Below are 52,060 nucleotides of genomic sequence, written 5' to 3' on the forward strand. Positions count from 1 at the left end.
AAAGAAGGTCTTGTGCCTTTGGCTTGAATACAGCAAACACATTTCTCTGCATCAGGACATTTTCTCATTTGCAAATCATTAGTCAGATTCTGCCTTTCAAGCTGATATATATAATCCATATTAGCATGTCCAAGCCTTCTATGGATAAGACTAGTACAATTCTTGTGAGTGCATTTTTCAATTAAATTCACTGCGCCTTCAGAGCAATCCAGCATATACAGGCCATCCTCTAATGTGCCTTGTGCAATTAATTCACCTTCATTGCTAATAAAACATTTCTCTCCTTTGAATACAGTCTCAGTTCCTCTTTTGGCCATCGCAGAAACCGATATTAAATTAGATTTAAGTTCAGGTACGTATAGACAATCAGTGATCTGCACTTCTCTAGTTTGGCCACTGGGTAGTGCACAACATGCAGATACGGTCCCTTGTCCCTGAGCCGTTAAAGCCTCTCCATTTGCTGTATACAATTTATCGTGGCTTTCATTCATCTCATTAAAAAACTTCTTGTTGTTGCAAAGATGGTTAGTACATGCACTGTCAATTGCCCATTTGCATATGCTTTGATCATTTTTACCAACATTTAAACAATTCTTATCAGATCTGCTTTTCCTTTGACCATCGGCATTAGGTGACTTAATGGCTGCATTAGCATTCCTAAAGCCCTTTGTTCCCATCCCTCGTGGCGGCGGGTCGCTCACTCTCTGTGAATCACGAAACCAACAGTCTTCCTTTAAATGTCCTTTCTTTCTGCAGACGCTGCAGGAGAAATCCCTTCTTGAACTGACTCTTAAAGCTAGCTCTCTTGGCTCACTTATATGATCCAGTTTGCTAAAACTTTCCTCTTGCAGTCTTGCAAGTACATAGTTTAAGCTTAAATTTTCTCTCATTTCCAAAACATGTACAATGCTTGCATAAGATTGAGGAAGACTAGACAGCAAAATTATAGCTAGATCCTCATCCTGGATCTCCTTTCCAAGGGATCTTAATTTCTGTGTTAATTCCATGAAATTTGCAATATGATCTTTCAGTTTTTCCTGAGGCTTCATCTCAATCCGATACAATTGCCTCATTAGCAAAATTTTAGTTTTAATTGATTCTTGACAGTTTATTTCTAGAAGAGACGTCCACATTTGTCTAGAAGTGGGCTCATGAATTACTCTTATCAATTGTTTATCACTTAAAGCATTAATGATAATAGATCTTGCCTTATTGTCGTGCTTGACCCATTTGGCTTCCTTCTGAGGATCTCCAGTCGGTTTTTCATCTGTTACTGCAGACCAGACGTCCAGTTGAATAAGATGGGCTTTTATTCTTTCTGCCCAAAGATCGTAGTTCCTCCCGTCTTGTAGTCGGTCGATCTGGAACCCCTGCTGTGCACTGTAGGAGTCAGCCATCTTTTCTCTATTGTCTGCCCTCTGTGCTTTAGCCTGCGGCTACGGCAGAACTTTTATTGCTCTCTCTTAACTTCAGCTTGCGTTAATTTGCCTCTGTGGCCCATTACCCTGTTAGAGCGAGTGTTAAACTACGCTGCGGAATTAAACGCCGAGCTGGTCAGAGAGGCAAAAGCTTTATTTGAGGAAGTTACATACTTGAGGGAAAGGGGGAGAGATAGATCCTAGCTATCTGACTACATCTTGCAGAGATGGATAAGAAGTGTGGCAGGAGAGAGAAGAAGCAGGATATTGCCCTGTTTAGCCCAATAGGAGACAAGACAAGGAAATGACCCCCAGGAAACAAGAGAGGTGCTACTCTCACTGTCCTAACTAAGTGATCCTTGCTGCCCCCTGCATGGTAGGCTCTTCTTACTTCTTGCTGCTGTAGTACACCAGACATTGTTATTTCTAACAAGAAGACGCCCCCCCCACACGCTGGATCAGGGTCAACGAGTCCAGCATCCTATTTCAGACAAGGACCACCCCTAGTTGCCCTGGAGGACCAAGCAAACAAAGCATAGACAGGGTCTTAGGCATAGGGCAACCAGGGCAGCTGTCCTGGGCCTGTGCTCAAGCCCCCCCCCCCGTGGTAGTGGCCTCAGGGCAGCTGCTGTGTACAGAGGTTGCCTCTCCCCTCTGACAGCTGTGCAGCCTCATTGCTGCAGCTGCCACACTCAGAGATCAGGTGGGGGGAACAGCCCTGGAGAGGGGGCTTCCATCTAATAGAGGATTGTTCCCATGAGCTTGGGCACTCCTCACCCCCTCCCCCAGCTTGTGGTGGCAGTGGCCACGCCCCCTGCCCAGCCCCCAGCAGTCTAGGGTTTCCCATCTCCAGGTGGTAGCTGGAGATCTCCTGGAATTGCAACTGATCTCCAGGCCAGAGATCAGTTCCCCTGGAGAAAATGGCTGCTTTGTAGGGTGGACTCTGTGACTTTATACCACACTGGGGTCCCTCCCCTCCCCAAACCTCACCCTCTCCAGGCTCCATTCCCCAAATCTTCAGGAATTTCTCATCCTGGAGCTGGCAACTCTAGATGTTCCTCACGTCCATTCTTGGTGGTGTCAGTTTCTTATTGCCAGCTCACTTCGAGGTGGCTGTGGATAGCCCTGGCAGGGAGTGGGGTTGATAGTGACCCTGTGGCCACATCCTGGCCTGTTGCCCAGGGCCTCAGAATCACCTAGAATGCCCCAGGGCAGAGGCCAAAACACACTTGCACTGGTAGGCTTACTGTCTGTGTCTGTGGGGGCTAGTAGGACTTTTCCTTTAGGAATTTGTCTAACCCCATTTTAAAGCCATCTGTGTTGGTGGCCATCGCTACAGCAACTGGCAGTGAATGCCACAATTTAAATACTGATTGCATGAAGTAGTATTTCCTTTTGTCTTTTAAAAACAATCATTTATAGTTTATTTGTATTAGTGTCAAAAGACACAACCCCAAGAATATTTGTCCTCCTGAATGTCTTGCCCATCAACTTCAGTGAGTGCTCCCAAGTTCTACTGTTATGGGTGTCTCTATCCACTTTCTGTGTTCCGTGCAGAGTTTTATAAACTTCTATCAAGTGCCTCCTTTGCTTTCTTGACTCTAGACGGAAAGGTCCCACGCTTTTCAGCCTTTCCTCTTAAGGAAGAAGCTCACCACCTTGGTCGTAGTTTTCCCAGCTCTGCAATAATCTTTTTGAGACACGGTGACCAGAGGAGTACACAGCATTCCAAATGGGTCCAAACCATCAATCCATTTAGTGGCATTGTAATACTGGCTTATTTCCCTAATCAACCCCCAGCAAAGAGTTTGCTTTTCATCGGGCTACTCCGTATGACCCCGAGATCTTTCAATCTCAGGATCTCTTTACACGCGCACTAAAAATGAGTTTGATCGGGGAAATCCAAACTCAACTCACTTTTAATGTGTGAACCAAAGTTTACCTTTAATAATACATTCAATTGTGTTCATATGACCTTATGCAAGGGTAATTGCAACAGCAATTCTGTGGGTTTTTTTGTAGTTTAACTTCAAATTTATGCAGGAATAGGCCTTTAAACCTTGCTGAGAATTTGCTCACCATTAACAAAACCCCTTACCCCTCTCTTCGTTTTCTGAAATGCCCCCTCCCCCTGCTTGTGGTATACATGGTCCATATGGAACAGAGCACTCCAAGGAAGAGCTGTTGATTGGCTTCCAAGATCCATGTGAATTTCTTCATGGAAGCAACTGCCAGACAGAGCTTTTTATAATGTTCAAAGGGTGCCTAATCCAAACTCAGATGGAGATTGCTGGAGGAAAACTTGTGATGCAAGCATTACCCAGCACAGGTTAAGTCTACAAAGTAATGCTCATATTTATCAATGCGAGCCTGGAAGCGCAAATATTTGTGCAAGAGGAGCCAGCCAGACGTTCTTGCAACCAGTTTGGAAAGAGGTCCCTGAATGCAAGAGAAAGATGGATCCTATTTCCACCGGGTCATTTTGAGCTCCTTCCTTCTACTCAGCACAGCTAGGAGGGAAAGTACTCATTGCCTGTCCTTGCTAGCCGCACTCAATTGATAAGTCCCCAAATGTGTGTGTTGTTTGCCCCTTTGGTGTTAAGGTCGAGGAAGCCAAACTACAAACACGCACTCTTTGATTTCCTGGTAAGTAGGAAATGATACAATATTCAACCTTTATTGAGGTAAGGAAAGCCCCCTACAGCCCGAAAGCCGTCAGGAGAAGTGCTAAGCAGCTTTGCAGCTCCTGGGCATATTCCCCACAGGGGAATTACTACAGGATTAAAATAGACTATAACATTTTTATCAAATAAATAATTATTGCTGATTTTTAAAAAATACAGAGAGAACGAGATACTTCATCTCCACCCAGATCCAGTTACGAAGCATCCATTATCTGGCTTGAATGAGTGCCTTGGGAGGGGACTGACTGTCAGCCCGACATCACACGCCCACTTCTTGAAAGAGCCCCTGGTGGCCCACTTCCGTTTTGCTTACATTCAGGGCCTGTGGCGCTTGGAACCAGGTGGCAGCAGTGGGGCTCGTGGCTGCGGAAGGGAGAGGGCCGGAGAGGCTGGGTGGCTCCAAAGGTTCTTTTGCTCGTAACACTGTGGAGGGGGACTTGGCCACCTCTTGGCTGTTGACAGGGAGTGTGCTGGCGTAGAACCTCTTTTGGGAGCGCAGCAGCGGCGTCTGTGTGTCCACATCTCTGCAGGCTTCGCGTTTCAAGCAGCGGAACATGTGCTGGGTCCAGGCGTAAACAGCACAGTTCAGTAGACCCTGGGAAGATGCTGTGAGGGCCTGGAAGAGGAAGGGCATAGAGCTGGGGTCAGCCACCGTGACAGTCAGGGCTGCTGTGGGCAGAGCTCTACGGCAAGGGTGCCCGGGGGGGGGGGTCACTTGGGAGCACCAGTGCTCTTTCCCATCCAAAGCGGGGAAGGAAACTTCTCCTCCTCCATGTGTACACACACACACCACATTTACTCTGAACAGGAAAGGAGCACACTGTTGACTCTTTCCCTCCGCATCGAAGTTGCTATTTGCCTTCTCCACAGAAAACATACAAGTAACTTTATGTTACTCCTGTAGGGCAAATTATATTGTGGGGGTGGAGGTGCTTTTGGAAAATAGCAGAGGAAAGGTTTCCCCGCCTAAGAAGTGCAGACTTCCCCTGAAACACTGCCATTAAGCTGCCATTTTGTGAGTAGCTCCACTAGGGTTGCCAACTCCAGGTTGGGAAATTTCTGGGGATTTGGGGGTGGAGCCTGGAGAGGGACCTCAGCAGGGTATAACGCCATAGAGTCCATCCTCCAAAACTTCCATTTTCTCCAGCAGAACTAATTCCAGTTGTCTGGAGATCAGCTGTAGTTTGCGGAGACCATCAGGCCCCACCTGGAGGTTGGTAACCCCTAACTGCACTCACTTTGGAGGCTAGATAAAAAAGAGTCCAGTAGCACCTTTAAGACTAACCAATTTTATTGTAGCATAAGCTTTCGAGAATCACGTTCTCTTCGTCAGATGCATGGAGGGCAGAAGGAAACTGGTCAAATATAGAGGAGGAGAGGGGAGGGGAGGGGAGGGGGGGGAGGAGAGGGGGGATGTAAACAACTCCTTTGATATGGAGATGCAGACAGCTCCTTTTGGTGTGGGGATCAGTTTGCTTGTGTAAAGGTTCAAAGGAGTTTGCCGTGTTAGTCTGTAGTAGCAAAATCAAAAAGAGTTCAGCAGCACCACCTAGACTATCCAATTCCACTGCAGCACAAGCCTTCGATAACCACAGCCCTCCCCGCCAGATGCATCTGACAAAGAGAACTGTGGTCCCCGAAAGCCCATGCCAGGTGCCACTGGACTCCCCCTGACCCCGCCTCTGTAAAGGAAATCAGTTACCTGTGATAATGAGATAACCATTCATAGTCCCTATTCAGTCCCAGCTTGACAGAGTCAAATTTGCATATGAATTCCAATTCAGCAGCTTCCCGTTGGACTAACACGGCTAACTCCTTTGGAGGCTAGATTTCCTACAGGCTGGGATCAGGGGCCTAAATGTGCAGCTTGAACTTGTGCATGTCCACAACCTGTGCGCTGTGTGTGCAATATGCTGGGCTAGTAGTGACTCCTGTCTACTTTTTCTTCCTTCTTCGTGGCAAATGAATTATGCAGGCAAGAGACTGAGCCTTCCCCCCAAAAATAAATAAATGGCAAATCTGTGACTTCCTCATAACCAACAGAAACTTTTAGACTCCTGTTGGCAAGCCCAAGTGCTTATCTTTATTTAGTGTCTTTCAATTACTGCCCTCAGAAAGGCCTAAGATGAGTAAGAACGGCTATTAATTTCTGAAGCTTTTATCTGCTTCTAACGAAGACCTCCCTTCGTCAACCCACAGCTTTTTGGAGTAACTTTTTACAGTTTTAAGCTCCTGACTTGTTTAAAGTCATCGTAGCTAAAAGATGGTGTTTTTGAGGACTATTTAAGCGTCATAAAGATGACAAGAGATCTTGAAAAATCTACCCTGGCTGAGGGTGGTAAATCACAGGTGGGAGGAACTGGTTGAGTCAAGTGTGAATTGTTACAATTTTTGGAGGGGGAGACCAGCTATTGCCACCCCGTTAATTGTTTTTAACTAGTGGGGGGGGGGGAAAGGTCATTCTTTACATGGAATCTGTCATGCCACACATTTTAAAACCTCTTTACAAAACGGATGAACAAGGGCACGTGTTGGGGAGGCACACACCTTGACCCCAGTGGCTTCGCAATGCCCGAGCACAAGTTGCCGCAGTGCATTTTCTCTGCAAAGCTGGGAGGAGATCACAAGCCCACAGCTTCTGCTTTGCACCAGGCAGTGGAGTGCAGTGCAATGAGGCCACGCAGAACCTTCCACCCTTTGGGGGCAGTTCCTGGTTGTGGGGAACCAGAATACTGCTATTGCCGCAAAGTTTGTGTGAATGAAAAGAGCGCGAAAGATTCCCATGAAGGCTTTTTACTCAGATGGGAGGGCTGTATTGTAAGGGGGGGGGGGGTCTCAGATGCTTCGCTAATGACTTAGGGACTTGCGTACTATTGCATTAAATATGTGCTCCTATGTATTACTTGTGCTTCATGTTGTCTAATGTTAGTCCTAGAATTGCTTATGCCCTGTTTCAGCATTTCTTCAGCTCTGTATTGGATTCTTGCTAATGTCTTGTAAACTTGTATGGCATCGTTTATGGAAATGTCCTTGAAACTGATTGTACTTACCTCCCACTGTGTAATCTGCCTTGAGTCTCAGTGAGAAAGGCGGACTATACATGATATTAATATTAACAATAACAACATTTGATTTATATACCACCCTTCAGGACACCTTAACAGCCACTCAGAGCGGTTTACAAAATATGCTATTATTATCCCCACAACAAAATACCCTGTGAGGTGGGTGGGGCTGAGAGAGCTCCGAGAAGCTGTGACTGGCCCAAGATCACCCAGTTGGCTTCAAGTGGAGGAGTGAGGAATCAAACCCGGTTCTCCAAATTAGAGTCCCGCTGCTCTTAACCACTACACCAATAAACAACAACAATTTAGTGCAAAGCTGTGTCTGTGCATTGTGAGGGGAGAGGTGGGATGTCAGGAAGTGCTTACCTCTAAAACATAAAGAACCATGTACAGATTATTTGTTTTTTCCAAATGGGTGAGTTTGACTATTCCAAGGATAAAGGCTGAGAAAAGAAGGATGGGAAGATTTTAAAACATATTGTTATGCCCTGATATTTCTCCGGCTCTCCCTGCTTGCTAAGGGATCCCACTTGCTGAAGCATAACTTAGGATCTCCCACACTTCTGTGCAACCCTTTAAGAAAAATGTCTATGCTTCTAGTCCTCAGGGATGCAAAGAAAAGCTTTCTTTCCCTTCTTTTATAACTCCCACCCCCACCCCCCGCTCCCAATAAATCCGTAATTTTTAAGATCCTACTATGCCTGCCTGCAAGACCCTTCAGTTTTAAAGTTACTAATGTACAGTCTTTAGGAACTCTAGGCAGTTTTAAACAAAACAATTATAAAGGAAGTGCGTGCTTTCTGTCTAGCTAAGAGGAAAGGGGCCAAGCAGGGCTTCCAATCTGAATGGTTAAGCAAAAGATGTCAAGAGACAAATACTGGATTGGTTTGTATACTCAATTCAAGGTGCAGAAACTGAAACAAATCGGTTCCAGAATTATTTTTTTCCACAGAACTCTGGCGTGACATACCTGGGCCCCAGCAGCAGAAAAACACAATGGGGTACAAAATCACACGTTGCTCAACCATCTTGATCATTGCCCACTGTTGATCCCCCAAGAAACCTGTCGAATTCACAAATCGCTTGTACAAAGATCTGGCTTGGATAAGCAGGACCTACAACAGACCAGATGGAAAACTCAAAAACTGTTGGTCAAAACATGTCCAAGGTCAGCCTCAGTAGTGATATGCGGTTGACTGGGGTGTTCATCTTAGAAAGTGGAGATCTGAGTTCAAATCCCTGCTCAGCTATGAGGCTTTAAGAGTCAGAGCTCCCTTTGTCAGATGAATGATGAACAGAGCTGTGACTCTCAAAAGCTCATACCCTGGAAATTTAATTGGTCTTTAAGGTGCTGCCGGACATGAATCTTGCTCATTAACCGCTTCAGATTCTGGGAGTGGCAGGATACTGGAAGAGGGCAAAGAGTAAGTACACGACATTTAAACCTAGTGACAGGGTGAGAGAAACTTGGAATAATTTCTCTTCCCATCATTTTGAATTCTGTACAACAAACACTTTTGGTATGAACGCCTAGTATCTAGTAGTTGTTCAGTGTGCAGGCTGGGTACATTGGCCAGAAAGAAGTGTTCTTTTGGGGAATAATCCCATGTGGTTTGAACCATGGAGTGGGGCAGCAGCGGCCTCTCTCTCTCCTCACCTGGCACCTGTTCTAATGCAACTCCTGTGGTCTATAGGCAGTACCATCATTACTTGCTGCAATCTTATTGCTGGAGTGCCACTTTTAAAAAAAGAAATTGATTATAGCAGCTTTATTTCGAGAGCCCGCAGGGTTTGTTCACCCCTATGTTTTGGTCTTTCTCAAAATCAATACCCCCCTATATGTACTATCTTACCATCCCACCAGAGGAGTTAGCCGTGTTAGTCTGCAGTAGCAAAATAGCCAAGTGTCTAGTAGCACCTTTAAGTCTAACCAACTTTATTGTAGCATAAGCTTTCGGGAACCACAGCTGCCTTTGTCAGATGCATTGTCAGGTTTTGAGAACCACAGCTCTCTTCATCAGATGCATCATCAGACGCATCTGACGATTTTTGAAAGCTGACAATGCATCTGACAAAAAGAGTTGTGGTTCTCAAAAGCTGACGATGCATCTGACAGAGTTGTGGTTCTCGAAAGCTTATGTTACAATAAAGTTGGTTAGTCTTAAAGGTGCTACTGGACTCTTTGCTATTTTACCATCCCATGATACTGCAGAGCTTTCCTGTATGCAAAACTGAGTATTATACCCACAATGGTTTTGCAGGGGAGATTTTCAAATAGGCCCTATTCTGACAGAAATTGTCCTTGTGGCTTTAATAGGATCAATACATCCTTTCATGCCCTGCTCAAATGTAGGTTCTTCAAAAATATAAGGAATTACTATATTAAGCCCTTAATTAATCAACCGCCCCCTTATACTCCAGAAAGTCTGGTTTTTTTGCTTAGTGATAAGGTTCCTAAATTTACTTTAGCAATTGCAAAGTATGTCTCAGTCCTTTTAGCCCTTGCACGCAAAAGATAAGGAATAAGTATTTTTCACTGCTCAAATTTTATGAATCATCAACAAGCTTCTAAGAGAATAAAAGGCAAAAGGAAAGGGAAAGGAGCGTCACTTTTAAAAAAGGGTCCCCTCTCTTACCAGGATAGCCGCAAAACTGGCTAAAAAAAAGACGAGGAAGACTCCGATGCTGTAGATATAGAGCACAGAGCAGCGGGATTGGGGGTCACTTGCAGGTGACAGGTATGTTTCTGTGTGCATCAGAAGGCACCTGCAGGACAAGAAGAGGGAAAGGGAGGGGGAGTTGGTGGGTGAGCTGATTTGGACCACATGGAAACTCAGAGGCAGGGCAAACCAGACGGGCACTAACTGGAACACAGCCAGAGGCGGCCCTGGATGTTAAGCTGAGAAAGGCAGGCTGAATGCGGGTTAAATATTTAGTTCAATTTTTTTGCTGGGATGCTTGCAGGCCAATCTAATGGAACATAAAACACAACCTGCCAACACCCCCCCTCAATTCCCAAAAGAAAGGATACTACCCTAGTTGTAGGATTGTCCTCCTCTAGGTGGGGACTGGAGATTTCCCAGAATTACACCTGATCTCCAGAGGTCAGTTCCCCTGGAGAAAATGGCTGCTTTGGCAGGAGGACTCTCTGGCATTATAAACCACAGAGGTGCCTCCCCTTCCCAGGCTCCACTCCCAAATCTCTAGGAATTTTGCCTGAAGGTAGAAGTCCTACCCCGCTAGGATCCAGCCCAGTCAACGGTAAAGCTCCCAAATCTCCAGAATAGGGTCCCTAGTACCGCAGGCCCATCCACAAGGCTGGGTGACTGTTTGCCATCTGCCCATGTGGCTTTCAGGTACCCCCTGCTCAGGTTTCTCCACTCAGCTTTCCTGGTCCCCCAGAGTATGTGCCAGGGCATCACTCAGGCAATGCCGCATTGCTTCTGGCAGTGCCAGCTGCGGTGTGCGGCCACCATCAAGGCATGCTTGTCTGCATTCCGCCCTCCCCAATGGAAAAAAAAAAGCGTTTGGACTATTTCTGAGCACAGATTTATTTGTACATTATCACAGCCACGTAATCCAAAACATAACCATCTTCAAGCAGAGCGCAAGTTCTATCAAGGTATTCTGGGCACAGGAAATGTACTGTTGAGTCTGCATGCTACAAAATTATTACACCTACTAGTATGATTTCTGTGCATTTACATCATTTATCCTGCAGTTTGCATTAGGTTTTAATAAATACGGGAAGAGTCAAAGAACATCACTACCCAGCTACTGGAAATCTTGCCCATCCCCTCTGAGGGCCAAGATACAAGTGACAAATGACACTTGAACAGCAAGTGGATTGAGTGGAGAGCAAGTGAAGGGCAAGTGAACAGGGAGGAATACACTTGCCGTTCAAGTGTCATTTGTCACTTGTAGTTTAGCCCTGAGAATGTTTTTCAAAACATATGCTTTTCAACCTAAGAGTTAAACTCTTCTTTTAAAATGGCATGCTCAGGAAACAAAATCCAATGCCACGTTCTGTCACAATGCCACACTCCATAAGAAGCCAACACAGGTGAGGGCACAGAGCAGGGGTCACGAGGGGGGAGGCAGTTCTGCATTTCCTGCATTGCGCAGGGGGTTGGACTAGATGACCCTGGTTGCACCTTCCAACCCTATGATTCTACGAGGGCTGAAACCAACACCAGGTTAACACCACACACACCCCTTCACCAGTACAGACAGTTTGGGCCGGAAATGTATATTTTTTTCTCATGTTCCAATACGGTGACTTGCAAAAACTCCAGGACAGGTTAACAATTACCATGTGAGATATGGTACGATAGACTTACTTGTGTTTTATGGTCAAGTTCTGATAACGTTCGTCGTAACATTTGTTTAGGTTGCCCAAACCAAACACAGGAGCCATGAACAAGAAAGGGATCAAGCTAGAAGGCATAAAATAGAGCACCCCAGTTAGAATAGCAGTCCACGTTTTTAGCTTTTTAATGTGAGAAGAAATAGTATTGCTGGAGGCAGAAGAAGATATCAACAACTTTTTTGTTCTGTTTGGCATACCCCCCTTCCCTCAGTAACTGTGATGAGCTGCCTTGCTGGTTTTGGCTGTTATTTCTGTTTATATGTTTTTATTGAACTATTGTTGTTAACATTTTAATGTTTGGTTGTTGTGGATTTTCCGGGCTGTTTCGCCGTGGTCTTGGCATTGTAGCAATGAAAGTCTTTCGGTGCTACACCTCTGAAGATGCCAGCCACAGCTGCTGGTGAAACGTCAGGAACTACAAAGCCAAGACCACGGCGATACAGCCCGGAAAATCCACAACAACCATCGTTCTCCGGCCGTGAAAGCCTTCAACAATATTTTAACATTTGATATTCACCACCTTGGGGACCCTATTTTGGTGGAAAGGTGGCATAGAAGTGTTTTAAATAAGTATCAGTGGACTTGGTTACTTTTTACTGATTCCAGTAGCATAGAACTCTCTGTGCTGACTGGCAGCTGCCTTCCAAAGTCTTAAGCAAAGCCTTTCCCCCAGATGTGCTCTTGTTTTTTGCAACTGGGACTGAAACTGCAATCTTCTGCACGGAAACTATGCATTTTACCCCTGAGCTATGGCCTCTCCCCCACAGCAAATGACACACAAGCATTCATATTCTAAAAAAAACCCTCGCTTTTCAATCAAGGGACAAGCTGGGACTCAGTCTTTATATTGACTCTTTGTTAGAAAGGTACCAGACACTGACATAATAAAGCAAGTCCCAGCCTTCAGTTTGCAAGATCTGAGTTGTTAATGACAGGATGTTTTGGAGGTCATTATTTCACAGGGCTACCACGTCCACCACCACTGAAAATGCTCCGTATCTGGTTGCCACCTGCATCACCTTTGGCGCAGGGCATCGAGAGCAGGGTTGGGCTTAACGGGCAGCCCGGACAGTTTGGTATCCCCAGGATCTTACGCTGCTTCTGCTACATTCTGGCCAGTCAGAACTTTCATCCTGCTAAGGCCGCGATTCTTCCTAAAACGACAAGTACTTGCCGCAGCCGGTCTGTGAGCAGCAGCGACTCTTGTGCAATTCCTGTACCTTTCAAGTGGGTTTGCGCAGGAGCCGTTCAGAACAAAGGGCGTACATTTCAGTAATTTTTATATTGTTTTCATTTTTATTCCAGGTTATTGCACTTACGTAGATAAAATTATTGCTGTTCGGCCAATGTTGCTGAATATCTGTAAAAGGGCAGAAAAAAGACAAGGGTCTCTTCCAACTATCGCTTTAGCTCAGGATGTATAATCACCGTTTTAATGTGCAAAAATTAAAACATACCAATTTAATATAGATTTTATTGGCTTGAGTTAAGCTGAAAGCCACTTGTTCTTATTGTTTTCATTTATAGTCCATTTTTCTCACTGGGATCCAAAGGGGATTACAAACATGACTTTAAAAAACTTTCCAGTTAATCACTAAGTGGATAACACAATATGTAACATTGAATCTAACAACTAAGATTCTTAGTAAAAAAAACAACACAAGCAAATATACCTGTTTAAGACAACAAGGAAATCAATGTAGGAAAACAATTATCCCTAACAGAAGTCACCTCTTGAGATGACCCATTACACTGAACCTTTGCTCCCTTTATTTACAGCATTCGCTGAATGGGAAGGTGACACAGAGATTAGAAAAACCGAAAGTGAAATGTCTTTATACTTATCTCTGCTCCTAAAAGTTTACTAGTCTGCTATTATCACCAACATATGGTACTATAATCTCTTTTAGTTTTCCTTTTGTGTGTGTTCAAAAATTTAATCCACAATGAACTGGAGAATACAGGTGCGGTCCAAACTATGGCCGATTCCACACGGCTTATCTGAAGCTGGGACATTGCGGAACATTGCGGATCATGCCGAAACGCGATCTTCCACATTTTTTCCGGCATGATCCGCAACATCCCGGCTTCAGGTGAGCCGTGTGGAATCGGCCTATGATAGAGCCGGTGCAATGGTTAGAGTTTTAAGGCTACGATCTGGAGGCTCCAGGTTTGAATCTCAACTCTGCCAAAGAAACTCACTGGGTGAACCTTGGGCCAGTCACAGACTTCCAACATATCCTACCTCACAGGGTGGTTGTGAGGATAAAATGAAGACGAGAAAATGTTGTATTCCACTTTGAGTCCTCATCGGAGAGAAAAGTGAGGCATAAAAGAAATAAATGAGTCAATAAATACACTATGCCTGCTTTTCTATTTGCAATGGGACAGTGGCCAGATTTTGTTTCTTGTCTTAGTGGCCAAACAAAACCAATGGCTGGTTTTTAACCACTATATATTGTGTGTTACTGGGCAGGGCTTTTTTTCTGGGAAAAGAGGTGGTGGAACTCAGTGGGTTGCCCTTGGAGAAAATGGTCACATGACTAGTGGCTCCACCCCGATCTCCAGATGGAGGGGAGTTTAGATTGCTCTCCGCACCGCTCAGGGCAATCTAGACTCCCCTCTGCCTGGAGATCAGGGGGCGGGGCCAACAGCCATGTGACCATTTTCAAGAGGCGCCGGAACTCCGTTCCCCTGCGTTCCCCCTGAAAAAAAGCCCTGCTACTGGGTAGTTTCTATGTCGTTTAACATGTCAGTCTTAGAACTGCTTATGCTCTGTTTCAGCATTTATCCAACTCTGTTTTGGACACCTGCTGGTTTTAAATCTTTGCAGGCCTGCATTTACATTTTTATTGAAATGTCTTCAGATGGCTAAAGTCCTTTCCCACTCACTTTCCTCCTCTCTTTTGAGATTTTGCTTGCCATTCTCTGCCCTCTTTCACCTGTTTCTTGGGATCCCAAAGAGCTAAGAAAAGTTTCTTTTTAAGATGACCAATTCTCCGACCCCTTCACAGCAAGTTTTCACATCGAAAGAATACAAACTGAGATGGAGACACATCCTCTAAATCGTACGTTGCACATTTTCCCTTCTTGGAACAAAATGCCACAATGACCAATTAACCAGGCTTCCAGTCTGCATTAACCTAGCATGCCCCGGATGGCATGGAATGCCAACGTCTGTGTTTGACAGTGGAGGGCAGAGCTGGCATCCCACAAAAGAAGCTGGATTTCTCCCACTGCAGGAAAAGAGAGTTCCTCTCAGGAAAGAAACAATCGTTTGAGAGAAGTTTCTCTCCCCATGGCACGGGCACATAGTTCTCCCCCCTCCCTCCTTGCCACCAGGGGACCTTTTTTGAGTTTTTTAAAAATCAGAAATGGACAAATTGTTACAGTGTTCCATGTTTCAGTCTGCCTGTTTGGGCTTCTGAATTCCCAGGTTTCATTTTAAAAAATAGTAAGTAGAAAGTTAATGGAAAAGGCAGATCTCCATGAGAAAGAGAGAGAGGAAGCAAGCAAGCAAGCAAGCAAGGTATTCAGTGGGCTTGACAGATTATGGTAACATCACCATTCTACAGAAATCAATTAAAGAGCAGGAGAAGCCCTCCAGCAGTGGCAGGAGGTGGATAATGCTTGCTGTCGGGGCTGAGGAAGAAAAAATGGTGCCAATATGGGTGGGATTAGGAAAAATCCAGACATGCCTCTCCACACAGCAATCACCCCCACTCTGCTGCAAGCTCTCCCCAAAAGTCACAGCAAATCAGATTGAGGAAAGATCGCAGAGAAGGAGAGAAGCCGGATGATATACTTCAGCACTCTAATGATATATAGATGCGTGAAAAAAATCTGCTTTGTATCCCTAGTGCGGAAGGGATTTTTGATAGAAAGGCAGATGATGAAGACATTTAACCCTATTTTAGTCCGCCAGATGCACTGAACGCTGGTTTTCTTCTGGATCCAGTTCAAAGTGCCTCTAACCCTTAGATATGTATCTATCCGAATGCAAACTTACACTGAAAATTTGAATTGTGAATTTTTTTGTAGACGCCACAAACCATTTCTTTTTAGATTGGCTGAGTTGTATCATTCATCCTTGCTGAGATTATTTTAGTTTCCTCAAGCCATCTTGCATTTTCCTCACAATCATTTGTCTTATGTGGGTCTAGTATCAGAATGTTGTTGTATATGTTATTGGTGTTTTTTTTTTAAAAAAAAAGCAAAATATTTGCACTTTCTCTTGATTTTTAAAAAAGGTCGCACATCTAATGACTTGAATAATAAATGACATAAAGGAGCAAGCAGAGGTGGTTTGCCATCGCCTCCCTCCGCAGAGCAAGCCCTGGGTTCCCTGGTGGTCTCTCATCCAAGTTCTGACCAAGGCTGGCCCTGCTTAGTTTCTGGGCTATACCATGCCACCTTGCCTTCCACTTTGCCTTGCCTATACCATGCCTTCCATCCTTCTGAGGTTGGTAAAATGAGTACCCATTTTCTGGGGGGTAAAGTGTAGATGACTGGGGAAGGCAATGGCAGTCCACCCCGTAAAAAGTCTGCCAAGAAAACGTTGTGATGCGACGTCCCCCCATGGGTCAGTAATGGCTCGGTGCTTGCACAGGGGACTACCTTTACCCACCAAGCCACCTTCCCTCCAGGCCTTCTCTAGGGGACCCTTTTTTGTCTGTTTCAGCAGTAAATGGAGAGAGAGGAACAAAGGCAGAGGCACTCAAGTCTCAGAGCTGGAAGGGCACATTATCAGTGGGTCAGGCTAGATGTTCTCAGGAGGTACCTGAGTGGTGGTAACCCAATGACCAGGCTGCTTTCCAGGGAAACCTTGGTCTAAGGAAATTCCATGGAAGGAAAGTCACTTTCCCCCCATTTCTATCCGTAACAATAGTTTAATGATGCTCACGCATACCTCGGGCACGGGTGCGTATGTGAAATACGCACAACTGTGAACTCTCTCCACCCGGAAGTGTCGCACAAAGAGCAGGTTGTGCTGAGGGGCAGCACCTGACAGCCTCTGATTTGGAGTTTGGCTGGGTGTGAAGAACCGGCAGGGCTCTGTAGGAAGTGTCACCCCAGGGCGAGTGAAGTGTTTATTTAGCTTGTGCTCCAAGGGAGTGTTTTCTCAGAACTGTAACCTTGTTCCTCCATTCCCTGCGATTACACAGGCTCCTCAAGAGCATTGCTCAAAGGCACATGACGACAAGTGGGGGGGGGGGGTCTGTGTCCTTTTCTCCCCAGGATGCCCCACCCTGTTTGGGTTACTCATATCATAATCCAGAGGAGTTCGCCGTGTTTGTCTGTAGTCGCAAAACAGTAAAGAATCCAGTAGCACCTTTAAGACTAACTGACTTTGTTGTAGCCTAAGCTTTCGAGGACCACAGCTCTCTTCGTCAGATGCATCGTCAGCTTTCGAGAACCACAGCTCTCTTCATCAGATGCATCTTCAGAAAGCTGACGATGTATCTGACAAAGAGAGCTGTGGTTGTCGAAAGCTTACGCTACAACAAAGTTAGTTAGTCTTAAAGGTGCTACTGGACTCTTTACTATTTCATATCATAAATGGTACCCGTCCCTTTTGGTTGGCTGCCCTGGAAAATGTTCTTTGTACTCAGTAAGGATATCCACAAATGGAGCTGTGGGAGATTGACGAGAACAAGATGAATGGATGAGAAGTACATACCTTCCACCACGATGGCTTTCAAAGGGGATTAAGGAGATTCTTGGAGGAGAAATCCGCCAGTGTCTACAGGCGGTAAGGGCTAAACGGAGCCTCCAAGTTCAGCAAGAGAATGAATCTGGACACCATTTGGTGAGGCCGAAAATGTGGCTGGAGCTTTTGCCTCTGCCTGGGGACGTTTCCGAGCATCTGACTAGCCCTAGCAGGAACAGGTGGATGCTGGACTGGATGGGCCTTCAGTCTGATCCAGCAGGGCTCTTTCAGCCACAGTTTGCCCCTGGAACATTCTCTCACCAAAGATCATGGCCTGGGCCTTCTCCCCATCCTAACCTGTGGCTGAAAGCAGTGGTCTCCCCTGCTGCACAGAATGTTTTATTCAGGCTGCAATACAGCAGGAGAGCCACTGCACAGTCAGTGTACTTAAAAGATAAGAAAAGGCAAAAAGAGAACATGAACTGACTGCTGCGTACGTTCACATTACACACACGTGCTCCTGTGCATGCATTTACGAAGGTGGATGTGATGCGTCCGTTCACTCCTGTGCAAGTTTAAATATTCAAGCAAGAGGATTGAATGGAGGAACAATAACTCAACCCACTTACTAACCATTTTAAAAGTCCCCCCCCCGAAAAGCAAGACAGGGACAACAATTTACTAAGGAAAAGCAATGATTGCTAGCAAATAAGAGGTCGTGTACTGGGCATCGCAGATGCTGCAGCTTTCCTTTAAGCCACTGATAACATATTGTAAGACAATTATGTCCTTCTGGTAGATCTTTAACCTAAACAAATCTTTAGCCTTCCAAAGAGCACACACCCTCGTTGCTTTAAAATAATGTACACGGCCACTTCTTCTCCGGCTGAGGAAGAGAAAATAGATTTCAGCAGATGACTCATCTGTGCCCAGTGCAGGAGGAGGCAGAGAAGTTTTTAAGGAAGTTGTGGCAACTACACGAGATTGTAGGTAACTGTGGTGTAAACACCGTTTTTTAAGGACCAACCAAATTGCCTTAAAGGAACAAGCAAGCTTGTGAGCACGACAAGACACTTCTCCATTTGGCACAGAAAAGGGTTCATGGAGAGTGAGATTTCTGGTCATGATGGAAGAGCCCAAGCTCTCAAGGGCTTGGGTGGGTCGTCCCAAACGTCTAGGCTGAGGATGAGTTCTGGAGGACTAGCAGAATTGCTCCCTGCTTTGTGACAATAATAAAAAAAGCTTTGCTCTGCTATCGCTTTCGGCAGCTGCACAAAGGGATTTTCCACTGAAACATTCTGGAAGAGATCCAGAGGAGTTAGCCGTGAGAGTCTGTAGTAGCAAAATAGTAAAAAGTCCAGTAGCACCTTTACGACTAATCAACTTTATTGTAGCATAAGCTTTCGAGAAGCACAGCTCTTTGTCAGGTGCATTGTCAGCTTTCAAGAACCACAGCTCTCTTCGTCAGATGCATTGTCAGCTTTCAAGAACCACAGCTCTCTTCATTAGATGCATCATCATATGCATCTGACGAAGAGAGCTGTGGTTTTCGAAAGCTTATGCTACAATAAAGTTGGTTAGTCTTAAAGGTGCTACTGGACTCTTTACTATATTCTGGAAGGTCTCTGTGCCTGCACTGTATTATGAAAATCCTAAAGACGTGTTTTAGTTTTGCTTAGTTTGAAGAACAACTAGGAAGCCTTGTATCTTTTTGAAAGGGCTGCATAACATATTTATTTATTCACATCATTTGTCTTCTCCCTTTCTCCCCATTGGGGACCAAAGCTGGATTAACATTGTTCCCCTCTCCTCCATTTCATCCTCAAAACACCCCTGTGAGGTAGGTAAGTCTGAGTGTGTGCCCAAATTCACCCAGCAAGCTTTCGGGGAACAGTGGGGATTCGAACCTGGACGTCCCAGAGCTTAGTCCAACACTCTAACCACTATACCACCCTGGCTCTTCACAGTGACTAGAGAAAGATTTACCTGGGAAGAATGGCTGAAGAGGCTCTGGTTGTATTTCACCTTCAAGTCCATGTAAAGATGCCAGGTATAATTGACAGTATACAGGAAAGATGCAACATAGATGACCTGGAAAAGCAGGAAAGGGAGGCATGTCTTTTACTGAAGTTGTCATTTGCATCCTTTTTATAATTAACAATATTTAGCATTTATATAGCGTTTTCACCTTGACCTGAATTAGCCCAATCTCATCAGATCTTGGAAGCTAAGCAGGGTAAACCCTGGTTAATACTTGGATGGGAAACTACCAAGGCAGGCCAGGGTTGTTATGCAGAGGCAGGCAACGGAAAACCACCGCTGAATGTATCTTCCCTTGAAAACCCTACAGGGGTCACCGTAAGTTGGGTGCAATTTGACGGCACTTTCCCCCATCACCACATCGAGTTTCAGTGCTCAAAGCTGCATCCTTACAAAAGCCGAATTAGGCCAGCAAAAGGTTGCACAAGGACAACAGCAGAAGCAGGAAGCTCTAGGCGACATCACCAGGTATTCTATGATTCTGCACTCGGACTGGGGAAACTGGGAAGGAAATTCTGCCCAGTCTCCCCTCCGCTGCCATCCTCTCCAATATGGCCAAGAATGGGCCCCATATATATGGACCAACCTACTTTCATTTGCTTAAGGACTACTGGAGACTGGCTTTAGGAAGAGGAAGCTGACAGTTTGGATGCCATACTAAATTGCGCAGTGAATTGTGCTGCGCCATAAAGCTCACGGTGAGTTGGGCCAAGCACTCTCTAACCTACCTCACAGGGTTGTCTTGAGGGTAAAAAGGAGAGACTGGAGAAAGAGCACAATAAACATGTGCAAAAAGAATGGCACAGATTAACCATGTTCATAAGAAAAGGCAAGAAAAGTTGTACTGTTGTCGAAGGCTTTCACGGCCGGAGAATGATGGCTGTTGTGGGTTTTCCGGGCTGTATTGCCGTGGTCTTGGCATTGTAGTTCCTGACGTTTCGACAGCAGCTGTGGCTGGCATCTTCAGAGGTGTAGCACCAAAAGATAGAGATCTCTCAGTGTCACAGTGTGGAAAAGATGTAGGTTATTTGTATCTACTCAGGAGGGGTGGGGTTGAGCTGAGTCATCCTGTAAGAGTTTCCCAGGGTGTGGAATGCTAATGGCGGGAGGCTTCACTGTATCCTGAGGAGGTTCTTTTGCATATGGATTGGGGCTTGATGTGCTAATCTTCTCTGCAGGGCTATTGTCGGGGATAGAATGTTTTGTTAGCCTGGTGTTTTTCAGAACTGGAGCCCATGCTCTGTTCATTCTTAGGGTTTCTTCTTTCCTGTTGAAGTTTTGCTTATGCTTGTGAATTTCAATGGCTTCCCTGTGCAGTCTGACAAAGTAGTTGGAAGTGTTGTCCAGTATTTTGGTGTCCTGGAATAAGATACTGTGCCCTGTTTGAGTTAGGCTATGTTCAGCCACTGCTGATTTTTCAGGTTGTCCAAGTCTGCAGTGTCTTTCATGTTCTTTTATTCTTGTCTGGATGCTACGCTTTGTGGTCCCGATGTAAACTTGTCCACAGCTGCAGGGTATACGGTATACTCCTGCAGAGGTGAGGGGGTCTCTACTGTCTTTTGCTGATCGTAGCATCTGTTGTATTTTTCGGGTGGGTCTGAATACTGCTTGAAGGTTATGCTTTTTCATAAGCTTTTTCTATGAACAGATGGATGGGGTGGCCATGGGGAGCCCACTCAGCCCAGTTATAGCAAACTTCTACATGGAACATTTTGAAAAAACAGCTCTAGAATCAGCACCCCACAAACCTAGTGCATGGTTCCGGTTTGTGGATGATACATTTATCATTTGGAGCCATGGGGAGGAAGAATTGATGGGGTTTTTGAATCATCTCAACAACATCCACCTGAACATACAATTCACAATGGAGAAAGAAATCGAGGGAAAACTCCCATTCCTGGATACCTTGGTCATCCGCAAAGCAAACTTTCAGTTAGGTCACAGGGTCTACAGGAAACCAACTCACACTGATCGGTACTTACACAAAAACTCCAATCACCACCCCCGACAGAAAAGAGGCATAATGAAAACATTAGTGGATCGTGCAAGACGGATATGTGAGCCGCACTTTCTCAATGAGGAAATTAATCATCTAAACCACGCACTTCAGGCAAATGGCTACTCCAGAAATGAAATCCGAAGAGCAATCAAACCCAGGATGAATCAAACAACCAAGGAAAAACAGTCTCCTACAGGAAAAGTGTTTTTGCCATATATCAAAGGAATTACTGATCAGATGGGAAAGCTTATGAAAAAGCATAACCTCCAAGCAGTATTCAGACCCACCCGAAAAATACAACAGATGCTACGATCAGCAAAAGACAGTAGAGACCCCCTCACCTCTGCAGGAGTATACCGTATACCCTGCAGCTGTGGACAAGTTTATATCGGGACCACAAAGCGTAGCATCCAGACAAGAATAAAAGAACATGAAAGACACTGCAGACTTGGACAACCTGAAAAATCAGCAGTGGCTGAACATAGCCTAACTCAAACAGGGCACAGTATCTTATTCCAGGACACCAAAATACTGGACAACACTTCCAACTACTTTGTCAGACTGCACAGGGAAGCCATTGAAATTCACAAGCATAAGCAAAACTTCAACAGGAAAGAAGAAACCCTAAGAATGAACAGAGCATGGTTTCCAGTTCTGAAAAACACCAGGCTAACAAAACATTCTATCCCCGACAATAGCCCTGCAGAGAAGATTAGCACATCAAGTACCAATCCATATGCAAAAGAACCTCCTCAGGATACAGTGAAGCCTCCCGCCATTAGCATTCCACACCCTGGGAAACTCTTACAGGATGACTCAGCTCAACCCCACCCCTCCTGAGTAGATACAAATGACCGACACCTTTTCCACACTGTGACACTGAGAGATCTCTGTCTTTTGGTGCTACACCTCTGAAGATGCCAGCCACAGCTGCTGGCGAAACGTCAGGAACTACAATGCCAAGACCACGGCAATACAGCCCGGAAAACCCACAACAGCCAAAAGTTGTACTTTTTACTCTTTCAAAACCCAGTATTAGGCTGAGTTACCCCTAAAGCTCTCCTATCCCAACTCTCAGCATGGCATATGCAAACAGAAAGCAACTGGGATCCTCGGCACATTGCCTCCTAGCCAATCTTTTTAGAAGAAAAAAGGGCACGCTGGCACCTGTGAAAGAAACGCATATAATTGTTGACATTTTGGAGACACACGTTTCTCCCTTTGTCGTAACATCAGAATTTCATACCAACCATTAAAACTGATAGGGAGTAGTTCAGGACTGACCAATGAAAGTATTTATTCGCACAACATGAAATTTACTTATGGAACTCACTGCCACAAGATATCAGTGTTATAATTTCCATAGCAGCAAAGAAACATAAGACTACAGACCTTCCCAAACAAAACCAGACAGTTCCCTGCCTTTGAGGCACTTAGAGTCTAAAAGAGAAATTTATAAATAAATATAATAAATAAATAACAGTGTGTTTATGTACCGCTTTTCTGGACAGATGAGTGCCATGGAGTGGTGAACAAAGTCAGTGTTATTATTTCCACAATGCAGCTGGGGAGTTGAGGCTGAGCGGAGTGGCCTACCCAGGGCCTTTTTTCAGCTGGAACGCGGTGGAACGGAGTCCTGGCCCCTCTTGAAAATGGTCACATGACTGGTGGCCCTGCCCCCTGATCTCCAGACAGAGGGGAGTTGAGATTGCACTGGCGCGGAGGGCAATCTAAACTCCCGTCAGTCTGGAGATCAGGGGGCGGGGCCACCGGCCATGTGACCATTTTTGCCGAGGATGATTTAAACTTTTTAAACTCCCCCCTTGTTCCAGCTGACCCAAAGTGATGTCATTGTGCGGTCCTGAGTTCCACCACCTCTTTTCCCAGAAAAAAAGCCCTGGGCCTACCCAAGGCCAACTGTGGAGCTCATAGCAGGAGTAGAAGTCCTGCCACTGGACCACTGAGCTACAGCATGGTGGGGAAACCAAGAGAGGGAGAGGAGAAGAAATGTTATGGCGACATGTATTTAGGGCTATTACAGTAAGGGTGAGCATCAGGGACAAGCCAAAGGCCAAGGTCAACAATAAGGGCTTTAAGGAAAAAGTGGTGAGAAAGAAGTCAGTGACTCGGGGTGGGTATTCCAGACACAGGTGCTGAAAGGCAGAAATGTGACGGAAAACAGGTTGAAGAAGCAGAAGTCATAGGCACAGAGAGAAGAAGCAAAGCACAGGCGGCGACAAGCCCACAGTGGCAACTGATGCCCTCTTGGCTCTAAAAAAGAATAAGAAAAATCCGTAAGTCTGATACATTAATGGAACCTCCATGCACAACAGCAGAGAATCTGTCTCTGGATGGACAATGGATGCCATAAACAAGGTCAGGACATTCATGTCTGCCTTGTGGACCTAGCAGTGCCCTCAAGTCGCCTCTGACCTGCATCTGACGAAGAGAGCTGTGGTTCTCGAAAGCTTATGTTACAGTAAAGTTGGTTAGTCTTAAAGGTGCTACTGGACTCTTTTCTATTTTGCTACTACAGACTAACACGGCTAACTCCTCTGGATCTCTGACCTATGGTGATCCTATAAATGAAAGATCTCCAAAATGTCCTATCATTAACAGACTTGCTCAGATCCTGCAAACTGGAGGACGTGGCTTCTTTTATTGAGTCAAGCCATCTCGGTTTTAGGTCTTCCTCTTTTCCTACTGCCTTCCACTTTTCCTAGCATTATTGACTTTCCCGGAGAGTCTTGTCTTCTCATTATGTGACCAAAGTACAAGAGCCTCAGTTTTGTCATTTTAAGCTTCTAGGAAGAATTCAGGCTTGATTTGATCCACTTATTTGTCTTTTTGGCCGTGCATGGTATCTGCAAAACTCCTCCAGCGTCACATTTCAAATGAATCAGTTTTCTTCCTCTCAGCTTTCTTCACCATCCAACTTTCACATCCATACATGGTAACGGGAAATACCATAGTTTGGAGTATCTTGGTCTTGGTTCCCAGAGAGGCCTCTTTCTCTTTAAGGATCTTCTCCAGCTCCCTCACAGCTGCTCTTCCAAGTCTCAATCTTTTCCTGATTTTTTCATTGCAGGCATCTGGCTGGCTGTACTGGAACAAGGGGATGAATTTGATGATCTGATCCAACAGACCGTGATGGGAAGAGAACCTTCACTCCCAGTGGCTCTCTCTCTCTCTGCATACCAGATGTTGGGGTTCAACATCCCAAAAAAGACATCCACGTCGATGCTCAGCTTTGGGCTATTTTGTCTCAAGCTTGCGGGCTGAATTAAGATAATAAACTGACGGCCCTTGGCCCGATCCATCAGGGCTGCCCTTCATCCTCTTCCATCCCCAATTATAACTGCTTTGCCTTTCCCCTTCCATTGTGCCCACCAAATGGAGTGGAATTCTGTCAAGAGTTTTCTAGGTCGTTTGGCTTTAATTGAGGAGAGCACAACAGGCAAATGGTGAAACAGCCACATGACGCTCTTGCTGGTTTCAGTTGTGGAATCCACATTTGGACAGGGGCAGGATGAGTGGGGGGTGTGTGGGCTCTGTTCAGAACACAAATGGCTGTTTGAGTGCGGCCAGAGGCCAAGCTGGGAGAGGAACTGAAAGCTGAAGGTCATCTTTGGGGACCAAGAAACCTCCTTCGATTTTGCTAGGAGTGTAGTTAACCAGACTGGCCGACATCCTCAGCTGTGGAAGCCAAAGAAAAGTACCAGGGGCTAGACATCCTGTGAATCCATTCTGCAAACAGTAAACAGTGCAGGAGCACCTTTAAGACTAACCAACTTTATTGTAGCATAAGCTTCCGAGAACCACAGCTCTCTTTGTCAGATGCATCGTCAGAAACAGACCACCATGAAACAGACTATCTTCAGCACGTGGCAGAAAGATGGCAGAGATGGGCTCAGGGGGTCTGAATGCCCGCTTTTGATGGTAAAGGAACATGAAAGACATTTTTGAACTCAACTACATGGGACCTTTTTTCCTTTTGCAAATGTAGCTGTTAAGATTGCTTTTTTTTTTTAAAACGGGTAAGACCATGTAAGAAGAGAGGGGCACTTTACCACTTTTCTCACCTACCATTTACCATGACCCTCTTCCTTTCTGAAAAATCATTTTCAAGCTGTTTTTATCCCCCATTGTGGGGGAAGAAAACCCAAAATAGGGTCCTGTAAGTTTCCCCAGTGGTGGTAAAAGCAGCTTGGGGAGGAAAGGGTTTACAATTCCCCCTCCCGCCACATTCGTCTCCTAAAAAATCCAATGGCAATTTGGTACATAAGAAAAGATGTTCCAAAACATAAACAAGTTCAGAAAAGCTTAAACAATATGTTAAACGCAGAACCAAACTAAGAGGGGGGAAAACCAGATGTTGTTCCAAGACAAACTTTACTCAGATGGAAAAGATGAAATCATAGGTCAGATTTCCTGGCACAATTGGTGATACATGGAGAGCATTAGGAACAATCGGCTCAAGGATTTAATACTATCCATTTTCTTTTTTCATGTCGAACCCAAAACTACTTGCCTTCTTTCCCAGGCATTTCCACCACTGCCCAAAACGTCTCCCACTTTTGATGGCTTTTCAGCGCTTCTTGCAAAAAATATCTGCCCATTAACTTCCTTTCAATTACCTTCTCTTGCCTTTGATGTCATCCACGGTTGTTTAGCACCGTGATATTGTTTAGTTCATTATGTGATCCCTGCCTGGTGTGGCTCATGCACGGGACTAATGCAGGAAATATGCAGCACTCAGCGGGAACCACCACACACGCAGGAATTTTTTTTAAAAAAGATCTACTGCCACTGTTTTTCTCTCCAACCCAAATTGCTATTTTCAGCTGAAAATCAAAACTGGAGAATATTCAGTGCAGTCAATTTTTAAAAAAATTAACCCTACAGCAAAGGAACGAGATAGTGCCAAAGCGAATAATAAGATGAATCTGGTAGCTTTAGTGCTTGCAACAATGCCGACCGCCTGGCCATGCTAGGAAGTCCTTCCAGCTCTGCCTTGAGGTTCAACCCTTGGCTGGACAGACCGATGTAGCCCCCTCTCGGGAAAAGTTGCTGGCACACCAAGGTGGGGGAAATATGCTCCAAACAGCCTATGAGAAGGCGGGCTGCCAATGCGTTGCACCAACTGAAGCTTCCAAAGCATTAACCAGAGCAGCCCATGTAAAGACAACTCTTGCCAAAGCAGACAATGCGCCGGACACGGCCACTTGCTCCTGCTTCCTCTCTAGAGCGCTCTGCCTCATCCAGTCCAGAGGGACTGCTTTGTTTTCCCGATGCTGCACAAATAGGCAAGGTCTCATCACGGCACCTGAAAGGTCAACAGGTCTTCATTCCGGCCATCAGAAGCTTTAGAACCAACTTCTTCAGATACAATATAATGGATCTTCATTGGGCAAATATATGGGGGTGTGGAAAAAATATAATACACAAACGGCGGGGCCAAGGGGCTGTGGAATGCAGGAAGTACTTCTCCTCTGTCCTGCATGAGGAGAAGATGGCTATGGTGAGTCCTTGTTGTGTTTTCTTTTCATTCCATATCCCAAGGTAAACAGGTAAACCTTTGCAGGGGGCTGGAGGAACCAGACCAGGTGCATACGCCCTCTGTTACAGAACAGATACTCTGAAAGGCAACGGAACTGGGCCAGTCCTCCTGAAATGCACAGGCCACCTAAACACACTGAATGGGCAATACTTCTTTTGTGCCAGGTGACCACCAGAGATCAGCAGCTGAACCCTGGGGAATACGAAGAAAGAAAAGAAGAAAGTGCACCTGGGAAGGAGAAGCGTACATTTCCCTCACAGCCACATGAGTACAGAGAGTTCACATGGGCCACGGGAGGGGTGGGGGGTGGGACGGGATCAGAGGATCGTGTTAGCAGACATCACAGCGTGCTTTCTCTACAAAGCAAGCCCTGATAAGGGTGGTGGGGCCCTCAGTATAACTTTGGGTGAAGGCAGAGAGAGCGAGAGGCGGAAGGTCTGGATTCAACAGATATTCCTTGCCCTGAAATCAAACGAGGGTAGGGAACAACCTTCGAATACCTCTGAGCCAACATAAAGAACAGTTTAGGATAGATATGTATTTTAAAATACACACACGCCGGGGGAAGAGTTTTCTTAAAGATGGCAAGTCAGAAACCCTGAGGTCAGCCTGTAATAATCTGGGATGAGCAGAGACAAAAGGCAGGCTGTCCCTCTACAGGCCCAAGAGCCCCGGTTAATCTTTACAAACCTGCTCGGCCACCTTGAAACCTGCATCACTCCACCTTGGGTTGCCGGCATGGTTGTTGTTGCCAAACCACTTGTCTTGTGATAAGGCAAGGCACCCTGACACCAAGCCAAGACGCACTCCAACCTTCCTCCAAAGGAGGAAAGAAAACAAGCTGCTGGGGTGCTGGCTGCCCAGGTGTAAATGGGTCAGAAACGTGAGGTTAGCAGAACACCTTCTGAGGAAGTCCCATTTCAGGTGCCACCTCTTCACTGTGGAGACTGCAGGTGGGCAGAAGGTAATCTACTGAGGCCCCCAAAGTGACTGCTGGGATTCCTGCCAGCAATAATGGGCCAAGTGGACCTTGGTCTACTCCAGCAAGGCACTTCTGATTTTCTTATAAACAGCGCAGACTCTGGACTAAGCTTTAAACATCTTAGGTATGCCTTCACGGGCCAATTTGCATTCTACTGTAAAATTTAACATACACGAGGGCTCTAAATAAAAAGGGGAAAAGTAGGCCATGCAAGACTGAAGTCAGCCCATCTCTGAAGCGGAATCAAATCAAGGATGGATGGGATAATAACACATAACAACATAAGAAGACCCCTGCTGGACCAGACCAGTCGTCGGCCTAGTCCAGCATCCTGTCTCATGCAAGGGCCACAGACAGGGCATACAGGGCTGGCACTGTCCCTTGATGTTGGCTCCTGGCACTGGTTAACTGCCTCTGAATGTGGAGGCTCACTTAAGTCGCCATAGCTAGCAGTCACTGATAGATTATTCTCCATGAATCTATTCCCCCTTTAAAGCTGTCTGTGCCTCTCTCCATCATTACATCTTCTAGCAGCGAATTCCACAAGTGAATCGCTCATTGTGTAAAGAAGTATTTCCTTTTGTTGAGGGAATCCCAGGGGGCAGGTTGGGGCTCAGCCTTGAAGCACAATCTTTGTCTATATAATGGTCTGGATCCAGGGAGGGCCGCCTGGCCTCTACCAGAGCCAGGGCCTTTTTGGTCCTGGCTCCGACCTGGTGGAACTCTCTGTCTGAGGAAACTAGGGCCCGGCGGGACTTGTTATCTCTCCGCCGGGCCTGCAAGACGGAGATGTTCCGTCAGGCATTTGGTGGGGGCTAGGCTGTCCTCTCGCCGGCCATACCACTGAAGACCGTCCACCACCCATGCAGGAGCTCCTAAGTGCGATGCAGGGCATGATGTAAGAGCCAAGCCCTGTGCCTAAAATGCTGTATTTTAATATCTATATCTGCCAACTGAGAAATTTTTATTGTATGGAATAGTGTTTTAATGTTTATTTATAATGTTTTTACTGTTTTTAGACTGTATGTTGCAAATTGTGTGTTGTCACACTGCCCTGAGCCCATCTGATGGGGAGGGCGGTCTAGACGTGCAATAAATAAATAAATCCAGAGCACAGCTAAAGGCTCTCAGGTAGCAAGTGATGGGAAACACCTTTCTCTGCATGAGACAAACTCAGATGGGCGGACAGGCTGACTTTGTATAAGGCCACTTTCTGTGTTTTTCACGTTTTTCCCCTGGCAGGGTTCTTGTGCAACAGTTGCACATCAGGTAGAGAGTCGGCTATTTTTCCTGGCCTAGAGACAAAGCGTCTCTTCCAGTTCTTGTGCACTCTGTCCAGACTCAGGGCCAGAAGCCACAGGGTCAACACAAGGCTTCCTGGTGAGCTGAAGGCAGCCTGTCGAGCCAGATGCAGCTGCCACGGTGGCAAGCGGGGCTTCAAAGAAAGGAACAGAGGGCCCATGACAGCCTTATAATCCAGAGAAATTTCTAGAACTCCCATCAGCCTGTTCAAGGGGTTTATCTGAGCATCCATCAATTATCTATCTCAGAAACAAGTTGAAGAAGAGATGTTGCGGATCATTCTGGAAGCTCAGAGCAGGCGCCTCCCTTAGACAAATATTTATTTATTTTATTTATGTCATTTATAGTCTGCCTTTGTCACTGAGACTCAAGGCAGATTACACAATGTGAGATTAGTACAATCCGTATCAAGTACATTTCCATACAGTATCAAGGACATTTCCGTAAACAATGCCACAGGGTAAATAGATACAAGTTTAAAAGAGATAATATTAGCAAAATTCCAATACAAAGTAGAAAAAATACTGGAACATAATCAATTCTAGGATTGACATTAGACAACTTAAAGCACAGGTGGTACATAGGAGTACATATTTAGAGCAACAGATAATATGTAAGGCAACATAGTGGTGAAGTCTACGGTCCCTAACTCATTAGCGAAGCATCTGAGACCCCTTCCCTACAATACAGCCAATAATTGTCATCTTTATTAATTAAAATGTCTATATAACCCACCTTACATCCCATAAGACCTGACCTGGGTAGCCCAGATCTCAGAAGCTAAGCAAGGTCAGCTTCGGTCAGTAATTGGATGGGAGACCTCCAATGAAGACCAGGGCTGCAGAGATAAGCAATGACAAACCACCTCTTGCTGTGAAAACCCCACCAGGGGTCGCCATAAGTCAACTCTGACTTGAGGGCACTCTCTACCACACTCCACAAAGAGGCTCAGGGCTTCTTGTCCCTTTAAACCCCGAGCCTGGTTAAAGTCATAGTAGCTAAAGCAGGGTTCTTTTGAGGACCTCTTGAGCTTCCTATAGCATTCTTGAAAAATCCACCCTGGAAGATCTCAGACGGGATGAGCTTCATGGGTCAGTTTTGAAGCAGAAGATTTTTAGGGGGTTGGGGAGGCTCCAGGCATTCCTCCCTGATTATTTTAAACTGCAATGTCCCAAAGAGTAGCTCATATTTTAGGCGGATAATGTCACGTTGCAAATTTAAAAGCCTGCTATTTAAAAATTCTTAGATGTCCCTCCGTGGGGGTGCACATTCTGGCCCCACACTGGCTACAGCTGGTTTTCAGTATGGGAAGCAAGTATCAATATGACATCAAACCACTGAGAAAAGGCCAATAAAGTCCTGATGCTAAGCATTCCTAAGGCTATTTCTGTTTTTCAACAGCATCACATACATGGCTCTGGCTTCTTACCTTGACCTGGCCCACCTGGACCCATGCTATGGGAACATCAAGACTTGACTACTGCAATGCACTATACATAGGTCTCCCATCTAAACTAACTAGGAGATTCCAATTGGTGCAAAACGCTGTGGCTTGACTGGAGCATGAACATCACCCCCATCCTGCAGTCACTCCACTGGCTACCCATTAGTTACCGTGCTCACTTCAAGCTATTGGTTATCACTTACAAAGCTCTTCACGGCCTTGGCACGGCATACCTAGGGGACCAACTCCCTCCCTATGCTCTTCCATGGCAGCTTCATTCATTTGCAGGTGCCAGCCTGCACATGGGCGAAATCAACAGCAGCCTGTACACGGGTTTTCTCTGTGGTGGCCCCTACCCCGTGGAAGGGCCTGCCTGAGGAGGTCAGGAGAGCCCCCACTCTCCTGGCTTTCCGTAAACAAAGCAAAACTGAGTTATTCAAAAAGGCTTTCTACTCAGATGGGAGGGCTGTATTGTAGGGAGGGGGTCTCAGATGCTCTGCTAATGAGTTAGGGACCATAGACTTCACCACTATGCTGCATTATGTACTATCTGTTGCTTTAAACATGCACAGCTCTAGAATTGCTTATGTTCTATTTCAGCATTTCTTCAACTCTGTACTGGATTCTTGCTAAAGTTGTGTCTTTGTAATCTTGCATTTATTTACTTTAGGGCACCGTTTATGAAATTGTCCTTGTCGCTGACTGTACTCCTCTCACACTGTGTAATCCACCTTGTGTCTCAGTGAGAATGACATAAATAATAAATAAATAAATAAGCTGAGTCTCACACTGAGCCCTTGCAGACTTAAAAGCTACGCCACCCTTTGTGGATGCGACCATCTCACACTTGTTGCCTAGACAGTGTTGAAAGTGCAGGAACCCTGCTAGGGGAAAACCGCCAGCATCCTCCGCTAAGCCAGATTCCGATAAGGGGAGAGTAGAAAAAGTGAGGCCTCTGAGCATGTACAGAGTGCATTTCCCCCCGCCTATCTCCTAGCTGATTTTGGTCCATTTGAAACTTGGAGTTGGCGTTTCGCAAGGAGGGAGAGTGAAAGCTGAGATCCAGGCCATGGCTGCCCAACCACTCCCCCTCCCCCTTTACAAAACAAATCAACCATTTACCTATTCAGCACAAAACATGCCATGTACTTTCCTCCCCGCTTCCCTGTTCCCTCCTTTGCTGTCCCTTCTGTCCTCATACAACCTTCAAGGGAATGCACCACACACTGCAGGGTGGGTGAGGACGTTGGAGAGCAAACACACACACATGCTCTTTTGTCTCTGGGTTGGTTGTCAGTGTACGGCTGCCACTCTTTTTGGAGGCGAATCAAAGGCCTTCAGGAGTTGCCACTCAAGCAGTTAATGCAACAGCAGAATTTGGTGAGCAACGTGCAATTTCGAATTTTCAGATGGACAGCGAGAGACGCTGTACCAGGACAACCTGCTCATCAGCTCCAGATGCCCTGCAAGCAACTACAGATTTCCCATTTGACTCCCACACTGAAAGGCTTGCTGAAGAGGAGAGGGGCGCCCTCTCCTAGGAAACCTTCCAGCTCTGCCCCAAGGCCTCCTGGTTTGCCAGCGCTTCGGATAGGTATAGATCAAGACAGGTAGCCGTGTTAGTCTGTCTGTAGCAGGAGAAAAGAGGAAGAGTCCAGTGGCAACTATAAGACGAACAAAATTTGTGGTAGGGTAGGAGCTTTCATGAAGTGAGCTGTGACTTATGAAAGCTGGACTCTTCCTCTTTTCTGGATTTCTGGATTTTACTGGACTCTTCCTCTTATCTACTGCTTTGGAGGGGTATGAATGAAAAGGGGGGAGGCTGGAATTGGGGGGATTTAATTTGGCTTTAATATCTAAGGTTTTGATAATTATTTGTAAACTGCCTGGAGCCAAGAGGAAAGGCGGGGTAGAAAAATTTTAATAAATGAATTAATAGACAAATACCCAACCTTTGTTAAAATGGAATCACAGGCACCTTGGAAGCTGGAAAGCACAGGATGGTTGAAAGGGGAAAGTACATTTTCCTGCAAGTCCCATTGATTCCAAAAACCTGATTTAGAACTGCCTCTCAGCGTGCAGATGACCAGGGGGAAGAGGCAGTCTTGCCGTCTTCTGCGCTCTGTTGCTGACCGGTGTGCAAAATCTCTTCCAATCGCCTAAAATGGAGCCTGCCGAGACCCTCTGACTCAAGACCCTGTCTCCTAACCCCAGATCTGGACAAGGGTGCATGTGGCTACGATGCCTGTGCTCCCCTCCAAATAGAATTCCCCTTCCTCAAAGCATCTTCAATACAATCAAGAATATGCACAATTCAGAGAAAAATCAGATTACAACACCAAGTCGGAGCAGAGCTTTCATCATTGGTGCTGAGCCAAACCAATGATTTTGGGGGGGTGGGGGGTAGGCTAAGTTTGCACCCCCTGTCTAGGTGGGCCCCAAGCAGCTGTCTCTGCTCAGCACTTGATGGTGTCCCCAGAGATCATCAGTTGTTCATGGTAAGGCTGTCTCACCTGTCCCATGACCTGCAGGTTATAGCAGGCAGCGCCCTGGTCCTTTGCCTCGATGGTCTCTCTGCCATAGAAGAGTGCCCCGATCAGCCAGCACAGCCCCAGGCAGAGGTCAGAGGTGCTCAGGTAGAAGAGGGGCCACACCTGCAGAAGAGCAAAGCAACACTGATGCCCACCCTGTTAAAAAAAACGTGGTTTCTTCTGCTGCAAATTTCAAATCAGCGTGACAACTTTTTCTCCCGGCAGGACTGGGCAGTTGCACGATAAGCAGAAATGCAGACAGGGAACCTTTTCCTATTGCCACATCAGGACCACGGAAAAGACTTCACTGGCTGAGTTTCTGCTAGCTGCCTAGCCAAGGAAAACACACAAAGCCCTTCAAAATAAAAAGAAAGCTATCTATTTTTTAAAATTCCTTGGGAAGCGTACAAATATATTATAACCAATTTCCAGTGGGGCTGCAGCCGTGTTAATTTGCTGCAACCCAAAATCCCAAGAATCTGGTGGTGCCATCAAGACTGCTATGGCAGAAGATTTCACACATTTGTTTATTTTATTTACTTTGCTCATACCTCACTACATCATTCCCCTTTTTATCCTCACTACAACCCTGTGAAGTAGGCAAGCGTGCGTTACTGGCCCAAGGTCACACAGCCAGGCAGACTGGGGATTCGAACCCGGGTCACCCAGATCCCAGTCCAAATCTAACCAGTATACCACATAGTGGACAGAGCCCACGTCATTCAATTTGTTCACGGGGCAGAGGCCTCCATCTTTAGAAGCACATCTTTGCAAAGCTTAAAACCCCCATCCACACAGGAAAAGAGGGGCACACAGAAGTCCCACCCCACTGCACATGGCTGAAGGCTGTACCTCGGCTGCTGCATGTTGGATTCATTTCCTTGGCAACAGCTGATCCTCCACTGCTGCGCTGTGATTGGCTAGGATCTGGAAGACCCAGGGTTCAAATCAGCCATGAAGCTCAGTGAGTGACCTTGGACCAGTCGCCCTCTTAGCTTAACCTACCTCACAGGGTTGTCGTCGTTAGGATAAAATGGGGAAGCAGAGAACACTGAATACCAGACTGAACTCCTGGAGGAAGCGTGGGATAAAAGTGTACTAAGTACAAGTAAAAAACCAGTGAAGAGTTTGTGAAGTCAAAGATATGCTAGAAATTAATGAGCCTCATCAGCATACGGATTGCCCACATTTGCTAAACAACTCCTTAGTCTTCAGATGTGTCCTACATAACCATTTATGTGTTTGCACGCTCAGAGATTTAAGTGGAACCTCTGTTAAGAGGAAGTATACCTTAGACTGCCAGATGCTAGAAAGACAACAGACAGTCGGAGCATACAATGCTATTTCATACCTCTCGATATTTCATGCTTGGGATGATTTGGCATTCTCAGACTTCTGTACTACTCTGAGGAAAGCCGTGGGCTCCTTGTGGTCCCCTGTATCCCTTTGCTCTGCAAGGACCTGCCTTGCTCTGATTGACAGCTGTTTCATACACTGCCAAAAGACAATGTTTGACAGCATTGGCTGAAAACATATGTCTGCAGCCGCTGTGTGTCAAAAGGGCCACCTGTGCATTGCATAGCATTTTACTGTGCATGAGCATGCACGTTTAATTTTTATGCACTAGAGACAAGATGCAGCCATCCCTCCCACCTGGAAATTTAACTTGAGGATGGAGCTAGATCTAGAGGATTAGCCGTGTTAGTCTGTAGTCGCAAAATAGTAAAGAGTCCAGTAGTACCTTTAAGACTGACCAACTTTATTGTAGCATAAGCTTTCGAGAACCACAGCTCTCTTTGTCAGCTTTCGAGAATCACAGCTCTCTTCATCAGATGCGTCTGCTTTCAAAAACCTCAGCTCTCTTTGTTAGATGCAGTCAGCTTTTGAGAACCACAGCTCTCTTCGTCAGATGCACGATGTATCTGATGAAGAGAGCTGTGGTTCTCGAAAGCTTATACTATAATAACGTTGGTTAGTCTTAAAGGTGCTACTGGACTCTTTTACTATTTTGAGGATGAAGCAGGTTCTGAAGAGAAGGGCCCACCTGGGTCAATAGGAACAGACACCACTGCTTCTCTTAGCAGGGGCTCCTTATGGTCTGCTATGAATGCTTTGCAAAGGAGCAGATGGGCAAGCTGCTCCATTCTTGCCAGGGAAGTGGGTTGTGCCCCCCCCCCCCCGTGAATTCTAACTCAGTCAAATAAAACCGTCTGTGACTTCAGCTGAACACAGTGATGATTCAGCCTCTGGGCTGGCTGAAATATTTATTTTAGCAAAGAGGGAATGTGCTTGAAAATTTGAAACATTCCTTCTGGAGGTCCCTGCCCTGACCATCTGGCCTGCTTCATAAAGTGCCATTTCATGAAAGCAATAAATGAAGTTCCCTTACCTCTGGGGATCTGGCGCCATTCTGGAAGACAGCATAGCCAATGATCGAGCTGGACCCCACGACGCTATGGAAACAAAGAGAGACCTGGTTGAGCTCGGGTTGAGCTGTCTGTCTGGCTTCTGCACCTTCAGCACCCAAATGGCAGGCAGGATAAGCTTTTCCCATCTGCAGACTGGGAAATCCGATTTGTCACACAGCTGTTAAAAGGCACAGGAGCGCTGTGCAGTGACAAAGCTGGCAACTCAGCTCCTGATTCGTGCACTTTTAGACCAATCCTCGCGGTGTTCTGGCCAATGAATGCTAAAGGCACTGGGGTGACTAAGATGTGGGAAAGTTGCCAATTGTTTTGACCCTGCCCCTGTGGACCAGGATCTGGGAGACATGGGTTCAAATCTCCACTGTGCCACGGAAGCGTGCAAGGCGTTCTTGGGCCAGCCTCTGTCTCCCAGCCTAACCTACCTCACATGGTTGTTGTGAGGGTAAAATGGAAAGTGGAGAGATTAATGCAAGCTGCTTTGGGTTCGGGAGAGAAAAGCGGGGTATAAATATCTAAATAAATAACAGCAGTTGGGAAGGCTTAATTTTTATATTTCAAACACCTAACTACTTCCGTTTCTCTTTTCAAGTTTCAAATATTTTTGTCCTGGTTCTCCTATGCTTGGAAAGGCTCCTAACAGCATTTTAAAAAGCACCGTAACAGTAAAACAGAGATGAGAAGAAGGCATTTGTGGTGATGTTATTCAAGAACCTGTCCAAAAGTTCTCCTAAGAAGACGTGCTTTGCAGGCCCGCCTAAAAGGGCCAGCGAGACTAGTGGCTGATCTGCGGACTCAGCCGCCCCCCGCCCCCCCGATGGAATGAGAAAGCTCTCAAGTACCTTAACGCAGCCATGATAGCTTGAATCCAGTGGAGAGCATCAAAAAACTGTAAAGAGAAGCAACATTAAACAACCCTGCAGTTTTTCCTCTCTCTCTGAGCACGGCATCAAGAGAAGTCATCACCCACAAATAGGGCACAAGGGTAACAACCTCTGTCCCCATTGCCTGTACCCTGTGGCAGGTGTTCCAAGGTATACTGCCTCTGAAACTGGATGTTCCATTCTTAGCTATCAAGGCAAACAGCTGCTGACAGCCCCATCCTCCGTCAACGTCTCGAATGCTGGGGAGGAATGCAAGAGCAGTTTTGCTGGAACAGAATAAATCAGCATCCGTCCTTGCTCAAAGCGGCTTCCGGGCAAATAAACATCCAGCTGCCTTTCAGAATGACAGCACTAAAAACAAAATCAGATATCCTGTTGATTGCATTGACTTATAACTGTGTAGTCTGCCTGGAGTCTCAGAGCGAGAGACGGACTAGGAACACAGGAAGGAAGGACGGAAGGAATCACAGTCTGAAAAATGTATCGCTCGCCTGACAAAACACAAACAAACCTGGTATGATATCAAAGACTTTGTGGGCTGCCTGGGAAAAAGAACCATCCGGAGCCACTTGTGGGATGCAGCCTGCTTTAAAAGGGGGCCAGGCAAGGGAGCAGTGAGAGCCATCCGTGGGTGGCTATTGGCTAGGATGGCCAAGAGGCGCCTCTCTCTTCAGAGGCAGCAAGCTTTTCGACACCACAGAGCTGCTGTAGCATAGCAGTCAAGTAGTCAGGCTGTACTCAGCGCTGTACCCTTGGCCTCCCTCTACTGCCATGTGCTCCGCAGCTGGCCTTGGGGAAGCCCCTCCTCCCGACCCCAGCAGCTCCCCAGCTGCATTGAATGAAAATCAAGTCCTGCCCTTAAGTCAGAGTTGACTTAGGGAGACCTCTGGTGGGGGTTTGAGGGGGTTGGCCGTCGCCTGCCTCTGCAGCCCTGGCCGGCCCTGCTTAGCTTCGGATGAGAGTCTCTCTGCGCAAGGCACCTTGCACGGGCGCTGGCTTGCGCTCCCCTTGCGGGTGCACCCGCACTGCTAGGCGGGCGGAGCACAGGTGGTTGAACAGAGGGCCCGGCAGAGAGGCAGCCGCTTGGGGTCTCCGGGGCTTTTCAGGGCAGGGTCCCCGGCGGCATTGTGGGGACAGGGAGATCGCCGGCCGTGCCCACTCCTCTGTCCCGGCGCACACGGTTACTGCGCCTAGCAGCCTTCTCATCGCGGGGCGGCTTGGGGCTCCGCGACCCCCTCCCGGGCCTTCCGGGCCACGTGGCTGGGGGAGGCGGCGCTGGAGAGAGGGACCCCCCCCCCGGGGCCCGGAGCCCGGCTGGGCGGGAGAGGCGAGCCCTGCGCTGGCAGGCGAGGGGCGCGGGCCGGCGGCGCTCTCGCCGGGCTCTGCAGGGCAGGCGGCTCCGGGCAGCGCCCCACGCGGGCCCGCCGCTCCTGCCGCCCGCGGCTCGGGCTGCCGGGCTTGCGGGGAGCTCCGCGCTGGGGAACGGGCGGGACAGCCCGGCAGGCCCCCGAGGAGCGGGGCGCTCCGCCCGGAGAAGCGAAGCGCCGCGGGTCCGGGCGAGGCGACCCCCGCGGCCCGAGGGAGAGTCCGGGGGAGCTCCCGCGACGCCGCCGGAGCCGGGAAGGGGCGCCTCGGTCCGCACGGGAGCCCCTCGAGGCCGCCGGGGCGGGAGGCGCGCTGCCGGACTCACCTGCGGCCTGGCGCCGGCCAGAGGGACGACGAGGGGCGCCGGGGAGAGCGTGGCCGGGGAGTCCATCCTGCTGCGCCGCAGCGCCGAGCCGAGCCGAGCCGAGCCGCGCGGGCAGCGCCTCCCTGGGCCCGGGGAGGGGCCGCGCGGCGGGGCAGGGCGGGGAGGGCTCGCGGGGCGGCCGCGGCGGGGAGGGACGGAGCAGAAGGCGCCCTCCTCCTGCCGGCCGGCCGGTCCTCGCCTGGACGCGGCCAAGGGGCTGCCCGCCGCCCGGGAAGGAAGCGGCGCTGCTCTCCGCGGGGGGTCGCGCGTGTCCGACTCCGCCGCCCCGGCACCTCGGTCCCCGCGCAGCCGAGCGCAGCCGCGGCCTGGCCGGACACGCCCCCTCGCGGGGAACCCTCGCCTCGGCCGGCCCTCGAGGGCGCGCGGCGGGGGCTCGGCAAGGGCAGAAGCGGGGCGCGCTCCTGGGGAAGCGGCCCCGAGGCCCGCGCCGTTTCTTCTCCTTGTTGCCCGGAGGAAGGGCAGATGCGCCCGCAGCACTTAGTTCCATTACCACTCGTGCACTCTGAATACACCAGAACATGCGTCTGACGAAGAGAGCTGTGGTTCTCGAAAGCTTATGCTACAATAAAGTTGGTTAGTCTTAAGGGTGCTACTGGACTCATTACTATTTTGCAACTACAGACTAACACAGCTAACTCGTCTGGGTCTACACCAGAACAGCTCTGGGGGTGGTCTGTTAGCAGATGGCTAAACCCACTCTGGTGCGCAGGTGCAGCAGGCAGTTCCTACAGTAACCAGTTGCTGGGTAGCAGGAGACTTTGGCACACGACAGGGCCTTAGATGGGAAGCCAACACAGGGGAGCCGAGATGCTTGGCGGTATCAGTGGGCAATTCCACAAAGGCCGTGTGGTGGGTGTGGGTACCAGAAAGAGGGAGTGAAAGCCCCTCGGTGGGTTGGGAAGAAATGGATGGATGCTAGGCACAGGTCAATTCCCAGGCACAAGACCGGGCAGGGATTGTCCGCCGGGGTGGGGTGGGGGTGTTCTATCACATCTTCTGGGCATATTTGGATTTCTGCAATCCGTGCCCTATTGCGTTGTTATTGTATGTTCTAACCATTGATTGTGTTGACTCCATAATCTGCCTTGAATCTCAGCGGGAAAAGCAGACTATACCTGATGTAAGTAAATAAATAAATAAAAAATAAAAATTCAGCTGCAAAGACTGACAAGCGATACATCCAAGACTAACAAGAAAAAATGTTTTAAATCAAACACACTTACCATTCTGTGTGTATGCTAGCTATTTTTATGGGAGGATGTTCAAAATCAAAATTCCTGATTGAGTGTCCCTCTTCTCTCTGGAAAGAGACCAGGTGGTGCATTTCAGTGGCTCACAAACCGGGATCTTACCTCTTGTACTGGGCCACTGCTTGAGTGCTTACTAACAGAGATTTGCACCCCCCCCCCCGTTGTGTCAACTATGCAAAACATACGGGGTGCCAATGAGCTTCATTCATATCTTTTCTGTCCGCTTGTCGCGTCTGTTTAATCGTTAAGGACTTGGCCTGAAGTCTGGCGGACACAAGCTGGGGGGGGGGGGGAAGAGGAGGAAATAAAAGGTGGCCAAGGTGACTTTTTACAGAGGACTCAACATTAAATGCCATCTTTTATTTCCTCCTCTTCCCCCCCACCCCCCAAATAAAAAACTTCCCAAGGATTACTGGGAGCAAGAAGTTAAAAAGATAGCCCTTGAGAGTATCAACACCCGCAGATAATCGGATGAGTTTCTGTCCTTAAGTCAGTTCATAAAGACAGAAAGAGAGAGGATGTGAATTACCCGCCGTTCACCAGAAAGACAGGCCACCTGTGTTCATGCTTGGGAAACCAACCGTTGGGTGTCAAATTAAGAGGCATCTTCTAGAAATGAGTGAACTGGGCTCTCGCCTCATTCAGAAGACAAAAAGAGCAAACCCTGTGATTTCGGCTCTCTCATTTGGAGCTGGGGGATAATTCTATGCAGTTAGACCCGCTGCTTCTCAAAAGATGTCGTCTTCTCAGGGCTTTGATCTAAGAAGGCTTCTTTGTCCCACTCAATAGTGCAGATACAATTTATGTGCAGGTGGGAGGATAACCTTTCATTTATTTTTTTTAAAGCTCAACATCGTTTGCTGGTACTATTTGCCTTGGCCTGTCAAATCTTGGAAGCTAAGCAGGGTTCGCCTTGGTGAGCAATTGGATGGGAGACCTCCAAGTGAGACCACGGTTGCTATGCAGAGGCAGGCAAGGGCAAACCACCTGTTAGTCTCTTGCCTTGAAAACCCCAGAAGGGGTTGCAATACGTCAGCTAGGACTTGATTGCACTTTCCACCACCATAAAATACTGTGTTCATAAGGCACCTCTGAGCATATACGGAATCCCGGCCCTCACCATCAAGCAGCTGTTTTCCATTACTCTCCACCTCATAGAATTAAGGCTATGGAGCTCCCCCCTTCCAGGAAGCTAAGCTTGCATATAGACCTGGGTCTCCAATACCTCTCTCTGCAGGAAATGTACTGGGGCTATATATGTGTTGGCAAAGGAAAACCATCTTTCCTCTCACATTAAGCGCCAGACAGGTTTTCGGAATTGTGTGTTTGGGAGTTCAACAAGTAGAGCCCCCCATAGGATAGCACTCAAAGAAGTCCACAGACAAATGTGCGTCTTTGCACCATGTGTAAGGAATTTGTGGAACTCACTGCCATGGGACTGGGCTGCTAGCTTGGCTTTAAAAAGGAGAGTTTCCCTCAATGACCGTTAGCAACAGCTAAACGAAACCTCCATCTCTGGAGACAGTGTGTACCCCAGTTGCTCAGGGAAGGGGGAACAACACAGAGCACCACAGAGCTTCATGTCCTTCTTGAAGGCCTCCCAGACGGACCTGGTCATCGACTGCAGTAAAAAGGAGGACTAGATGGAAGTTCGGCCTGATCCTGCAGGGCTTTTCTGCTGAAGCTGAGCACATCCTTAGGCTCTGACCCAAGCAGATGTAAGGAGGTAGGATTCCACGGAAGTAAAGCAAACAGGAGAAAAGATGGTCCCGAGTCAAGTCTTCAACTTCCAGAGAAGTTGACTTTGAAGCAGGCGTGCTGAGAATTTCGATACAAATATAATGCTCCAGGAGCTTACCTGGACCAAGCTTCCTTGCTTTCACAAGATCCAGAGGAGTTAGCTGTGTTAAGTCTGTAGTGGCAAAATAGTAAAGAGTCCAGTAGCACCTTTAAGACCAACCAACTTTATTGTAGCATAAGCTTTCGAGAACCACAGCTCTCTTTGTCAGATGCAACCGTCAGGTTGCATCTGACAGAGAGAGCTGTGGTTCTCGAAAGCTTATGCTACAATAAAGTTGCATCTGACAGAGAGTTGTGGTTCTCGAAAGCTTATGCTACAATAAAGTTGGTTGGTCTTAAAGGTGCTACTGGACTCTACTATTTTGCTTTCGTGAGAAGTCAGTTCCGGATCAGATCGCCTCAATGTCAACATCTGCCTTGAGTGGCGCGGAGTGTATTTGCACCTGCAGAGTAAGTGCTTGTGTGAAAGGGCGCAGATGACTTGTGTATTAAGAAATGAAAAAGTTGCATCTCGCAGCCAGAATTGCCTAGCACGATTCACTAACTAAACCTTTCTCAAACACCAGAGGAGAAGCACATATCCCTCAAGTGTCATGGACAGGTCAGTAAAGTGAGCTACTTTCCAAGCACAGATTATTAGTATTCACTTGCAGTGTGTGTCCTCTTTGCACCTGTGCAGTCAGAGGCATCTTTTAAATGGCCAGCATCCAACACATGGCCTTCTCTTTTGTCCCCATGCAATAAACAGCATCTATTCTTGAGAGATTATGAGTAATGATTACAAGATTAGTTAGGTTTGTGGCCTAACACCGAAGCCACACACACATCCAAGTAGTAAGCCTCAACAAAAATCTCAAAAAGTTTTCTTTAAAAAAAAAACAAGATGGTGACAGTTGTGTCTCTGTATGTATGTGTGGAAGAGGAGTCAGCAGCTGCAATGAAGCAGTTTACTCACTTGAGAAAACAGTGTAATTATGTAAATCGATACATCCGGATTTGTTTGAATGCATCGGCTGCTCAGTGAATGATCAGCTTCCTTATCCTGACCTTTGAGTAGGACACGAGCCAAGCCAGTGGGGCATCCCTGCTTCTACTTAACAAAAACCATTCAAGTTTCTAGTCTTTATGATTCTGAAGCCAGGCTCAAAAGCTTGTGGGCAGTGAAGGCTTAATTCTCAGAATACTGCAGGCAGGGCACAAAACAGGATTTGCAGAGCTCAGAGGATGAGCTTTAGTGCCAAATGGCTCTCTGCCCCATTCATTTGCCACACCGAATGCTAGGGGAGTTGCTATTTTATTTTACACGAAGAACAGCAGTGCAAAAATTACACCAGAGATCAGTTCGCACATTTAAAGAGCAAAACTTTGTGGACTCCTATCCAGATGTTTGTTTTCAGTATCTCTGGAGACATTCATTTTCTTAACCAAGCAACCACAGAGAACGTTGAGAGCGTGTTGTTTTCAAATAACCTTTATTAGCAAATTAAGTGCCATCGTAAGTTGTCCCCAAACCAATTTGCAAATACTGTTCAGTAAAAGATACAACATCCTTGGCTTTTCACCAACCCCAACACACCTTTTGCTCTGCCCAAACCTGTGCTCCCCGAAACACACAAAATCAATCCCACTCCAACTGCCCCCGACCTGCTGTGTGGGTTGAACCCTCAGACTGCACAACTCTGCGAGCGTGGCGCTCTGGAACTTGCTTCCGTCAAGAACCGCAAGCAACCTTCTGAGGCCAGCCAACCCTGGGAAGCCACCAACCAAGCTGAATTCAAGCCAACCTCAACCGCGGTGACCCACACTTCTGGCGCCTACCTTGGGTTGGAAAACGAGGGGGACAGGGGGGGCTACAGGCATAACCCAGCTAATTCAGCCAATAAGAACAAGCTGCCCCGTGTTTGTTGAGCAGCCATCTTGAAATCCACCACGAAAGGACAGGCCGCATCGAAACCTGAAGGTGGCCATCTTGAGAACAGACCTGGTAAGGGTAGCACCCATAAATACAAAACCTATGAAAGGATATGCCCCCACCCCAGCAAACTTGCCTTTACCAATGAAGGATTAACAGACTTTTTACCCACTCCCAAACGCCCGCAACTTCCTTAGGAAAGACGGGGGATCCTATGCTGTAGGAATGGAAGGTGTTCTTCTCTCTTGTAGCCGAGTCTCCAACTGGGGATGTCTTCGTCAAAACAAAAGGATTTCAAGCATCAAAGAGGAAGAATTCCGTCCAAAGACACTGGGATGGTTTTGCTTGTTTTAAAGGAGCACCAGAAAGGAACCTGACCTGCTTTGACCTCATCATTTTTGTGCCATTTTCTCCTGGCCTGTCAAAGTTCTTCTTTCTCATCCTTCTTCACCTGGAAGGAAGTAAGGATATTCAAGCGTTTCTGGAGTTCCTCTTTCTTTCCATCGCTCATCTTGGTCTCCTCGAGGAGCTTGGTGATCCGTGAAACCTCGCTGGCAGCAAAGGCATCGCCCTGCGAGAGGATTTTGGCCATGACTTTGACGTATTGCTCCGCTGATTTCCGGTCGGGCTCCTTGGCCCCTTCCAGCAGCTTCTGCCCCTCCTCCAGAAGACTCTTGCGCCCTGACTCTAGAGTAGCACGCAAGAACTTGCTTGCCAAGGCGTCAAACTCCTTTAAGCATCCCGGCATGCCCATATAGATGCCTTTGCTCTTCAGCCAGCGCTGGAGGTCGCTGGCTTTGACTTGTCCGTCGTATGGCAAAGGATTCTCCAGGTCTCCATTTTGGAACAAGTAAAATACCGGGTAGGCATCTTTATCCAGCTTGTACTTCTCTCCCAGCTCCATGTTCAGCTTGTCGCCATAATCTGGAAATTTAACCCAACAACAAAATATCAGGGATGTCAAATTTTAATCAATAACAACTCCACAAAAGGCTTGCCCGTTTTAACTCTCCGAGCCGCTTGAGCAAGACCCTAGGAAAGGTGATGCTACTGAAGCCAAGAGTTTGCTGGGGTGAAACTGCTCAGCTTTGGGGTCTTGTGGAAAGCGCGCATGGGCTGCAGCACAGTTTGAACGAGATCCCGGCCCTGTGCAGAGTCACAATGGGAAATTCGTAAAGAGTCCAGTGGCACCTTTAAGACTAACCAACTTTATTGTAGCATAAGCTTTCGAGAGCTACAGCTCTCTTGGTCAGATGCATCTGAAGAAGAGACTTGTGATTCTTGAAAACTGACAATGCATCTGATGAAGAGAGCTGTAGCTCTCAAAAGCTTATGCTACAATAAAGTTTGTTAGTCTTAAAGGTGCTACTGGACTCTTTACAATTTTGCTACTACAGACTAACACGGCTAACTCCTCTGGATCTATGACAATGGGAAATTCGCCACTGTCACCCTTCAGTCAGGCCTAACAAGAGAAGGAAGCAGCATAAAGATATGGCTGTCGCCCCCTTCAAAGGCCCTTAAGCCAGGGCTCCATGAGTGACTGAACTGGCCTAAATTGGCACATGCAGGAAAGAACGGAGAGCTCTTAAGAACAAGAACATACTTTGGGGCTCCAACTGTTAGGATATGAATGGGGCTCATTCCTAAAGTAGAAAACCCTGCAGACTGCTTGAAAGTGCTTCAGTGGGCCAGGTTGCTTCACTGATGGGGTTCCACTCATGGGAGGCCTCGGGGTGGAGGGGGTGGTGGTGGCAGGAAGCTGCATCTGTTCCTCCATTTTGCAGGGGGGGCACACAAACAGAGATGAAGGAATACCTCTTCTAAACTGGCACCCAATTAATGGACAGGACAGACTTCATTAATCACTTGGAAAGTGTTTAATTAACTAACTATAAATACTGCAGGTGAGCCGAAGGTGGGCCTTTTAAACGTAGTATGATAGACATTCAGGTGGGCGGGCTGGTTAAAATTTAGAAGCTGTTCAGGATCTGCGCTGACATAGAATCATAGGGTTGGAAGGGACCAACAGGGTCATCTAGTCCAACCACCAGCACAATGCAGGAATTCACAACTACCCCCCCCCCCCCCGTGACCCTTGCTCCATGCTCTAAAGCTTGAATGAACTGATCACTGAGAATCAATGGGAGCAACTTTCAGCTGTCCAGATTAAGCCATTGATTGGTGGGTGCTGTTACGGTGCAGGAGTGCCACAGGTAAGGAGGAAAGAGTGGACAGGCCTGCCCTTACAGGTCAGACCGTGTAAGAGGCTGCACTGTTTTATTCACATATTTATAGTCTACCTTCTTCAATGAGATTCATGGATCCACAATCAAGGTTCCTTGTGCCTGCTGCCCATTTAAAATGCTCAGATCTGCCTCATTTCCTTTGGCTCCGTGAATGTAAGATTTTATTAAATTGCAAACATTTACACTTCCTTCCATCTCCCCCTTGCTCCCAAATCTACGTGAGGGTTTGGGAAAATAAAAATTTAATAATTAATTGGTTAAAAGACAGGTGGTTAATCAACTAAACTAGTCCCTGCAGGACTAAAGCATTAGAAATGAGGCTCTGGGCATTCCATGGAAAAGCCAAAAAGCGGAACCCACGATATAATTCCGCTTCCTCATCCCCAAGATCTCAGTCATTCTTAACAGTGCAAGCATGGTGAAATCACAGAGCCTGGGCTGGGAAACAGGAGATGCCACAACACTGTCCTATCAACATGTGAGTGTGTTGCATTTAGACGACAATTATGTACTGACTTATTTTTAGGTACCTGGAGACCTTTTAGAGAAGCTTATGAACAGAGTTTCCACCACTGGTGTTTATTGTTGTTTTTTGTTTTTTCTTTCTTTCTTTGATTTGCACAAATAAGTATTTTTAAATAACACTCTTGTGCTTCCCATCCAGAACAGGCACCTGCACGTGAATCCAGTACTGGAGCATCTCACCTGAGATTCCCACCTCAGCCACCAACAAGTCCTCGCTGGACCCCGAGCTTTCAGCCACCTTTTTGAACTCATCCTGCTTCTCTCCGTAAGGATACTGGGTGTCAAATTTCACAAGAACAAACTTATGTTTTGGGATCACCTAAAAAAAAAAAAAGGCAAATGGAGAAACTTCAGTGGAACATTCTAGTTTAGCGCATGGTGGCAGTGCCTACAGTCAGGAGTAGAGAACCATCTCCTCCACCTTCCTGTTATAGTCTCCCTTGTGGTGGAACTTTAGACTGGAAGCTCCTTGGGGCAGGGATCTCTTGTCTTGTATTATGGAAAGAGCCTGGCATGCTGGCAGTTATACCTACCTGATAAATACTAGATCCAGAGCAGTTAGTCATGTTAGTCTGTAGTAGCAAAATAGTAAAGAGTCCAGTAGCACCTTTAAGAATAATCAGTTTTAGCATAAGCTTTCGAGAGCCACAACTCTCTTCGTCGGATGCATCGTCAGCTTTTGAGAACCACAGCTCTTTGTCAGATGCATCATCAGCTTTTGAGAACCACAGTTCTCTTCGTCAGATGCATCGTCAGCTTTCGAGAACCACAGCTCTGATGATGCATCTGACGAAGACAGCTGTGGTTCTCAAAAGCTGATGATGCATCTGACAAAGAGCACAGTGGTTCTCAAAAGCTTTATGCTACAATAAAGTTTGTTAGTCTTAAAGGTGCTACTGGACTCTTTACTATTTTGATAAAAACTAGGGAAACCAGAAGAGAGGGTCCCAGGGCACAGTTGGAAAGGCACAGAATTAGTCATTTTTCTGAAGTCTGGGTGGCAACCTGCCCCTTATGCCTCCTTAAGGAAGTAAGGATGGAAAAGAAGGAAGGAACTGAATTCCTCAACCTTGAGGAAAAGGAACTTTGCACTTGTCACAACCCAGTCCAAAGATGAATCCCAGCAGTGACTCTAACTAAGCTCCCGGGAAGCTTGAATAATTCAGTGCAAGGATTCCATTATTAAAGCTTCCTATTTATTTCCTCATGGAACCAGCCCCAATATCTGAACCTGTCAGCGGATGCAAAATCTGGCATTCCAAAAATCTCCTCCAAAAAAGTAAGTTTACAATTTTTAAGGCAGAAAAATAGGTTTGAAAGTATATGAGCAATGCCTATTAAAATATCAGAAACTGGAGGCAGATGGGAAAGCACTTGGCAAGTTTCCCAGCGATTGGGATGGCGTACAAGTTTGGAGTCCCCTTAGCCCTCCCCTCACAAGCTAGCAGAACAATTTATAGTACTTCACACATGTTCTGCAAATCTCATGTTCAAAGAACCTCAACAAGGTGAGCAGAGCTGTTTGTGGCCAAGGCAAGATTTGAACTAAGGATGGCATGGGATCACAGCTAATTCTCCTAGACATTGTGCCATGCCCGGGCAATCAGCCAACAACAGGCTCATTTGCTAAGCTAAAGTAAGCTTGGCACAGCCTACTTAATAATAAAATACAGAGCTACCTGAACATATAAGGTGCTTCATGAAGCGATACACCCAAACACAAGAAGGAAATCTCTGCCCCTAAAGAGCGTATAGGACACGCAGCCTTGCCAACATGTGCCCAGTTCATCGGCAAGAAGATTCGACAGCTGCTCCGAGGCAGGGGTGCTCCAACCCAGTCTAGAGTTTCCTGCAATATTTTCCTTGCTGTTTATCTGAAAGCTGATCACGTCAATGTGTTATTTATCCCTGATTTAACATGTCACTCTCCCAGAGACAGCTCAAGGCTGTGTCCAGTTCCAATACACACTTTGCAATAGTAATTGCTCAGAAATCAATAAAATTAGCATAAACTATAATTAAAAGCAACTCTGAATATGGTGGATCAAAAATGAAACCAAAAAAGGAATTTCAAATTAAAAATAGATCCGGCACCACAAAATGCAGCAATACAGGCTCCTTCCACGCACTTTGGATACTACACTTTCCATGCACCTCAGTTATCATTTGCAAATGGCTTTTCCTGTTTCACACCAGAAAGTACAGTTGCAAACAATTGCTAAATTGCACTGAAAGTGTATTAACCAACACGTGTGAAAGCAGCCACAATCTTAAGAACAAAAAAATGGGGAGCCAGCGTGGCATAGTGGCTAGAATGTCAGATTACGACCTGGGAGACACCAGTTCGAATTCCTGCTCTGCCATGGAAGCTTGCTGGGTGCCCTTGGGCCTAACCTACCTGTTGTTAGAGTAAAATGAAGAATGATGTCAACTGCGTTGGATCCCCATTGAGGGAAAAGGCAGGGTATAAATGAAGTAAATAACTATCATACAGTTAAAGAAAAAGCCAGCAGAATCTGCTAAACCAGTAACGGGGGGGGGGGGGGGGGGAATCAAAATTGTAAAAGTGCTTGACAGTTTTTTTTCAAAAAAATCTGTTTTGCCTAGCACTAACAAGTTTGCAAACTGGGCTCCAGCAGAGAGGTCAGGGGAAGAAATGTGAAAAATAAGGAGCCACGACTGATGAGGCCCCGTTTTGAAGCTGAGTTCAGATGCTTCTTTGCCTTCTCTTTGAGGCATTCCTACCAATCAGTTCTAGTTTCGGTGAGGCTGAAAGAAATGTCCTAGCATGCAAAGACGGAAGCCTGCTTACTCTCAACTGGCTTATGAGTCCTTCCATGCAATGCTGTGTCGGGTGAAAGGTGGCCACGATCTTTGGTCTTAGGCACTGAAGTCTATCCTTACTGCTCCCCTTTTACAGATGGGCAACCGGAGGGTGTTCTAATTGAGTTCCCCCCTTAAAAGGAGAGCTATGTTGCAGCATCCCACCCAGCCAGAGACAGCTGCTACAGGTGCTTCCCCCAAAATCTCAGGAAGCGAAGCCAAGAGCCCATCCTCAGGACAGGGCTTGGCTGGAGCTGAGCAGGGTGGCGGCCACCCCCGCAGTTCTCAGCCTCCGAGGCAGCGCTGCTCGTTTTTAATTTGGGAGATAATGCATGCACACTGCTGTCTGTCCTCAGGCGCAGCCACATGACTGCGGCGCCTCTGTAAAAGCCCAGCGCTCCCCTCTTGCCTGGTGGCTCCCCTGGAAGAGAGAGCGAGGGGGAAAGCTCTCTGCACATGCGCAGGGGAGAGGCCTTTTGAAAAAGACCCCCCCCTCTCCCTCCTGCCCCGCGCATGAAGCCCTGGCGCTCCCGGGGGGGCCTGGACGGCTCAGCCCTTCGCAGCTTCCCCATCCCCGCCAATGAGACCCTGCCAGGAAGCCAAGCCAGCCCGGGGCCGCTTTGATCCACTTGGACTGCCGCGATTGGCGCACGACGGAAGCCGCCGCCCTCGCTCCTGGCCTCCCATTGGCTCTCTCCGCCCCCGAACAGACAGGTGGGCGGAGAGATCCTTTCATCTTCCAACTGCAAATCTAGCCAGGCGATCCCCCCCCCCCCCCCAGCCCCGCTCTCATCCTCGCTTGCCCAGGAATAAGCCCCACCGAACTGCGCATTAGTTACTCCGAAGGGAATACGTGCCTAAGGCCATTGGATAAGGCGTGGGGGATCGGGTGCCACCTCCCTCCCCAATCCCTTGCAATTGCCTCCCCCCGTACAGCCCCCCCCCCCCGACGCAGAAAGCAACAATTCCGCGCGCTTCCAAACGCGGGTCCTCTGCCATATAAACGGAGCCGCCGCCGGCTCTCTAGCCCGCCCCCCCTCCCCGCCTTTCGGCTCCCAGCAGACGGAGGAAAGCCACGCATCAGCCCCCCCCCCATCCCAAAACAATCGTTGGGGCGGCGCAGCGCAAATCCGCGCGGAGCTCCCCCAAACGCTCCGCCGCCGACCAAGTCGGCGCAGAAGAGGGGCTGCAGACGCGCGTCCGCGGGGCTCTCGGGAAGGGGCGCGGTGCATCGCCCCCTCCCCGCCGTATGGATAAAAGCCCCCCGGCGCGCGCGCCTCTGCCGGCAGCCCCCCGGGCCTGCTGGGGCGGGCGAGGGCGCCGGGGTCTGCAGGCGCGGCGGGGCGGCGCCCTACCTTGTAGAAGGTGACGGCGTCCAGGGGCAGGGCGCCCCGGGTGTGCAGCGCCTGGCCTCCGCGCGGGGCCGAGGCGGCCAGCAGGGCCAGCAGCAGGCAGGCGGCGGCGGCGGGACTGCGGCTCCCCACGGCCATGGCGAGCTGGTGCGCGGGCGGCGGCGTGGAAGCGTCTGCCGGGGGAGGAGCCGGAGCCGGGCCCGGACCCGGGCGGGTCACGTGCTCCGCCGCCCCAGTGCTCTGTCGCCGGCAGGGGGCCGAGCGGCGCCCGCGATCCTCTCCGCCAGCTGCTCGCGGAGATCCCACGACCCTCTCCTCCTTGGAGGAATCTGGAGGCGGTGCCGGATGCGTCCCTCCGTGGCCAAAGGGCAGCGGGCAGGCGCTGCCCCATCCCAGCTGCGGGTGCTCGGAGGCGGCCGATGGCTCGCCAAGCCTCCCTCTCTTCCCGCCAGAGCATCACCCTGGAGCGGGGAAGGCAGAACAAGGGCGAGGGCTGAGGGGGCAAAAGGGAGCCTTTTCAAGAGAAATTAAACAGAAATCCTCTTGAGAGAGGATAACAATAACAACCAGCACGTAACATGCACTCAGAGCAGCTTACGAAGTGTGTTAGCATTATTATCCTCAAGACGATTCCCCCTGTGAGAGAGGCTGAGAGAGCTCCGAGAAGCTGTGACTGCCCCAAGGTCACCCAGGTGGCTTCAAGCAGAGGAGCGGGGAATCAAACCGGCTCTCCAGATTAGAGTCCTGCTGCTCTTAACCACTACACCAAACTGGCTTTGGGGGGGGCGGGGTCAAGAGGAATTGATAGCTGTGTCTAAAAAATCAGTAGGAGGAACCAACGGCTGGGTCTAAAAAAGGGAATTCCAGAAAAAGAAATTTCCCATCCCATAACAACCCGAGCTGCCAAGCCACTGCAGTCCCGAGGAGCTGCCCTCTGCCACTGCTCAGGGACAAGCTGCTGGAAGGTGCAGCTGCCCCGCACCACATGCAGAGTGCATTTCTTTTGCTCTTGAACATCCAAGGAAGGAGACTGGGGAATGCCTCTGAGTTCACACAGAGTGCCTTTTGCTAATGACCCTTCCCCAAACTGTCCAGCCATCGTTTCTAGGCCAGTCTTCTTTTTTTCACTTAAGGAACAATTTGTGAAACAAAAGACCAAGAATAGTTGGCTTCCTCTTTTATTGTCTTTAGTGCATTTTATCCTGCCTCCAAGGAGCTAGGCCAGTGATGCGCAGTCCCCCCCCCCTCCATTTGGTCCTCACAACAATCCTGCAAGGTAGGTGAATCTGGGATTCCTCTAGGCATAGCCCACCCCAACTGTTCAATTCAGACTCCACTGAATAACCTCAGATAAGTCTTTTTCTCTTAACCTCAGTTTGCCTGTCTGTAAAATGGAAATATTTCATTACTTTTAAGCTTAGGTGAAAACCCTGTGCCGACGTATATGCACAGGCCATCCTATGCACAATTACGGGATGCCACTGAACTGCTAACAATTTCCTCTTGAGGCAGCCCCTCAGGTTTTCAACGTGAATCGAGCACAGCCTCATCTCGTATCCATTTTAAATTGTGCAGCCATCTGGGGAGGGGGGGGGTAGGTAGGATTAAGTAATTCCACCTCTATAATAAAAAGTCCAGTAGCACCTTTAAGGCCAACCAACTTTATTGAGACATAAGCTTTTGAGAACCACAGCTGTCTTCTGACGATGCATCTGACAAAGAGAGCTGTGGTTCTTGAAAGCTTATGCCTCAGTAAAGTTGGTTGGTCTTAGCTACTGGATTTTTTTTATTATTTTGCCACTACAGACTAACACAGCAAACTCCTCTGCACCTCTTTTATTCCACCAAAGCTATTTTGAATGATAACATTTCATACTGCTTTCAGAAGCTGTGCAGGCCGAAACTTTGGCAAATCTCCACGGGCTTCATGATTTAAAAGGTCCATGACAGTTTTTTTAAAGAGTTTGTTGCATGTTGAAGTATGTCAGAGAATTCACATTAAGTGATGTCCAAAGCTCCTCCTCTGCCCCCCCCCCCACCCGGAGATC

The 52,060-nt window shown here is 47.6% G+C and overlaps 2 protein-coding genes across 2 annotated transcripts; both read right to left on the minus strand.

The window, feature by feature from the left end:
- Nucleotides 1–4,065: 4,065 nt before the first annotated feature.
- TMEM116 (transmembrane protein 116) lies at nt 4,066–38,133 on the minus strand. The gene is made up of 11 exons (XM_054996495.1): nt 38,042–38,133; nt 36,310–36,356; nt 35,434–35,497; nt 33,027–33,167; nt 19,173–19,277; nt 12,856–12,896; nt 11,508–11,603; nt 9,804–9,933; nt 8,138–8,282; nt 7,534–7,610; nt 4,066–4,718 (listed from the first exon to the last, which is right to left on the minus strand). The coding sequence occupies exons 1-11, from the start codon at nt 38,105–38,107 to the stop codon at nt 4,362–4,364; spliced, it is 1,269 nt and encodes a 422-aa protein (XP_054852470.1). The 5' UTR covers nt 38,108–38,133; the 3' UTR covers nt 4,066–4,361.
- A 4,471-nt stretch (nt 38,134–42,604) lies between these two features.
- ERP29 (endoplasmic reticulum protein 29) lies at nt 42,605–50,198 on the minus strand. The gene is made up of 3 exons (XM_054997123.1): nt 50,016–50,198; nt 46,018–46,156; nt 42,605–43,987 (listed from the first exon to the last, which is right to left on the minus strand). The coding sequence occupies exons 1-3, from the start codon at nt 50,148–50,150 to the stop codon at nt 43,485–43,487; spliced, it is 777 nt and encodes a 258-aa protein (XP_054853098.1). The 5' UTR covers nt 50,151–50,198; the 3' UTR covers nt 42,605–43,484.
- Between the last annotated feature and the right edge of the window lie 1,862 nt (nt 50,199–52,060).

The sequence above is a fragment of the Eublepharis macularius genome, chromosome 13 (genome assembly GCF_028583425.1).
Source record: "Eublepharis macularius isolate TG4126 chromosome 13, MPM_Emac_v1.0, whole genome shotgun sequence".
Classification (NCBI taxonomy): Eukaryota; Metazoa; Chordata; class Lepidosauria; order Squamata; family Eublepharidae; genus Eublepharis; species Eublepharis macularius.

Bases quoted from the DNA above. Each gene is read 5' to 3' on its own strand.
- TMEM116 (XM_054996495.1), bottom strand. From the start codon at position 38,107: ATGGACTCCCCGGCCACGCTCTCCCCGGCGCCCCTCGTCGTCCCTCTG. The intron at 36,357-38,041 runs GTGAGTCCGGCA...TTCTCTTTACAG, and splicing joins TGGCCGGCGCCAGGCCGCAG to TTTTTTGATGCTCTCCACTG. The intron at 19,278-33,026 runs GTGAGACAGCCT...CTGCTTTTCCAG, and splicing joins ACCTGCAGGTCATGGGACAG to GTCATCTATGTTGCATCTTT.
- ERP29 (XM_054997123.1), bottom strand. From the start codon at position 50,150: ATGGCCGTGGGGAGCCGCAGTCCCGCCGCCGCCGCCTGCCTGCTGCTG. The intron at 46,157-50,015 runs GTAGGGCGCCGC...TTTTTTTTTTAG, and splicing joins ACGCCGTCACCTTCTACAAG to GTGATCCCAAAACATAAGTT. The intron at 43,988-46,017 runs GTGAGATGCTCC...TTAAATTTCCAG, and splicing joins GGCTGAGGTGGGAATCTCAG to ATTATGGCGACAAGCTGAAC.